Here is a 63743-nt window from a genome sequence, read left to right on the forward strand (position 1 = left end):
TTACGAGTATATAAAACGTTGTAAGAAGTTCGTACAAATTTTCGTGCGTTGAACTGTGATAATTTGGATCGCATTTGGTCACGTCTGAATAGTGTGCATGTTGACTATTTTGAGGAGACTCGATGCGACCACTAAAAACATGCAATGAATGCGAGACATCGTGCAACGTATGCGAGAGCTCGTGCGAAGCTAAAATTTTCCAATCGCAAAGTGTTGTAAAGTGCTCGTGCGCCAATTGTGAAAGGGCCTTTAACGAACAAAAGTTATTACTGGAATTTGTTTACAGCTTTTCTGGAGTACTTTAAAAAAAAAATATGCTAATTTCTTGCGTTACTGGGTGGTAGTCTCTTCTGGTTTATCCAACAAGATGTGTTTGTGAAACACTGATGACCCCGAATGGCAACATAATGAAGATTAAAATTTTCTTAAATGCAAATTAAATATATTATTACCTAAAGAAGGGTTTTTCTCACAAGAAATACGATAGTGAAACACAAAATCCTTAGCACCACCTGTTCAAAAGTTATAGTCGAGGATAAATTTTTGAAAGGTAGGTCAAACTCCAAGGTGAAAGGGTCTGAGTTGTTGGTTTCTTAAGAAAGGTCTTGTCACAAGTAATACATATGTGAAGGATGAAAACCCTAACTCTAACCGTTAAAAGTTATGGCCAAGGTTAAAGTTTTTAAAAAGTTGTTAAACCTCCAAGGTCAAGGTCAAAGGGTAAACGTTCTTGGTATCCAATGAAAGGTCTTCTCACAAGGATTACATAAGTTAAGTATAAAAGCCCTAGTTCTTACCGTTCAAATGTTGTGGTCAAGGTAAAAGTTTTTCATAAGTACGTAAATCTTCAAGGTCAAGGTCAAAAGGTAAAAGTTTTTGGTATCCAATGAAAGGTTTTGCCACAAAAAAATACATATGTGAAATATACAAGCAAATCAAAGAATTATGGTCCCCCGCTTTCGGTGTCTTTTTGGGTGAGATGTCATTTCTTTATGACATTTTGTGTCTAATATGAACGCCCTATTATAAGTCATCTATTTAGAAATTATCACTGAACTCCAAGGTCAAGGTCAAAGAGTTAATGTTCTTGGTATCCAATGAAAAGACTTTTTAAAAGGATTACATGTGTGAAGTATGAAAGCCCTAGCCCTTACACTTCAAAAGTCATGATCAAGGTTAAAGTTTTCACATACATACAAAAAATCTCCAAGGTCAAGGTCAAAATGTCAAGGTTGTTGGTATCAAATGAAAGATCTTGCCACAAAGAATACATAATTATGTGAAATATGAAAGTCCAGGTGTCTACTGTTCAAAAGTTGTGGCAAAGGTCAAAGTTTTTGAAAAGTAGGTCAAACTCCAAGGTCAAGGTCAAAGGGTCAAAGTTCTTGGTATTCAATGAAAGGTTTTGTCAGAAGAATTATATATATGAAGTATGAAATCCCTAAGCCTTACCATTCAAAAGTTATGGTCAAAGTTAAAGTTTTTTCATAAATACGAAAATCTCCAAGGTCAAGGTCAAAAGGTCAAAGTTTTTGGTATCCAATAAAAGGTCTTGCTACAAAACATACATATTTGAAAAATTAAAGTCCTAGTACCTACCATTCAAAAGTTATGGCCAAAGTAAAAGTTTGGAATTTTTGTGTAAAAGTGGGTCAAACTCCAAGGTCAAGGTCAAAAGGTCAAATTTGGTGGTACCCAAAGAAAGGTCTTGTCACAAGGAATACACATATGAAATATGAAAGTCATAGCTCTACTTAATCAAAAGTTATGGGCAAGGTTAAAGTTTTTGTGACGGACGGACAGACTGACGGACAGACGGACGGACGGACAGACAGACGGACAGACGAATGAGATTTAATGTCCCCTCGCTTTCGCGAAAGCGGGGGACAAAAAGTCCTAGTACATATCATTCAAAAGTTATGGCCAAAGTAAAAGTTTGGAATTTTTGTGTAAAAGTGGGTCAAACTCCGAGGTCAAGGTCAAAAGGTCAAATTTTGTGGTACCCAAAGAAAAGTATTGTCAAAAGGAATACACATGTGAAATACGAAAGTCATAGCTCCACTAAATCAAAAGTTATGGGCAAGGTTAAAGTTTTTGTGACGGACGGACAGACAGCTAGCTTGACTTACAGACAGACGAATGAGATTTAATGTCCCCTCGCTTTCGCGAAAGCGGGGGACAATAAAGAATAAAGTTTCGTGATTGTGAGTGTAAGGGTGTGTGTGTGTGGGGGGGGGGGGGGGGTGGTTATTAACTGTCAACCTAGCCTGTTCTTTGGGTTGGGGAGATACTTGCAAATAAAGAGAACTAATGAACATAATGTAACCTGTACCCCTGCTTAGGGTTCTCAGGGGTTGAATTTTCCTCTTATCTTACCTGAGTTTCTGATCTAATCATTTAACTATGTACAATAATAATGCAATATATAATAATTTATCTTAAACCTTTCTGGGTTTTTCTATTATTCTAAATCAAACAATATATAAGCTGGGTTGAATTTGTATGTCTTGGTAACTGTTGGACTAAGCACCGCATACCTTGTCCCAGGTTCCATCTAATGGCCGGTACTAGGAGTTTCGTTCTTAATCAGATCTACAACCCCCGGTATCTCGTCTCAATTCCCGGGATTCATGCCACTGGTGCAATGTCCTTATCTTGTTTTACTCTTCTCTTATTCTTACCCAATTTCTCTCACTTCTTTATTGCAGCTCAGCATTCTGAAGACCCTGAAACTTTTAGTACAGTCTAATATATACCTTTTAGCCTTCAAGGGAGGACAGGTTTTTCCATTTTAACCTTTCATCTGGGTCTTTTTGCGTTTACAGTTTCCACTAATCATTGTAAAACCGTATAGCGGATTATTTTAGCGGGTTGCTAAGTTTGGCTTATTTTCGCGTTTTGATAAAATTTTAATCGCTAAAATATTCAGTACTCCTAATAGTGTCCATCTGCAAAGAGCTTAAACCCTGTGTCCGCTAAAATAAATCATGCCAAAATTATATAGATTGGCAATTATTAAATAACAAATAACAAGTATACTGACATGGCAACATTCCATGTAGTCGTTCGGTTGCAAGTTTGATTTAATTTTGGATAATGATCGAGCGCAGATTGCGTATTCTATAGATTATTACAAAGCACTTGTGAATGGGGAAAAGTTTTAAAGTCTAAACTCTAATCATTTCCAAATGTTTAATATCCATGTAATGTGGATTCGAATTGGGTAAAGGACTACCGCTATTTGGCATTAGGCGGGCACAGACATTTGCTTTTTGTAAAATTATTTTGCTGTAATATTTAAAATGTTTGAGTAAAAAATTATTCAGATTCCTCACTTCGCTATCCCCTTTTTTGTTAGAATGTAGAATTCTTAAAATCTGTTGGAGCGTAAGCTCTTTATTAGCATTTATATATCTATACATGTATTTAATTACATTTCTCGTTTGTACTCTTGACAAAAGATGTTGAATTTCCTGATATCTTGCCAATTCGTTGCATGCTTGTGACAATTATTAAGAGGTGTATTTTAAAAATGCTGAAATCAATATACGCCATGTACGAAAGGCTAAAAGGTTCATTCGAAATTTGAGTTTCCAAATACGAGATTCAGGATCTAAATTAACCAATCATAAGGCGGTTTAAGATTTAACTACTTCCCTTTGCTAAATTTTGACAATCAATCAAAGAATCTATATAAACCAAAGAGGTTAGTTGATTAAATTACAATACAAGAAAGTGTGTTATATATATCAAAACGAAATTTAAGAAATGTGTTTTTGGTCTGCAAAATATACTTACATTTATATAATTACTCCTTAAATAATATAATAGATCTATATCAAGAATATATACAGTATTTTCTCATTTGTTTCCTGAGTAGATGTCATAATTAATGTAAATATGATTGAATTCATGAAAAGTGCAAATAAGGGTTGTACGAGAATTGTAGTCGACGAGAAGTATAAGTACTATGCAATATAACAAGTTACAAGCAAGTATAAAATTAGTAATGCGGTTTTCAAAGTGGATAGTGTGTGACAAGACAAGTTATTGCAAAAGTTTGGTATAAACCAGGAAACAGTCCCTTTTGAAGGGATGGCTGAAACATGCAACTTAAAGCTGAACACGATTCAGTAAAGGAATTTGTCCACCATATTCGATTTGACTCTCGCTATATAAATCCGCTCACTAAGTCACTGTTTATTGTAATCAATTATCATCAGTGTAGACGGACATATGCTATGCAGCATTCGGTAGCCAAAAAGAAAAAAAAAAAACTAAAAAAACAAAAAACAAGAAAATGACTGTGTACTTACAACAGTTGCACAGGTCAGTGCAGTATACAAATATGTAACTGCTATAGAATGTACTGTTATTTCGTACATTATTTTGACATGTAACAGGGGAGATTATTTTTTAAAGGTGACAGACTGGAGTGTGTCCCTGTTCATCGTCATTTAGGTCTATTGTTATCACAAAACCTTAGCTGGACAGAATACATTGATAGCATTGTAAACAATGCTTATAAGAAACTCGGGCTTTTGAAAAAACTAAAGTTTAAAATCGGCAGGACACACCTTTCAAAATTGTATATCACATTTATCAGACCCTCGCTCGAATACGCTTCAATTGTTTGGGATGGCTGCTCTAATAATGATGCCGAAAAGCTTGAAAGAGTTCAATTATCTGCAGCTAGAATTGTTACAGGCCTTCCAATTTTTGTATCAAGAGAAATACTTTACTCTGAAACTGGCTGGGAAACATTGAAAGTTAGGCGCTATAATGCAAAAATGACCACAATGTACAAAATTCATAATGGTAGTGTACCTGAATATTTGAATGACATTGTTCCAAACAAGCGTGAAAACATTTCAAAATATAATACCCGTAATAAAGAACAATACGCTGCCCCAAGATGCAGATTAGAATTATATAAAAGGTCTTTTATTCCTGACGCTGTGAAACAGTGGAATTTATTAAAGACAGAAACTAGGGAAGCCATCTCACTCAATGCATTTCGAAAAAACTTTACTACAGAAGTAAAAAATCACCCAATCTATTTTTCATTTGGCAAACGTTATACAAATATAATACATACTAAACTCAGACACAACTGTATACTTAATTATGATTTACACAAAAGAAATATTATTAATAGCCCTTTATGTTCATGTGGAAAGTATGAAGATGTTTACCATTTCTTCTTTGCCTGCAGAAATTATCCAAACGCTAGGAATAATCTTTTCAATCGCCTATTTTTACTTGACGAATTGGTCAATATTGACACAAGTTTGTTATTATGTGGTGATGTAAATTTGCCTGTTGAAACAAACACATATATTTTTGCTGCTGTGCATAAATTTATTGACGAATCTTGTAGATTTTAAATTGTTATATTTCTGAACAAATATTCCACTTGTATCTCTTTTGTATTTATATCTCTATGTACTACATGTATTTTTATTGCATGACATATAGTTATATTTAAGGAGAGGAACTCGTAAGTTGAAAGAACTTGTTTCCAATCCTTTTGTTTAATACAATAAAATATGTTCAAAACAACAGGGGAGATCATTATACAACTTTACTTGTTTATGTAAAAGAATATTTGTATAAGGTTTTTTGATCTCCCCATTTATTGTATTCTTTAATACTCATTGTCATTTTCAATAAATGACAATTCACACAAATATGGAGTTGTGATTTTTATACAGGAAGAAAGTGGAAGGTTATTTAGATCTCAATAATATGTAAACAAACAGGTATTACATAATACAGCATTATTGTCAAATAATAGCATTTATGTAATCATGTGTTTTATGGTACCAGGTTTTTGTTTTCTTAAAATCAAAACATATCATATGTATGTGTATTTGGCGTCTATCGGGGAATTAGCCAAACCTGTGTACATTAACCAATCAGAAGCGTGTATTTTCTTGTGTCTCAGATTAGCGCCACTTCACTGATTTAGAGGGAAAACAAAAACACGTTAAATTTTTCTACTTAAGAAATCACCCACCCACCTTCCCCAGCTTTCACCATCAGTCAAATGTCAAACATTTATGTTTATGGTAAAACATGTTTGATTATTTAATGTTATCTTCTTTTCTTAAAACACAACAGTGGGTTGTGTGGGGGGCTTCTGTTTTTATTTTTGAACGCCAACTTTTTGCTTGTAATGTATATATGTTTTACAATTTTTTCTGTTATTTCGTACATTATTTTGACATGTAACAGGGGAGATCATTATACAACTTTACTTGTTTATGTAAAAGAATATTTGTATAAGGTTTTTTGATCTCCCCATTTATTGTATTCTTTAATACTCAGTCATTTTCAATAAATGACAATTCACACAAATATGGAGTTGTGATTTTTATACAGGAAGAAAGTGGAAGGTTATTTAGAACTCAATAATATGTAAACAAACAGGTATTACATAAAAGGTAATGCAAGATAACCAGCACGGCCAAGGGTCGCCATTCCATGCAAGCCGATACCCGTGGCATTAAAACAGTGAGGTGTAACGATCGAATGTTAATGGTAATTAGACCCCGATGCTGATATTCTAGAAAGTAATTAAAAAATGGTGCATGCCTATTTACGATTCGTGTTTAGCTTCAATAGAGATGTGATTTCTCTTTGTTCAGCTAATCGGATACAATAAGTAAACAAACAAGCTGAAAACAAAAAACAAAAACAAAACAAAAAACAAAAGATAAATAAAAAAAGAAAAAAACTAATAGTCCTGGTTAAGGAGTACTGGAATCTTCCTAACTCCCTCAATGATATACTCTTTAAATGTTTTATTATACCGATACAGGCCGGTCACGGTAGCCTTGCGGGTTGCCTGGGTTCGATTCTCGTCCACGGCGCCGCGTCATACAGAAGTGGTAAACATAGGTAGTGACTGTTCTTTCGCCAAGCGCTCGGCATTGGAAGTGAAAGTCACGGGTCTTTCGGATATGACCTTAAAAACGTAGCTTCCGTGTCACGGTAGGCGTGGGCACAAGAAAGAACCCTCACTGCTCAATGGTACTGAGTGCCGAGTATAGGTCTAAATTTGAAGCCCTTCACCGGCAAGCGGTGACGTCTCCATATGAGTGCAAAATTCTCGAGAAGGACGTTTAACAATATACGATCAATCATATACCAATACAGAAGTAAAAAAAAAAAAGGAATAAGAATGAAGAGGGATCAGCTTTTGGAGCGGGGATTAGCTCACTTGACTAAAGCACGGAGATTAGTCCATTAACATATTATACCAATAGAAAATTAGAATATAGAAGATTACGGATAACCCGGAATTAGCTTCCAAAGAAGGGATTAGTTTATTTGACTAACACACGGGGATTAGTCCGTCCACAGTGATTTCTAGGAAATTATTCACATTTTACTACCTAATTTTTATATAGTAGAGGTATAATAACAGCTTCGCCCCTTATGCAAATTATCCCATGTTTCCCACAATCTTTGATGCCCTGGCATACTATACTAACTAGACAGTCATTCATTAAATATAGTAAACTTTTGTTTTAATTGGAAAATTAAAAAATCCATGCATATTTTGTCTCAATGTAACTAAAAATTTATGTTTGTTTCTTTTCGATACATATAACATTTATTATTTGGCAAATGACCTGCTTGTTTTCAAATTCTCCATCGATTTCTTGGTTTAAAAACTTAAAGAAGGGAAGTAATCAAATATTGAATCAGCCTTTTAATTGGTTAATTTGGATCTTGAATCCCGAAAACGAGTTCCGAATCTCGTATTTCGAAGCTCGAATGAGCCCTCCGGGCTTTCGTACACAATGAATCAATGATAACAAACGCACACACACACAAAAAAAATCATTAAAAGCAACCGACCTTGGAGTCGTAATCATTATTGGATAGGCCCTAATTCTGTGCTATTGATCGGAAGATTGCTTTTGTTTGAATGATCAATATTTTTCTTTATAAACTATTTTAACATCTTCAATTCTACATTCAGCGATAGGTGGTATTTCCTTTTAAAACGGAATTAGCCATAGAAAAAATGGACCTTCAGCAGGTATATTATCTTAATTCTTTTAAAAAAAATTATATTCTATATTTTGAATCTCTTTTACATTTGTTTTCAAGACTGAAATTTTTTAAGATGAACATTTTTTAACTTAGTATCTTACTAAAAAAATATTTTTGCAACTAATCGAGAAATTTTCATTTTTTAAGTATGAAAACTTGTTCTCTTAATATTTTCAGTCAAAAGACCACTGGGTTATATTATCGAATATGTTTTAGATTTCTGTTCTCTCTCTATTTAAATGATTTAGAATCATTCCTAACCATGAATGATATAACTGGTCTAGAGAAAATTATTGAGAATAAACTTCATGTATATAATAAGCTTTTTGCTCTGCTATATGCTGATGACACTGTTTTATTTGCTGAAAACCCTGAGTCATTACAAATTATGTTGAATTGTTTTCATGAATATTGTATAAAATGGCGTTTAAAAGTAAATGTTGACGAAACAAAAATAATAATTCTTGGAAGAGGTCAAATAACACAGGATTTATATTTTACATATGATGGATTAGTCTAGAGATTGTTGATAGTTATAAGTATTTAGGAATATGTTTTTCAAAATCAGATTCTTTTAATCAAAATATGAAAGAACAATACAATAAATCTGTAAAAGCTATGTATGGAGTGATATCAACATAATCTTTCTATGGATTGTCAGATAGATTTATTTGGCAGAATTGTACAATCAGATTTGTTATATGGATGTGAAATATGGGGATTTACAAAAAATACTTTAATCGAAAAACTTCGCTTAAAAAATTGTTAATATATACTAGGTTTTAACACTAAAACGCCAAAGTAGGCAGATTCCCACTTATCATTAATATTAAGGTGAGAATGATTTCTTTATGGGCAAAAGTACATTTTTCTCAAACGATGTATGTTCTAGCATCAAGGCATAATTTGCCTTGGGTAACTATGTTAAAACATTTTAGATGATTGTAGATTATCTTATTTATGGACAACACAACAGATGTACAGTGTAGCATGGGTAAAAAATGAAATAAAAAGAATACTTGTTGACCAAAATATCAAAAACAGGCAAAGTAATGTTTTAACTCATCAATGGGTGTAAATTATCGCATTTATAAATACTAGAACCAGGAAGATATCTTGTTAATCTACCTAGAAAATTTTCAATTTTGTTATGTAAATTTAGGTGCAACAACTTTAAACCCCTTATTGAAACTGGGAGATGGAATGGTCTTCCAAGAGAACAAAGGATTTGTACTTTATGTGATCTTTATAAGATTGGTGATGAATTCCATTATGTTTTTGAATGCACACAAAAATAAATTAAAGAGGCTAGGTTAAAATATATTTCAAACACTCTCACATGAAGACCAAATATAGAGAAATTTAAGCAACTTTTTACAACAACAAACTGTCCAGCATTGAAAAATTATGTAAATTTTGATTTATTGTCAAACAAATTATAGATGAAAATAACTGATTAGAACTTGAACGCGATATTTTGTAATGTTTATTATACATGTATTATATTCTTTTTCTATGTGTTTGTATCTTTTCTTACCTCCTCTCTACAATGTATGTTTGTACATTTAAGAGAATAAATTATTGTCTTTGTCATTGTCAGTGCAAAGAAAACTTATCACTTGAGCTGAACAAATGAATTTTTCCGCTGTTTAGAGATTAATCATTGAATCTTAAAGGTTTGAATAGTTGATGAGTTAATAATAATAATTAATGGTTTTGTATAATTGTGCATGACAACTACCAGTAAACTCATAAACTCATAAGATGTTAGAACTTGATTCCGATCCATTTACTTATTTCAATTAAACATGTTTTAAACGAAACAAAACTGGCTTTTAAAAATATACCCACATAGTGGTATTTTCTCTGGAAGTTATTTTTATGCAAGGTAATTAATACCAAGACCTTATATAATAAAATGAGGATGAGTCATGGTAAAACCATATTGGATTTCCCCTCAAAGAAGAAATATGGAAGCCCCTTTAGGATCTATCGTTAAAATATTTATAATCTATAAAGCAAATTGGAGAATTTGTTAAAAAAATTAATTCGTAATTACAGTTTCGTTGGATTTGTTAAAATTTAAGAATAAAAATTGTTTTTCACAAATTTGTTACATTTGTTGACACTTATAAAAATATATTATACACGTACTAGAATAAATTTGTTAAAAGGAATTTTAAAATTTGTAAAAACTGAATAATTTTTAAATTATTGACTGAACTGGTTCACAACAAAATACTTTAATTATCTTAAAAAGTGAGGGTTTGATAATTTTTCTTACATAAAAGAAAATGTGGCACGCTGCTTTAGACGGAGAGGAAAACCAAGTTAGAAGATTAATCGAAGAGGGTGCTAATGTCAATGCAGCAACTGATCTGGTAAATGAACACGAATGTCTTCTCCTTTTCAATGTAATTTTCTTTCATCGATTGATCTTAGTTTTTTTAAAGGTCCAAAGTTTAAGAGTGCTTTTCTGATCATATTTTGTTCGGGTTTGCCTCTCTGTCTGTCCATCTGTTTGTAAACTTTTTACATTTTTGGTCTCCTTTCACTAGACTAATTTCAACCGATGTTGCCACAAAGTATCCTTGGGTGGAGGAAATTCAAATGTGTTTAAAATGGGCCAGGGGTTCCTGGAATGGGATATCATAACGCATAAATAAAGAAAAATAAAGTGAATCCCTTAAAAAATTCTTATCAAGAAGCATATTGGACTAAAAGATGCGAAAATTATGTGTAATAATTTTCAGGTAAGCCAGATTCATTTTTGTTCAAATCGAAACTTCAGTAGTATGATGAGGCAGCAATGAGTGATCAAATATTTACATAGGAATACATGAGAAAATATTTGAAACATCTTTTTGTCGAGAACAACAAAGCCTTGGTTGGTCAATTTTATTTAGAAATATCCTTTGCCATAGTAGGGCGAAAACAAATTTGTTCTGATCATGACCTCTGGAGGTAGGGAAGCGCCACAATGTGTGAATAAAAGTTTACACAGGAATACATCGAAAAATCTTCAAAACTCTTTTGTCAAGAAAAGCTTAGCCACGATTAATCATATATATGAATAATTCAGAGCCATCCTTAAGTAATGTAGAATAAAATCTGTTTAAGAGACCTAGGGCTAGAGCTGGGCCATGATATACAAGAAAGGTTTACCAAAGGAAGGAAGGAAGTGTGTATGAAAATATGTAGAAAAAAACTTCTCCAAAACAGCAAAGCCTTGATTGGTTATATATGGAAGCATTCAAAGGTCAAGTTTGTCTAAAGTGTCATCCGGTGGTAGGATGGGCCGGGGCTACAATATTTAATCGAGGTTATGTAGAGGAATATGAAATATACACATCAACAAAACGTTTTTCTTACAAACAACAAAGCCATGGTCAAAAACGTATTTTCAAAATTGAGTATCATTTTTCTGATTGGTATAATTGTACAGTGTATATAATCGAATGCAACTTATTTGCATTTTGTTTAAAACGACGATATTTCGGTGAGTTTGTTTACGGGTTATGACTACTGGGTAACAGAAATGAACGTTTCAATACGGGACTGATTTCTGGAGTTTCCTGATAAGATAAAGTATACATGGGAGCGATATGGCCTACGGTTTTTATAATTAATTAGATTTAATAAACTTTGATAGTGTATAAATTCTGCATTGGCAGCTTGTCATAATATGCAGTATACATAATATAACATTTTTATGTTGTGCATAATGGTGCATAGTAATTCGTTGAAATTTGAAGTTTAAGGCGACGGCATTACACCGAGCTTCTCTCATGGGAAGACCGGAAGCTGTAGATGTTCTTCTAAAATGCAGAGCTAATGTGGATCAAAAGGACGGTGTAAGTCTAATACATAAAAATAATTGGACAAATTTATTTTAAGGTCACCTGAGTAACTCAGGTGATCTATTGCTATCCGTTTTCGTCCGTCGTCCGTAGTGTGTTAACATTTAAACATTTTCAGCTTCTTCTCTGAAACCACCAAACCAATTTCAACCAAATTTGGTATACAGCATCTATGGGTAAGGAGAAACAAAAATTGTGAATTTCATGGTCCCCGCCCCCTTGGGGCCTGAGGGGTGGGGCCAAAACCACTAAAATTATTGCAATCTTTAAAAATCTTCTTCTTTACTCCTGGACATCAAGCAGGCAAACTGTTGGCACGAATGTAATGAGCATTGTGTCCTCTACCAAAATTTTGAAATTCATGGCCCCAGGGTCAGGGGATCTAGTGCTAGGGCGGGGCTATATAGATTATATAGTGAAAATGTATTATTTCTTTGAAAATCTTCTTCTCTGCTTCTGGGTATTAAATAAACTAACTAAGTACATAGTTATAATGAGCAAGAGTGCCTCCTCCAAAATTGTGAATTTTATGGCCCCAGGGTCAGGGGTTCTGGTGTTAGGGCGGGGCTCTATTGATCATATAGTGAAAATGCATTAATTCTTTGAAAATCTTCTTCTCTGCTTCTGGGTATTAAATAAACTAACTAAGCACATGGTTATGATGAGTAAGAGTGCCTCTTCTTAAAATGTTGATTATAATAGACCCAGGGTCAGGGGTTCTGGTATTAGGGCAGGGCTCTATTGATTATAAAGTGAAAATGCATTATTCTTTGAAAATCTTCTTCTCTGCTTCTGGGTACTAAATAAACTAACTAAGTACATAGTTATGATGAGCAAGAGTGCCTCCTCCAAAATTATGAATTTTATGGCCCCAGGGTCAGGGGTTCTTGTGTTAGGGCGGGGCTCTATTGATCATATAGTGAAAATGCATTAATTCTTTGAAAATCTTCTTCTCTGCTCTTCTGTGTATTAAATAAACTAACTAAGCACATGGTTATGATGAGTAAGAGTGCCTCTTAAAATGTTGATTATTATAGACCCAGGGTCAGGGGTTCTGGTATTAGGGCAGGGCTCTATTGATTATAAAGTGAAAATGCATTATTCTTTGAAAATCTTCTTCTCTGCTTCTGGGTACTAAATAAACTAAGTACATAGTTATGATGAGCAAGAGTACCTCTTCCAAAATTGTGAATTTTATGGCCCCAGGGTTAGGGGTTCTGGTGTTAGGGCGGGGCTCTATTGATTATATAATAAAAATACATTAATTCTTTGAAAATCTTTTCCTTTGCTCCTTGGTTTTATGCCAATGATCCAAGTACCCGGTATATATATTTATGATGAAGAAAGGTGCTTCTAGCAAAGTAGTTTTTTATGCTCCCTGGGTCAGGGGGGGGGGGGTTACATAGTCTGAAAATAAATTAATGCTTTGAAATCTGCAAAATTTTGAAATATGCGGCCCCTGGGCCAGTGGTTCCTTTGGGGTGAGGTGCACAACTGGGTATAAAGTGGAAGTGCATTTTTTCTTTGTTACTCTGATCTACCTCTGGGTATTAAGTAAATAGAGTAAGCATGTTAAGTTAATAATTATGATAAGCAATGGTGCCTCTTCCAAAATTGTGAATTGTGAATTTCATGGCCTCTGGTTTAAAACACGAACCAAATTTGATTGCTTGAAAGTTGTTACACAATACTCAGGTGACCTATAGGGCCCGTGGGCCTCTTGTTAAAAAAGTGATGTTTTGCACATGTGTGCTGAATGTAATCCTATTAAAAACTCATGGATTATGTCAGCGATTATTTGCGGCAAAGTGCGTTAAAATTGGGACAAAATCAACGCACTTTGAAAATTTTTTACAAAGTGCGTTAAGAGTGTACATCAACATTTTTACCATGTGGACATTTAACGCACTTTGAAAAAAAATATGTATAAAACAAAAATTCTAGACTTAGATATAAGTAATTGAGAGAATCAATTTTTAATAATTATATCTTTCGAAAAACGTTTTAATTTACATGTATTGATTAACCCTCATCGAGAACAAGGAGAAGATGAGTAAATAGAAGGTTTCTCAGACCAACTCTTTTTTACTTAGGTAGCAAATTGAAAGTGGACCCCCATCCCCCCCAGGTAAGGCCCAATTTTTAATTCCTATATTATGTATATCTTTGCAAAACATTTGTGTGACTAACCCCCTCCCCCCGGTACTGATGCCTATGTTACACCCAAATATATGTATTTGCATAACTTGTGTGAGATTGAAAATTTTCAATAAATTTTAGTTTACATTAAATGCATGGAAACTGGAAAAAATACAGTAAAGTACAGGAAAACATTTAAGAGAGAAAGAATTTTCAAAGTATGGAAAAATAAAAATCGCCCACTTTCACATCCTGAAGTGACCAACGGGTTCAATTATTTATCATACCTAAGATTTTCAAGAATATTGACCAAGCCATACACATTTTTTCAAAGTGCGTTAATATGGTCGATATCAACGCACTTTGAAAAGAAATTTTATTTCTTCAAAGTGCGTTGATTTGGTCCCAAATTTAACTCACTTTGAAAATTTTTTTCAAAGTGCGTTGTAACAAAGCACATATACTAGTACGGTATATTCTGTATAACCCTTAAGGTGGGAGTTTAAAAATGACAATGATTCATTGAAAACCCAAATCACACTTGCTTAGAATGATTAAAATTGACATTAAAGACTTTTTAAATAAACATTTCGTTTAATATGTCATGTTTTGAATACATTGAATTTTAAATATTTGATTTGTGTATTTCAGGATGGTTTAACAGCTCTGCTAATGGCCGTCAACAAGGGTAATATGGTGATTACTGAACGCTTGATCAAAGAAGGTGCTGATATTAACGCAACTAACAGGGTGAATGTCTTACATAATTTTCTATTGAAAAGAAATATTAGGTTAAATGCCTCAATTTTTAAAAACGAAAACACAAAATTAAACAATATTGTTTAAAAACAATCTTCAATTTGTTACACGAGTATGTTTTGCCTTTGTTCCTTTCTTTTAATGTAATTTAAACCTATTTTTAACAAGGATGGCAAAGCTGCTTTGCATTTCGCTGCATTACAAGGAAACCACGTCATATGCAAACGACTCATAGAAAAAGGGGCAAAAATTGAGTTGAAAGATAATGTAAGAATATAACAAAGGAAAATAATTTAAAAAAGAAATATGCCAAATTAAAATATATATCATAATGTTAACGTTGGTTATGAATTCAGAGATTTCATTGTACTATTTTTGTTTTTAAATCAAGAGATTTTAATGTCCTATTTTTCAAAAGTGAAGCTGAACATTTGTTCCTTAAAAATCATATTCAGGGAACAACGTTTAAAACGTTGTCAAGCCATTTTTTTGACCAGGACAACGAAAAACATGTTATGCCTTGTCTTTTTAAAGATGTTTACGTGAATCACATAAGTTGTAATACTATCAAATAGTAAAATAACAGACTCAATATACTGAAATTATCATTATGCTGGCATTCTTTATGTGTAATGACTCGAAAGACGCGAACCAAATCTTGCTGAAAGAACCACAACTTGGATTGTTATAAGGTTTTATTGCATTTTGAAGACATTGTTTTGGTCGGCAATAACAAATGTATAGGCCCTGTGTTAATTTTCAAACAGACTTTGTGCTGAAATCAAGCTAAATATGATACCCACGTCTGATTCATAATAATATGGTGACACCAAGTTTATAGCGATATTAATCAAAACACCTACATGTATTCTTTGATTTTTACAGGATGGGAATACTCCAGTAGAACTAGCAAAACAAAAAATCCAAGAGAAAAAAGAAGAAGGACTTCTTGAACATACAGAATCTTTCTATAAAACTGTGCATTTAATTGACACGATTATACAAGTAAGCAACAACTGTTTAAGTCTAGAATCACATTTAAAAATAGCTCTTGAAAAATTAAAATATACAGAATAGTAGATAATAATTTGCCAAGTAATCCCAAATGACGAGTAAAGAACTAATCAAAATTTTATTCATATAAATGCCGAAGACGGGTGGGAAAGACGTGCAGATAGCTTCAGATATAAAAAAAAAATCATATGTTAAAGGCCGAGGTTTTCAACCGTACGGTTTTCCTCAGGTAAGTTTGGTGTGGGGTGGAGCTTAATCGAAGCGGCTGAGAAGCCCCGAGGGAACGACGCTGGCTTGTGTATAGATACCTATATACACAGGATGTTAACTGAGACCCTGGGTGTATTACCTGTATGCGTTTTCATACGACTTTGTAAACCGAGGCCGTTTTTTTCATGTTTAGCTCATGAATTGAAATGCGAAATAAAGCATTTTTTGTTGCAGACAGAATCCTTCTCAATTTCTTCCTTTTAAAATAATTGATATTTTTAATAATTCGACATTTTTTATATACAATGTGTTTTTTAATGAAGTGTTATAACGAAAATACATTTAGCACATCTGTCGTTGTAATCTGGCGACAAAAAGGGAAGTAATTCAAATTACACGTCGTCTACGCAAAACGAAAGAAGAAAGTGAATCATATTTAACAGTCTCTCGTAGAAACGATGTTTTGAGAATAAAATGTTGAAGTAGAAATATTATTGTCTAAATAAATATAAATCTTTCTTAGATCAACCCTACTTGATTTTTCCATGACGCACGGTCTGTAAAAATGACCAGGGCTTCGGACCGGGGTTGATTCCCCGACAGCTATGAAACGGGAAAAGAATCATCTGCTTCGTTTCTTTTTTCTTTCGGGATTCATTATTAATTTCAAACATTAAATACAAAGCAAGATGTTATATTCCGAGTAATTTCTCTTCTAAAACTTATTTTTATACCGTATCTTCGTCACCATGTCTCGAAGAAAAGCGACACGTACAGGTTTATCTTATAAATTCGCTTGACTCATGAATAATGTTACAATGTTGTCATACTTGTTTTAAAAAATAATTTTATTTAATTCCATGATACTAGCTTCAAATGCAGGTTGGTTTATTTTGTTAATTAATGGAGGAATAAATGTACGTTAACTCATGTTTTGACACGGAAATTAAAATTTTCAATTGTAATCGTGATATGAAATCCTCCCGTTTAAATTTAATATACATGTATATTATATAGCCATGATTTTCTTGACATTTATTTAATTATTTGATAGATTGATTATATTAATGGCATGTTCTTATGAAGTAAAAAAAAGAAAAGAACGATTTCATTGCTTCTTTATCACGTTAACATAAGCGGTAGGCATCAAAAGCCTAAAAGTTAATTCGATGGTCGGTACGATCTCCAGACAAAGTACACAAGATATACACAACAGCTGCCAACTAAATGTCAATCAAATCAAAGTATCCAATCCCAGGCTTAATTTCAGATGATTGACAGAGGTTCTAAGACCAGGTAAATTAGAAGGAGGTGCTTATTTCCTCCCCCTTTAAGTTTAGAATTTAATTATGTAGAGTTTCTTAACGTTATCATTTTTGAAGATCGTAGCATTTTGATTTTTGTGCGAATTTTGTAAATTGTAGAGATACATATGTGTTACATGAAGTATGCTTTAATGTTATATGTAATGTCAATGAAAGTTATTTTATTTTGAGATTTGCTTTTTAACCTTTAAAAGTTTGTGGCACCATAGGCAGTTCGCCTGCTTTGTTCACACACCCTCTTTATTATGCAACTTAAGGACAGACGAGACGTTCCTTAATAATAGATAAATTTTTCTAAGAGTTTGTCATTGAAGTATTGCTACTTAAACATGTTTACTCACAAATAAATATATGGAGATAACGAAAAGTATTCATGTTCAAAAGTACATTTAATCAATGCAAATCGGAAGCAGACTGAGCAAACCTGGCCTCTAAAGCATCAGAGGTGGGATTAGTTGCCATTGAGGAGTGAGCATTCCCTGCCGAGCAGTAGTATCCAATGAAAGGTCTTGCCACAAAGAAATAGAGCTATAGAGAAAGAAAATATTATGATTATGTGATTCTGTAAACATTGAAACTAAATCTAGCTTGAATAAATACAACTAAACTTAATCCAGTTTAATTGAAAACAAGAAGAAATGATGCACAACTGAGAAATATTTTTTTTTTGTTATTAAACAATGATCTTAAGACCTTTCAAATTTTGATCGCCAATCAGGAGGATTACCTCATACCTTTTCCTTTCAATTCACTAGTATGCTCTTTGTAGGATGAAAGAAAAGCACAGATATTTCATACACGAATACTCAATCAAATGCATGAAATGGGAATGGAAAAAGATGAAGCAGAAAGATTCCAACGGTATTTGGAGGAGGGGTCTGAGGAATTTTATGAACTTAATCTAATGCTGATTGGTGAATCAGGAGTCGGGAAAACTACTATTGCCAAAGGTCTTCTTGGGGATCTTGATGATCCCGAAATGCCATTAGAGAGAACTAATGGTATAGATATACATTTACAGAGATGCCAATACAATAGAGTTACCCGCCAAATATTTCCTGTTGAGAGAGGTTGGGATTTTTTAAAGTTTTATTTTTGTATCAAAATATCTAAGACTCATCAATCAAACAATTGAATATTTTTGATGTTTTATGTCTCTTAATATACCCCCTCCAAACCCTCCTTGAAACAACAAAAGCTATGACATGAATAATTTGTTAATACCTGTTAAAAGATTATTTTGTTCAACGGTGGGGAAGATGTTAAAAAAATATTATCCGTTTTTCCATTAATTTCTATTGTGAAAAACAACGATTTACAAAAATTTTAAAGTAACACTTTTCCTTATCCCAATAAGTTTTGTTGTGTGAAAATTGATATAAATATCTACGTAAATATAAAAAAAAATCTTTTAGGTACTTTACTTTTAAAAACGACTTTGGAAATAGGCGACATAACAATGCTATCGTTAGCAGTTCTATTTTTGGCATACTTTGTAAAAGATTCGTCAAATTCTTCAAAAAAATCTTCAAAAAATTCTTCAAATTCTTCAAAAAAAATGTTCAAAAATCTTCAAAAAGATTCTTCTTTATTTATGTCGACATGTCTTCTTCCTGTATTGGCATGTATTTTAAATAAAAAAATCATAGTTTATCCTAACTTTTTTCCTTCTTTGCTCCCAATATATCATACTGTTCTTCTTGTTGTGAAACGGGATGAATCATTAATTCTCATTGAATTCTTGTTTGTTTCTAGCCGAAAATGAAGATCTCTTCCTAGGGTACAGGTTAGGTATGGTAATTTACAAATCTTTGGGGTCATCAAAAAACAAATACGAAACAGAACAGTCACATGTTGAAAGGACTGAAAGGACTGGTGATAGCAACACTCAGGAACAGGTTCTTTATTGCTGTAACAACAGAGATTTACACTCTGTTGAGGACAAAGACAAAGGGGATGCTACAAAAAAAAGAAAAAGGGATCAATCTCCACAAAGTGACTTTCAAAATCTTGCGAAAAAGGCAAAACTAGCTTCTGCAGAAAAAAGATTGGTTCCAGTCACAGTTTGGGATTTTGGTGGACAGGAAGTTTTCTACGCAACTCATCAAACATTCTTGTCAAGCAGTTGTTTATATATGCTGGTCTTTGATTTGAATGTACTGGACAAACATTCGCAAGATACTGGTTTGAATGACAAATGTAATTTTGTTAATTTGACTATGATATATTTGGTAAATTAAACAATTTGATAGATCTATAATTATTTAAAATGAATATTTTTTGTTTTTCAGCCATGGAAAAAATTATTTTTTGGATGAATTCAATACTAACATACTCAAAAAATGATGTTTCAGGATTTCCCAAAATTGTTCTTGTTGGAACACATGCAGATCTATTTCCAATGGTATGGTATAAAAATCAAGAATGAAAAAATTAAAGGTATATCAAGATAAAACTTATTCAATAAAAAAAATTATGGTAATAATTATTTCTTTATGTATTTTGCAGGAAAATAAAGGTATCAAATTATGGGAAATTGTCCAGAAACTTGAAGATTTCTTCCGAGGTTCGACGCAAAGGAGTCATCTTATAATAGATATCCGCTATTTTATTAACGCTACAGATGTCAATGGAGTACCATTTGAACTTCTTCGACAATGCATCATGGAAACTGCAGAATCACTGCCAGATTGGGGAAAACTAATTCCCCGCAAATGGATACTTTTGGAAAACGAAATATCTGATATGAAGTCATCTGGACGTAAGATAGTCTCTGTTGAAGAAATCCACAATCTATGTAAGAATAAGGGTGGGTTTGAAAGACAGGATATAGAGGACTTCTTGAATTTTCAGAATTCGCTGAGTAAGGTGTTGTACTTCAAAGAAAGATATCTAAAAGAAAAGGTAATACTTGATCCAAAGTGGGTGATTGACGCTCTATCTTCCTTTATTACAGATGAACACTTTGTAAAGCAGAAGGAAAGTTACGAAGCCAAAGATTGGCTTACATTAAAAGAAACTGGAAAGATTAGTATGCGTTTTATTGATAATTTATGGAAGGAAACCGAGTTCGGCACATTTAGGGATCATCTCATCAAGGTCCTCTGTAGACTGGACTTAATAACACAGAGCAAAATTAAAAATATGTTTTATGTTCCTAGTATGGTGCAACAAAAGTGCCCAACAGTTGATTATAACGAAATATGTCAGGCAGTTGAAGTAGGATTGGTGTCGTTCAGGTTTTCGTTCCGGAATAAATTTTTACCCCCAGCTGTTTTTTATAGGATGATCGGAACTTTTCTCTACTTGTTTGAAGAAGGGTCTCTTTCCCCTCCTAAACTTTATAGTAATTGTGTAATGATTGAATTTGCAAAGTCGAAATGGATGGTTATGTCCAAAAAAGAGCATGAAATAGAGTTTTTCGCATATCATCAGGATGAAAGAGGAAAAGTACAGAATCTTGAATCTTATCAAAATACATTTACTCTGGCATTTGATGCCTCTATCGATATAATAAAAACATACAGAACTTTCCATGAGTTTGAATTGAAAAAAGGCAAGATTCCATTCGATGTACTTTGTCAGGGCTGTCGAAAAAATGACTCCTGCTTTATCAGCAAAAAAGATTTTTCTTGTCTCAAGACATTTAGATGTCCCAAACATAATGAATACATTGCAGGTGTTGAAACCATTGAGAAGAATTTCCATTCTTTAGTAAGTACATGAACATTTCTTCGACATCTATGGTTCTTGCAGATAAAAAATAAAGAAAAAAAAAGAAAAAAAACTCAAATCATGATAAATTATCACGGAATTTTTTGTAGATTGAAGAGGAATTTACCGAGAAGGAAATTCAATGGCCTGCTATTGAAGGTTTGAATGTATTCCATGTCACCTGTAATAGTTATATCTAAATGAGAATTGAATGGTTTCAATGATTTCAATGACTAATTAACCTCTTTATTTGTAGAAAACTACGAATGTTTACTTGATTTTATAGCAAGTAAACTTGAAGAAAATGACCGCGTTATCCTTGCTGTGAATTTAGGATTTGGCATCCGGTATGTCGATAAATTTCGACATGAACAGCTATCGTCACATGAAATGTCATTTAGTCTACTATACGAATGGAAAAATAGAAATGAAAGTATACAAAAGATAGAGCATTCTTTAAGACAGATTTCGAGGAAAGATTTGTTGGACCTGTTGTCTAATTTTTCCTTTGAAGAGTTTAACAATGAAGCATCGAGATTGAATATTCCAAACCCGAACAACCTTGTAACAGATTTGGATTTAGCTTATGTGGCCAAAAATGTAGTTAATTTTAAGAGTCTTTCTAGGTTCCTAAGAATACCTGAAATAGAGCTGATTAACATTGAACACGAACACAAACAATCCTCTATTTCAATTAAAGCATTGCATAGCCTCTATTGGTGGAAAGAACAATATGAAAACCACACAAGATTACAACTTTGCTCAGGGTTGATGTATGTTGAGAAAAAAGGATTGATAGAAGAACTTAAAAGAGAGTGGGCATGTTCAGAATTTACAAAAGTGACGTGAGTTCTTGAATTAGTGTATCATGCAGGTGGTTTGATATTGGATAAGGTTTCGAGACAAGTGAAAAATTTGATACAGGTATTGGACCTCAGTAATAAACTATCTATGTTGTTTTTTTCTTATTTTTTTAATGATCTAGAAAATAACCAAGGGCCGTTTGTAATTTAGGCATATCTAACTTAGTTTTTAAAGCCATAGAGTTAGAAATTTGATAAAAATCATGATATATTGGTCTAATTATTATTATTTTACGAAAGCGTAAAGGGCTCTACAGTTGTTGTGTTATAACTCTGTATATAATCTAACATTTTATCGTCTTATTAACATATAAAGTGTAATAAATTCTAATTTATACACAATTGTATTAAGATGTATTTTTACATAATTAAAGGCAACTTCTTATGTTCAGTAGATTTTATTGCTTTAAGTTTTATCTACTTACTTAAATATTATATAAAGATTAAGTTATTGATAGAAACAAGATATTTAATCAAATCAATATAGTATTGTCAATATGAAAAGATAAACATACATGTATAGTTACATCGATATAAAAACATGCACATGTATATAAATATTTTCGAGAAAGAATTAAGAAAATAGTGTTTTTGGATTAACTTCGCGGAGGCGGGAGTTGTAATGAATCTTCACTTTACTCGGGATTCTGTAAAAAAAACGTATGCACCATGGTACGTATGTACTCGACATTGGTCTACATTGCGATATCAAATGAACACAAGAAAAAGAACAAAAATGAAAAAGGAGGCAAAGTTGACACGGTATCAACTAGATATTGATAATATTGCGATGTCGATGATGTGAACAAAAGAAAAAAGGAAAGGGTATGTAAACAACAGGGAAGTAACAACAGGGGGGCCAGGGGGGCTGCCCCGCCCCCCCCCACTTTTATTCCCAACATTACCTTTACTGTTGAAAATGTCCACCGAAAGGTTGGTTGCCCCCCCCCCCCCACTTTCGGCCACAGTATAGTGTTATGAAGGTAATGTAGTACTGTATGCAAAAAAAGAAGTAGAAGGAAGTTGGCCACTACCCCCACCACCACCCACGAAATAGGATTTCCGAGTTTGGGCAATTTACTTTACTTTTTTTTTTGCTTGTCAACTTTTACATGTAAGTAAAATTATTTTTCTGTTTGCCCCCCCCTTTCAAAAACGATGCTTCGTGCCTGAACAAGGTTGTTAAACATTGCAACAAAGATGAACAAAGGTATTGTGCAACATTGTTATATTGAAAATATTATAAGAATAAAAGATTGCAATGTTGACACAACGTCAACTCAATGTCATCCAACAGAGGGTTGTAGAAATAGTTTACAATGTTAGTTGAATAAGGGGTGTTTAAATTATGCGGACTGATATTTTAATTTACAGCGATGTCGAAAATTTCGATAAAAATCGTGTATTTGAGTCCTTTGACCTAGGACTACCTAGGAATACCTTTTTTTGACTACCTTTAAAAATGTTAACCTTGGTCATAATCTTGAAACCGGTGGTGCTAGGGTTTTATATTTCACATTTGTATTTCTTTTAAAAAGGCCTTACTTTGGGTACCAACGTATTTTATCTGCATTTGAGAAAGCTTAACTTTAGCTATATTGCCTTAAGAGGGCATCAGTGTTTCACAAGTACATTTTGTTTTGTAAATAAATTCACAAGGAGAAATGATTTATACTTTACTGATAAAAGAAACTAGTAAATTTAGAGGTTCGCAGCCCTTATCATTGAGATCTAGCACGATACCCTGATAAAGGTTTATAGCTTGATCAAGATATTACAAATACCTTGATCAAGGTATTTTATGTATTGAAAATACAAAAAAATAGATGCTGTCATGAGACAGTAATACCCGCACTAAGGTGTTTGCCTCTAAATGCACACTTCTTCATATTGGGCTTTACCAAGGAAAAAGTCAATATAATTCAATAATTTACATATTAAATACATGTACATGTATTCATCAAATTGAGCATAATATGCTCAGGTGACCATGTAGCTGCAGATCTGGTTTTATATATTTGTCTTTGATCATAACGCTACAGATCCCCATACGCAAAAAAGGTGCAATTTACGCGCAATATTTTTTGAGCACTTTTGGGCAGAATTTCTCCACTTTCTAGCATTAGTCAATCAACTACCTTTCACTCCCTAATTTTAGACACATTCTCTGGCCAATATGTATATTTTGTCCACCTCCCAGCCATTTATAGTAATCTCTACAGGCAATAAACTCGCTTGATGTGAATTTTCAGCAATCTAACAAATAATTTTAATCAAGCGAGTTTATCTCGAGTAGAGACGACTATAAAGGGTTGGGAGATGGATAAAATATACAGATTGATTAAATAATGTGCCTAGAATTAGGGAGTGAAAGGTAGTAAATTGACCGATGCTGGAAAGTGGAGAAATTCTCCCCAGAAGTGCGCAAAAAATATTGCGCCGTAAATTGCACCTTTTTTGCATTACAGGATCTGCAGTCAAAGACTAATATATAAAACCATAACGCTACAGATCTGCGGCTAGTGACCATGTGACCCATGGGCCTCCATTTTATAGGTATTTCATATTCTTAATTCATTACCAGTCGGAAATTAAACTACAGAATTAAATTAATGATGTAAATAAGGTTTGATAAAAGGGGGGGGGGGGATTTTTGGCACATAATTGGAACTTTTTAAATCTATTTTCTCATATAGATTAACAACAAATAATATTATTCAAATTAGTGTAAAGCGTTTTTGATGAATTTTTCAATATGTGCAAAGTTTATTTATATTTGATTAGGCAGAAACTTCTTGAAAGCTGCCATATACACAATCAATTTAATAGTCAACCCCCACCCGTCTCCCATCAACACACACACACAAACACACCTTATTTGTCTGTTTTTGCAAATAGGCCTAGATTGCAAAGCTAAAATAAAACATCTTTTGTAAATGATAATTTTCAATTTGTTCTTGCACTATACATGTATCTGAACACCTGCATCACATTGGGCTTGCGTCACGTACCCAACTTAAGTACTAGTTTTACCATTGGCATTATCATTTTAGATTTCACTGCATGTGCAGTAGGATACTAGTGTGCATATTTGCATATATGTCGGTAGGAATTATTTCATTTTGTGTTTTAACTGGATTATATTTCATGAAGATGACAGGGCCTAAATAATAACAATCGGTAAGTACAAGTTTTGGTATAGATTTGGGTAAAATAGTCTGAAATGCAAACGGTTAGGTTAAAGTTTAAAGGATCAAAGGTCATCCGATGCTACAATAGACGAATTTCACATTCTGAAGAGTTATCCCCCGTTATCAACGTTACATTCAGTTGCTCTGCTCTTATTTTGTATATTTGTTTAATGGACGTTGAGATTGAATACTGTTCGTTATTTCCATATCCTTCTTGCAAGTTCTAGAATTTTTTTTCTGGGAGGGACGGGGGGGGGGGGGGTTCCAGACCAGAATTTTCTGAGAAGCAAGAAAAAAAAAGAAGTTATGGTTTGGTCTGTTTTCTAGGGTGGAGGTACACTTAGGGCATCCAAAGTCATTTTTATTTCCTCCAGTATATATTATAGTCCTGCAAATTCCGGGGGAAAGGGGGGGGTGTTGAGGGGGCGATCTCCCAATCCACTTCCCTGTCCCTGTAATGACAAGTGATCATGTGACTCCTAAATAGTAGGAAACTTTTTCCATTTGACTATACATAATATTGTTTCTTGTGTTATTATGTTATGTAAATTTAATGGTATAAAGGTTATGAACCCCTAGAGGTCATCCCCACTCTCCTAATGAGCTGGAAATGTTCACAATATGACTGCATTAAATTAAATAAAAGTGCATCAATGATAAGATTACTTGACATTTTATTCATGAATTTGTGTCAACATATCTTCCTAGAATTAGGAATGAGAATCATTCAGAGATGGACCACATTAAACTATTTGTATAAACATTTTTTTTTTGCATACATGAACAAACAGGGGTCTGGGAAGGGGTGAGGGGAAGGATCGAGTTAATATTTCTTTACGTCTTAATGGTTGAAAACTCCTAAAATGAATGTTGACCTCAAATCTAACTTGTCCTCATTATTTTTCAAATGGTGGTGTCTCCATATGAGTGAAAAATTCCTGAGAGGGATGTTTAACAACAAACAAAATGACATAAAAACACAATATTGATTTGCGTTAAGAAATATGCAGGGGATTTTTTCCATCATAAATCTTCTTCTCAAGAACAGCAAGGGCATTCTTGTCCCCCATTTTGGGGAAAGGGAGGGGACACTAAATCTCATTTGTCTGTCAGTCTGTCCATCTTATTGACAGCTAGTATGTGCATCTGTCACAATAAATTTAACCTTGGTCATAACTTTTGAATGATAAGAGATAGTGCTTTCATATTTCACATGCACATTACCACAAAACTTTCTAAATATACTATGATTTTTTAACCCAAGTGAGACCTTGACCTTAAAGTTTTACCTACTTTCCAAAAAATAACATTTTAAATTGATCATTTTGAAAGAGAAAAGAAAGGGCATTCAAATTATACATGTTTATTACATGTGAAAAGACTTTTCTAAATATATCATGACTTTTGACTCTGTGACCTTGACCTAGAAGTTTAACCTACTTTTCAAAAATATTATATTGTATATATAACTTTTGATTCAAAAGAGATAGGACTTTCATATTTGACATGTACATTACCTGCAACAAAATGTTTCAGAGCATGCTATGATTTTTCCCCTTTGACCCAATTTTCAAAAATTGATATATGATAGGGGTGCATATTTGACACACAATCTGCCATAAATTATGGTATCTCATTCACTAAAACACAGAAAGCAGAGGACCACAATTCTTTGAATTTGCTTGTATAATCTTGATAGATGGAAACATGCTCATATAATGTAGATTCAAGTTTTTTATGCCACACCATGATTAGGAATACATGTATAGTTTTTGTCATGTCCGTCCTCCACCCTTCCATCTGTCTTTCCATCGGGCTCAAAGAAACTTTCTAGATATTTTTATCAAAGTTCATATGTTGATGCATACTGATGTAAATATCCAACTGCAGCAATATTTTTTGACTTTGACGTTTCCTTTGACCTTCACTTAACTTTTCTTTAAATTAGTGTTTAGCTTTATTTTAAAGAAACCATTCAAGTTGTGTAATGAAACTTCACATGATGATACATACTGATGTAAGCTTTACGATGCTTCACTCTTTTTTACCTTAACCTTTCCTGTGACCTTGACCTCACTTTTCTAAAATTAATGTCTAGACCAGTTTTGAATAAACAATTCAAGATATATTTATCATACTTCATATGCTGATACATACTGCTGAGAGCTATTAATACGTCAACTTATTTTCACCTTGAATTTTCCTTTGACCTTGACCTCACTTTTTAAAATATCATTTTTGGACACCATTACTCCCCCCAGGGCAAAATCAACATTCCAAAACCTTACTGTACATCTACATGACACCACCAACCATCTCCCAAAAGATGATTAGGCTACTGTGTAAAATGTAAGAGGAGTTCAGGGAAGACGGGGCTTTTTGCATAAAAAACGTCCTTTTTCCACCCCCATGACCCCCCGGGGCAAAATCAAAATTCCAAAACCTTACTGCACATCTACATGACACCACCAACCATCTCCCAAAAGATGATTAGGCTACTGTGTAAAATGTAAGAGGAGTTCAGGGAAGACGGGGCTTTTTGCATAAAAAATGTCATTTTGACCCCCATTTGACCCCCCGGGGCAAAATCAAAATTCCGAAACCTTACTGCACATCTACAGGACACCACCAACCATCTCCCAAAAGATGATTAGCCTACTGTGTAAAATGTAAGAGGAGTTCAGGGAAGACGGGGCTTTTTGCATAAAAAACGTCATTTTCGACCCCCATTTGACCCCCCGGGGCAAAATCAAAATTCCGAAACCTTACTGCACATCTACAGGACACCACCAACCATCTCCCAAAAGATGATTAGACTACTGTGTAAAATGTAAGAGGAGTTCAGGGAAGACGGGGCTTTTTGCATAAAAAACGTCATTTTTCGACCCCCATTTGACCCCCCGGGGCAAAATCAAAATTCCGAAACCTTACTGCACATCTACAGGACACCACCAACCATCTCCCAAAAGATGATTAGACTACTTTGTAAAATGTAAGAGGAGTTCAGGGAAGACGGGGCTTTTTGCATAAAAAACGTCATTTTTCGACCCCCATTTGATCCCCCGGGGCAAAATCAAAATTCCTAAACCTTACTGCACATCTACATGACACCACCAACCATCTCCCAAAAGATGATTAGACTACTTTGTAAAATGTAAGAGGAGTTCAGGGAAGACGGGGCTTTTTGCATAAAAAACGTCATTTTTCGACCCCCATTTGACCCCCCGGGGCAAAATCAAAATTCCGAAACCTTACTGCACATCTGCAGGACACCACCAACCATCTCCCAAAAGATGATTAGCCTACTGTGTAAAATGTAAGAGGAGTTCAGGGAAGACGGGGCTTTTTGCATAAAAAACATCATTTTTCGACCCTCATTTGACTCCCCAGGGCAAAATCAAAATTCCGAAACCTTACTGCACATCTACATGACACCACCAACCATCTCCCAAAAGATGATTAGGCTACTGTGTAAAATATAAGTGGAGTTCAGGGAAGACGGGGCTTTTTGCATAAAAAACGTCATTTTTCGACACCCATTTGACCCCCCGGGGCAAAATCAAAATTCCGAAACCTTACTGCACATCTACAGGACACCACCAACCATCTCCCAAAAGATGATTAGGCTACTGTGTAAAATGTAAGAGGAGTTCAGGGAAGACGGGGCTTTTTGCATAAAAAACGTCATTTTTCGACCCCCATTTGACCCCCTGGGGCAAAATCAAAATTCCGAAACCTTACTGCACATCTACATGACACCACCAACCATCTCCCAAAAGATGATTAGGCTACTGTGTAAAATGTAAGAGGAGTTCAGGGATTAAAAGTGTGACAGACGGACGGACGGACGGACGGACGGAAATAACAACAATATACCGAACTTTCTTTAGAAAGTGCGGGTATAAAAATCTAAAATAAATAAATACTCAATGTCGAATTTTGAGCTGTTGTCAGTTACTTCACTCATGCATGTAAAGTACTCAAACACAAAGCATTCAGTATAAAAGCATGTTGTGTGAGGAAACGTTCTTTTATGCTGTCTTTTTGATAGCTGAGTACTTTACATGCATGAGAGAATTTAATGGACCTGTCATTCACCAAAGTATAATATAACACTGTAATGGATCTGTTACGAATTTGGCATTCTCCACTATGGTTATATGAATGAGTAAGATGTTTCTTGTGATATGAGTCGTTAAAATAATGATTCGATGAATGATTGAATGAGTGATATGTATTGACATTGTTTATTCTTACTTACTTGTTATTATTGATTAACGTTATTTGAAATTTATTATGAGCTAGGTGCAAATTGTTCACCTCTTTCCGAATTTCCTCCACAATTTAAGCAAAACGTAAATACGTCCATAAATAAATAAACCTTACCTTTGATAATTTAAATAAATAATAAATCTTGTCATTGATAATTGCAATTCTCCCTAAAAAATAAATTGAAGAATTCAAAGATCAAATGTTCATTTTTACTTTCCTTTCTGCATTCGGAAGTAAATATGAAACGAAATTTTATTGGTTGTTTTGTAGAAATTAAAATAATCACATGCACACCATACCTCGTCAAAAGTAGAAGCTGTGACCTACCATTTTCTACGGGAGGTAATCCAATATAAAGTAAAAAAAAAAACATTACCATTAGGAAGGATAACTCTATCTATAGTCTGTTTCTTTATTTCCATCAAGTACACTGTATATACTGACTCTTGAAGGTTGATGTCATAATTCTGTTTCAGAGGTAGTTTGTATTCCCTGATGAGGAAAACTTGTAGAAGTCATTTTAGAATAATCCAAAAAATAATAATCCAAGATGATGTAGACTTATAAGTCCAAAAATAGTGTCACTGTGTTATACAATAAATATGCAAGTTGAAGGAGTCAGTTGATGATAATGGGAGATATTCCATGTTTTCAATCCAGTACAAAGTGTAATTCCACAGTTTTATCCATCATGAAATAAATGGTAACTGGCAGATATCTTATGTCTATATCCAGTATGAAGGGGAAGTGTATGGTAAATGACTTTAGGTCCATGTTGTTATAATCCAGTATGAATTGAAGTGTAGATTCCATATAGCATTTCATGTAGAAATTTGCAAATCCCTTCAACAGAGAGGTAAATTTCACAATTGCAACATATGTAATTATGTACAGGTAAAAATTATATCACATGGGATTCTGATATTTTGTTTGCCTTAAAGGACTTTTAACACTGTACATATCAATTGAACTAAATTTTAAAATTAAAGCAACAAACATTCCAATAAGTATATTGCATAAAAGCCCACACTTACTGATTATAAGAAAGGGAGAACTTAAAGAGAGTCTATAATAATAAAAATACTGTTTGTTTGAGGTAAATGAAAGAACATCCCAGCTGTCTTTAGGCTTTAAGAAGTTTTAAGATTTGGAAAAGTTATAATTAAACTTCTAACATTTGTAAATCCTTTCATTTGAGTTGTGAATATAAAAAATTGTATTATTTTCTTAAATTGTATCAGCTTTTAGGAATAGCTGCTAACTGTATATTTATGTGGACCTACTTTTGTAGGATATGGTACAAGAAAAAATGTGAGGTTTATGCAAACAATAAGATTCAGTATAGTGCGGAAAACCCTGACTGATTTTGTTTACAACAATTTACAAACAGAGTCCAAATGCTAAAATTTATGTTTCTAGGAGATTTTGTTCACAACAATTTACCAACAGAGTCCAAATTAATTTTGCTTCCAATACCAACACAGTCCTTAGTAGGTAGGTAAAGTCAATATATTGTAAGAGATTATGCAGATTCCAAGAATTTAAGACAAATGAGATCGACTAAAAGTACATTTAAATGGCTGAAATCAATGTTTTTATCATTATAAAATGTTTCTCCTCCATCTGTACTGAATATCAATAAATGATATATAAAGTGCAACATCAAATAGGAAAGAGCTAAAATTTTCTTAGTTTCTTAGGGGCTAGGCTTGTTTTTGTGAGGAAGACTGAGATACATGTAATAATACAAAAGTTGATGCAAACAATTAGTATCAGTATAGTGCGGAAAAACCCGCGCTGACTGATTTTGTTTACAACAATTTACCAACACAGTCCAAATTAAGATTCCATAATTTAGTATGTAAGGTCAATATATTGTAAGAAATTCTGAGGATTCCAAGAATAATTAAGACAAATGAGATGGTACGTTTAAATGGCAGAAATCAATGTTTTTATCCAATGCCATTTTGAAATGTTAATAATTCCTCATATATTTTCCCTTCATCAGTGCTGAATATCAATAAATGATAACTATATATATGCAACATCAAATAAGAAAGAGCTAAAAGCTATATTAATTTCTTAGGAGCTAGGCTTAATTGTTTTTGTGAGGAAGACCGATATACATGTAATAATACAAAAGTTTATGCAAACAATTAGTATCAGTATAGTGCGGAAAAACCCGCGCTGACTGATTCTGCTCACAACTTTTGTATAAAAAGTAATAAATTGTAATTTACAATTTTAAAAAAATGCAAATCATAAAAGAAGACATTTGATGTTACATCTGGCCAAAAAAAAATCTTTTTTTGCAAAAGTTTGAGATTTTATAATATTTGAAAATCCTACTTATTAAAAATTGAAAATTTGTATTTTCCTGTGCAATATTAATATCTTTATAGTACAGGCAACTGGCTGAATTAAAAAAGTGAATGACATTTTGATAACTATTTTGGACAATTACAAAAATACAGATAATACTGTTAAGGTTTTATACATAAAAATTTGACATAGTTTCAATTGACACAGATTCTCATTTTTATTACTAATTTTTTACCCCCTTGCACTGGAGTGGGAAGGGATATAGTAAGGCCAAATGTGTTTGTTTGTAGTTGAATGAATTAATTCTGCAATGGGAGGAAATGAAGAAAGAATGAATGTATGAAAGATAATTAATTTTTTGGTCTAGTCTGAACCAATCCGGCATCCGTGGCGGTACCAGGGATTTAAATCCCCGCCGGCACAGCTCCAGACTATGATGACCAATATAAGAAATTTTATTACAATTAAAGAAGACATTATAAGTGTATTTTTTCCTGAAAAATTTAGGATGTGGTTTATTCAAAGCACTTCAAGGTAATGTCCTTTTCATATAATGAGGAGTAACTTCACGAAGACTTAAACGTACACACAGGTAATGTTCCTTTGAAATAATGAGGAGTAACTTCACGAAGACTTTAACATATACACAGGTTATGGTCCTTTGAAATAATGAGGAGAAACTTCACGTAGATTTTAACGAATACACAGGTAATGGTCCTTTGATATAATGAGGAAAAACTTCACGTAGACTTTAACATATACACAGGAACTGTTCCTTTGATATAATGAGGAGTGCATGACTTCACGAAGACTTTAACGTATACACAGGTACTGTTCCTTTGATATAATGAGGAGAAACTTCATGTTGATTTTAACATATACACAGGTAATGGTCCTTTGATATAATGAGGAGTAACTTCACGAAGACTTTAACATATACACAGGTACTGTTCCTTTGAAATAATGAGGAGAAACTTCATGTAGACTTTAACGTATACACATGTAATGGTCCTTTGATATAATAAGGAAAAACTTCAGGTATATTTTAATTATACACAGGTACTGTTCCTTTGAAATAATGTTAAATTTTAAGTATACACATGTAATGTTCCTTTGAAATAATGAGGAGTGAAAAAGGTATATTTTAATTATACACAGGTACTGTTCCTTTGAAATAATGAGGAGAAACTTCATGTAGATTTTAACGTATACACATGTAATGGTCCTTTGATATAATAAGGAAAAACTTCAGGTATATTTTAACGTATACACAGGTACTGTTCCTTTGAAATAATGAGGAGAAACTTCATGTAGATTTTAACGTATACACAGGTAATGGTCCTTTGATATAATGAGGAGAAACTTCATGTAGATTTTAACGTATACACATGTAATGGTCCTTTGATATAATGAGGATCGAGAAACTTCATGTAGATTGTAAGTATACACAGGTATGGTCCTTTGTTAATAAGTAAAAACTTCAGGTTATCCAATAATATACACAGGTACTGTTCCTTTGAAAAATCGAAAAACTTCATGTAGATTTTAATGTATACACAGGTAATGTTTTTGATATAACAAATTAAACTTCATGTAGATTTTAACGTATACACATGTAATGGTCCTTTGATATAATGAGGATCGAGAAACTTCATGTAGATTGTAACGTATACACAGGTAATGGTCCTTTGATATAATAAGTAAAAACTTCAGGTATATTTTAACGTATACACAGGTACTGTTATCAAATAATGCTGGAGAAACTTCATGTAGATTGTAACGTATACACAGGTAATGGTCCTTTGATATAATAAGTAAAAACTTCAGGTATATTTTAACGTATACACAGGTACTGTTCCTTTGAAATAATGAGGAGAAACTTCATGTAGATTTCAACGTATACACAGGTACTGTTCCTTTGAAATAATGAGGTCCAAATTTGCAGCCCATCAATAGATTTTTACATATACACTCTTCCAAATAATGAGGAGAAACTTCTGTAAGATTGTAACATTAAAGGTATATGGTCCTTGATATAATCAGGAGTGACTTCACATAGCTGCATCAAAAAATTATCCAGTTTGTGTGTAAAATATTGTGAAGGCAAAATGTTAATTATTATTTACATTATACTTGATCATTTAAAAGTTTAAAAATTTCAATGAGGTGATTATCAGATTTATGCAAAGAATTTCAAATTAAACTCAAGTACTGTTCCTTTCAAATATTAAAGAGTATTTTAAAGTTGAGTGTTGAAGAAAGTTTGTTTATAGGTAGACAATATTCATTATAAATTGTAGACAGGTTCCATATTAAAATATCAATAAGTATAACTCATATTTAAGTCTTAATTTGTTATCAAAGGAGCTTGGACATAGCTACAATGTTGTTTCTACTATATCAAATTCCATCTTTATAGAAAATATAAGTTCAGTAATGAATTACTTGAAAAAACTTCAGTATTTTATTTAAGAAGTACATATGAAAATCAAACAGATCCAAAATTCACAGTTTTGAAAATTTTAAAAATTGTTTTATGAGCAAATTTTTTGACAAATATATAAACTTTGTTCCTTTATGATAGTGTCCAAGATAATTACCTTTCTTAGGCACATTTCAAACAGAGGGTGAAATAAGTCTGATACCATGTAAAAATATATTTTTAAAAATATCATAGGCTTCATAGCTGCATATAATTTCCAGTTTGTGTGTAAAATAAAGGCAAAATGTTAATTATATATAGCATTATATAAATTTAATTAGTTTAGAAATTTAATGAGGTGAAGGCGGTTTAAAGTTAAGAATTCTTAAATTAAATTCAACATCTTAATTTAATTCAAAAAGGTAGAAATGAGACCCCCAAAAATTGACTGCCTAAATATTGTAATATTTCTATGCCCATCTTCTCTTAACCAATTCATAAATCAAGGTTCATAAACCCTCACTCATATAAAATGTTGCTTTTACCATTTAATGATTTTCCAAAATAAATACATTCTATAAGCAAAACACAGACAATAATTACACAGCTTGCGGGCCAAAATTATATGAGGCAAAAAAAAAACAGTAAGAATCTTCACTTGTGTATTCAATGAGTGAAAATCATGTTCTTTTTTTTGATATCTGTAGCATATAAGAAAGATTTTTTAAAATTATGAATATTAAGATATGAAATGAAATACAAAATAAAAAAAATATTATTTTTCTGAGAAAAAAAATACTTAAGAAATATGGAGTTGAACAAAATTAACAATCTAAAGTCAGGTTATAGGGAAAAAATTATTTCTATTTTTATTTTTCTACATAAAAATAGAATTTTTTAGGTTCTGAAACCTGTAATTTTCTGAAACTTAAAACTTTTATAAGACAGCTGGGCAAATCACATTCCATTGAATGCATAATTAAATTGTTTGCTTTTTGTTTATTCTTTTATTTATAATGCATGTTACTTATTTTTCTATGCTGTAGGTTTAAATTCATTTTTTATTAATTAAACATGTGGTGAAATGAAATACAAAAAATAATACATTAAATATTACACAATAATTAAGAGAAAAAAATCATAAGAAATATATATGAGAGAAAAATGCTTATAGTGTTCTTCAATAAAGAAAGGGTATAGGAATGTTGATAATTAATTGTTTATAGAAGATTTCATTTTTGATAACATTTCAATACAGAAATCACTACTTTGCATTAATGATTAGACATAATATTGAAACCAAGCAAAAACTCTACAATAATTCATCCTTAAATGATTTTTTTTAAAGAAAATGTGATGGTTTCAGATATATTTGAACACCCTTTATTTGCATATTTATACACTGACATATTTACAGTATTTTGTATTAAATGAACTAAGATGAATTTATCATGAAATAATCATTGTTTAAAATCTAAGACCAACAATCTCTTTTAGCCTGTCCAGAAACTTTTTTTAACCAGCACTTTGCTAACAGAGTGTTAGGATGAATCCCATCTTTATAAAGTTTAAAATTATAATATTTTTTTGTCTTTAATTTTCTATTTTTACCACAGCGATATTTATCACTGGCACTTAAGTCTGAAGAAAAGTTGGGGGAGTATACTCCTTGAGTTTTATTTAAATCTCTAATTCTATTATTTAACATATAAATTTGTTCTCCTAATTTTTTATCATCAGTTTCAAAAAGGTTGGGGTCTTTGTGTCCTCTTGATTTGTTCCATTCTTTAATTGAATATACTGGAGTTTCTAATATTGTTACTTTACAGCCAGAATAATTATTAACAAATTCTATAATTTCTCTGCATTTAAAAATAATTTTATCAATTTCATCCCCATTATCAGATGTAAGAGATATGTACTGTTTATTTTTAGAAGTTAAGTTACAAGTGCCTAACCAAACATACAACCATATGTTGCCATGGCGTTTAATCTTTTCTTCTATATTTTTTTTCAACCACTCCATGCTATCTTCAATTTTTGCCCCACTTTTAGACCACCATAAAATTTCTTTTTCAGTATTGTGTAATACAACTCTTTTCAGCCAGTTGCCCTTACTATCTGAGAGCACAACTGGTACACAGTTTCTGTGACCTGTTGGCAGCTCAGAGCTTTTAGATATAAACTTTCTAAGTTTGTTTTCCGACATGTTTGTTAATTAAATTCTAATTAATACTTAGGTTTGTAACGAGTAGGAATGATCCAGCACTGATGAAGGTTTTGGTGTTTCTGAGTCTGTAATAAATAGAAATAGAAATTTAAGTTAAGAAATTGCAGCCAAGTTACACAAACAAAAATGAATTGATAAGTTAGTCTATTATTATATTCTTTTTTCTTATTGAAAATGAACTTTTTTTTCATTAAATGAAATATATACCTGTGAAGGAAAGATTTCCTTCTTTTATATCAGCTAAAATTTCCGATTCTGTTAGTTCATAAATATCTTGATCTTCTTCACCAACTTGACATAAATCTGTCTTATCCCAGTATTTGACCTGTAAATGTTTAACATATCATTATTGAATTGAATACATGTATATATGTATATATATAATTATATATTTACACATATCAAGAGAGAATGGGGAACATTGAACTAATCAATTTCATATGATGATTAATGAAAACAATGTACATTTACACTACATAAGCACACAGAATAGTTAATGCAAATATGAGGTGCATATGAACAAGACAGTGGCATAGTGCAACACTAATGTAAATGTTAATTGCATTAACATGCATAAACAAGGGACAATGAACCACTCCCTCTTCTTGCAAAGTATTATACAGTTATTCAGGGCAAAATATGATTTGTTTGACCTGAAGGTGAAAATGTTGCCCAATTAAGGCCCCAGACATATAGGTCATACATGCATACATATTTAGAATTGTTATACCTTTGAAAAGTTGGACCGCTCATGTCACTGAATGGACAGACCTTAATCACATTTTCATCAATTAGTGTTCAACAGTGACGGACCTGATATACGTTACATGACGGCAAAATACATGTATATCCAAAATATTAAAATGAAAGGTATAACAAAACAGATATTAACTGTGTTTTCAGGCAATATGGTTTTCTCGACCCTTGAAGCCAATTATAGTGTTTGTTTCTTTCTTGGGTCTGACAAAACCCATATGTTGCCCTCAAACTCTGTCAATAAATGTATATTATTAATGTAAATATATAATTCTATTATGATCACCAAGCACCTTTTTGTAGAAAAGAATGCAAGAAAAGATTGATGTAACAACTAGCTGTTATGGTCCCCCAAAAAACATAACACTTGTATAATATTGTTATAGAACAACATTAGATGGAAAATTAAAAAAGAAACTCTAAATATATTCATATATATGTACTTTAAATATTCCATCCTCATATGAAATAATCTTCCCTTCCCACAGGGTGTCCTGACCCTGGTCAGTCCACATGTGTTTAAACTGTTTCCCTATCATTTCCAGGGGTTTTAGGGATTTCTCCTTCACAGACTCAGAAGTTGTTGTAACAGTTTTTTCCATCAAAGTGAGAAAATTATCAATTAGAGTTTGAAGGTCATGGGTTTTTTTATTTTTACTGAAGTAAGTAAGATGTTTATCTGAGGATTTACAACGAAAACAGTTTTTAATAAATTAATTTGCTCTTTCATGGCAGATACTTTTTCTTTTTTAGAGGGAAGTTTTTCCAGTTCTTTTTGAACCCGATTCCTGTCACTCCATAGACCATGAGATTTTATTTTTTCAACTGCAGCATTTAGTTGTTCTTCTTTCTTTTGCTTTTTCATTTGTACACATTTTTCTCTCTCTCTTATTTGTTGCAGATGTTTTTGGAATAAGTTAAATTTTCTTTCCTTCACCTCTTTTAAAACCTGTGTATTTCTTTTTCTGGCTTTTGTTATTAATGTGCATTGTTCGGCTTCAGATTTTGATTTCAGCCATTCAGAAGTTTTATTGTTTTTGAACATGATGATGCTTTCCATAGTATTTACATTGAAATTTGAAGATTTGACTAGACTGGCATCTAATTTGGCCATAAGTCTTTCAACATTAATATTGTTTGGGGGACATGATTGGCTGTTTAAAATAATATCTTTCGGTGGATCATAAAATTTACCACCAATTAAAAAATCCTTAAAAAGATGGACACATTTATCTTTTAAAACAGTACAGAGACATTCTAAAACATGAGATGTAGCATCATCATTTGCATGTGGTAAAAAAAGATATGAGGAGACTTCATTAAAAACAGATGGTCCATAGAACAAGGAGATTTTATTGTGTAAAAGAAGATCAGGATTCTGAAGACAAGTGTCAAGGAACTCCACAACTCTTCTATAAATGCTCCCCATTTCAATAGCAGAATTTGAAACTTCTGCAGAGTTCCAATAAGGTCTAGTAAAAAGTACATTAAGAATCCCTAATGCACGCACAATGCATACAATACTACTGTCTGAAAGACCTGTACAAATAACACCTTCAGTAAAATTTAAAGAACTCTTCGATCCTTGTAAGTAATTTAAAATTTGCTTATGAACATAAAATGTTCCTGCTGCATTATAAAAAAGTGTATTGAATCTGTTTCCCCTAGATCTCATGATTGGTACCTTTGAAAATTCCAATTTATCTTTCAAATATGTTGGAGCATAAACTGGGTCACCACATCCATCTTTAAAAAAGAACTTGGAAACAAAACGCAACAAACATAGGGTTGCACTTTCATTTTTATTTACCTCACATTGGATTTTAAAATCTTTTTCTAGTCTAGAAATTTCTTTCTCACAAACATCTGAAAATTGCAAAAGGGGATGCACTGAACATTTAAAAGAATTTATAACTGTATCATTGTTTGTAATACACTTTTTTTCATCCTCCAATATATTATTTACCTTTTGCTCTGTGGCACTCCTATCTGTCATAAAATTTGAAACATTTGAAATTATATTAAAATTGGCATTTTCAGAATCATGGCAAGCATCATCAAAAATTTCTTTCAAACAACTAACATAAGTATCTGCCTTGCCATCTACAACTTCCCTCAACCCCGCTGTAAAAGTTTTGTCACTTGTAGATATTTCCACCCCATAATAATGTCTTCCTTTTTTGGTAGTAGCATCCCTATGAATTGTTAAATTATCTAAATCTTGTATTTCAGAAATAATATGACTACGACTTAAAATGCCTAGCTCACTACTTAGCTTTGCAACTGTTGATGGATGTGGCAACTCTTCTATACTCATGTCAACAAGACTTAAAACTTCTTTAATGATGGGATTGATATGTTGGACAGGAATATTTCGACTTCTAAACTCATACAATACTTTTCTCAATTTAAAATCATAGGGATTGCCTCTAGAAGTATGGTCTCTTAAATTTAATGTTTTCTGCTTTTCATTGTCTTCAGAAACCTGATCTTCCAAACTTGAATGTAAATGATCAATTTCTTCTTTCAAATCATCTATATATGATTTTAATGTGTTACACTGAGTACCAATAGTAGATGTTCTTGTATTTTTCTTTTTTTCAAGTTTTTCTTTGGAAGACTCACATTCTTTTAATTTTACACGGAGACTGCTGATTGTGGCCTGCAATCTTTGAATAGTATGTTTGTTTCTTTTTAATTTTTGATTGAGTACCTTTATTTTAACATTTCTGACCTTTCTCAGTTTCTTTTCACCTGTGCGCAGCTGGTCACAACCAGCACAGGAATCGGGATCAATTTCTTGTTTTTTAGTTTTTGGTTGAACATTATCAATATTGCCTTTTCTTTTCAGAGATGGCAAAATGAATTCCGAATCTAATTTTTCTAAATACTTTTCCTTCCTAGAACATTTATTAAGTGTTTTAATTTCATCTAGAGTGCGCTTTGCTTTATTATACAAGCTAGTTTGTTTAATTTGTTCCTTTTCTATTTGAAGGAATTTACAAATTTCTTCATGAAATGCTTTGGAATTTCCTTGTACTTTTTTGAAAATGTTTTGAATGTCACGATTTAATATCATGTTGGTGAGTGAGTTTCACAATTTGTTGTTAGGAAAATATTTACCATATATGCTGCAAATGATAAGTATAATTTTCCATATCTTAATAAATGTTAATTATTATTATGTAAATAGATTAAGAAAATCACTTTTTATAATAGACCCTTTAACTATATATCTCATGGAAAGCATTAAGAAAACCAGGAGAAAGTGACAGACAATATGGCATGAAGAAAACAATATATACTTTTTGATTAAATTTCTAACAACTATATGTACTAATTGCATGTGCACAGAAAGCAAACACATTATTTAATAAATAAAACCCTAATTAAGCAATTACCTTTTCAACATATATGGCACAAACACACTATGTCGATCCAATATGCCTTGGCTAAACAAAAAAAAAATTTACATCACTGTATACAATCACAAATTATTATATAAAATATGTATTGTAAAAAGTTCCTATATATACATGTGATATAGGCCTAATATTGAAATAAACTATAAACAGCTGATTGAAAAGGGAGGTAATTTTGCAGCACAAAATACCACCTCTATATTTAAAAAAAAAGTTACCCAAAAGCGCTTCATTTATATAACTTGTGATTTTTCATATAACTTTTGTAAACATTTCCCCACTTAATAATCCATAGGTTGAGATAGGTTAAGTTAGAAAACATATGTAAATAATTTTTTCTTGAACCGAACATGTTAGACGTCTTTAGAAAAAAATAATTTACATTTAATTTAATGAACTGTTCTGTAAAAACATAATAGAGTAATCACACCATATACCTGAAGAAATTAAATTTTACTTATAAAGACAATGTCACTTACCAGATAATATCCTATCATAGGAAACAACAACACCGTAGTGGCGCGTATCTGTAAATGCACGGGCAAACACAGGACCAGCACTTCCGCTGATTTCCAGTTATCGCATTATATTCGTTAAAGGCTTTATATTCCCAGGGATTTAACGGTCAGACGCATACCCACGACAACCTCGAATGTTATGAACAAAATGCTAGACGCATTGTATCGAGATATTAGCATAACTTTTTGTCCCTATACAAATAGTTGCGTGCTATAACCTGACGTTTTATATTTATACTCATTAAGTGAAGAAATCACTAGTTAAATCTTTATTCAAGACCTAAAGGTATTAGGTCTATTCACATTTATTAAAGGGTTTGTTTATAAGGGTGGTTTTTAAATTAACATTTGTTGGAAAGGATGGTTGGTTTGTTTTTATTTCGGGTGAAGACCGTGGAGCCAAAGACGAGTTGTGTGTACATTTATCTGAATAAAATCTAATAAAATGTGAAAAACAATTTATATCCTGTTGTCTTTCGTTCAACATTCAGATTAAGGAGGCCCACAATGTTACGCCGTAAACATAGACAGCCGTAAGTCGTAACAGATCCATTAAAGTTTAACTAATTCAACGGAAGAAATTGACAAACGGATAAAGCTATGGGTTCCAAATAGGGAGAGAAAAGGGGTGATCAGGGGAATTAATAATAATTATATGAATCATTTAAAATCTTAAAATGAATGCCCCCCATTTTGTCACTATCAACACACTAAATAAACAGAACAACAGTCCTTGGGAAATATTATTTATTCCATATATTCACTTTTCCTTTTTTTGTCTTGGACGAAACTTCATATATACGAGGGCTGAGTGTTTTGATCTCACTTTTATTGCTTTCAGTAGTGTTATATAAAGGAAAACATTTGCAAATGTAAATATTATTAAATAATCCCAATTTATTGGCTGCAAAACCATATTGAACATATTCCATATACATGTACTTAATTCGTTTGATTCTATGTGTCTCAGCAACATACTTGGTGTCATTGCTGTCTATGATGAGATCACATGGTTTGTACAATTTACAGTTGTCTATGTACCGGAGGAATTGTCCATTCTGGTCAATGATGTGTATGATGTTATTAGCCATTTCAGCAAGCAGAATGTGACACATGCTGTCCGTAGCGATACCATTTGGAGTAAAATTCTTGTATTTCATTCCATTGTAGTGAAACCAGACTTGCCTTTCACACTAATACTGTATTTTGCTCACTCAATACAATGTCAAGGTTCTTGTTTTCATCAATATAGACCACCAAAAATGAATAAAAACGTCGGCCACTTAATTTTATTTCTTGTGTGACTGTAGAGCCAGAATAACAAACAACTTTTCTATACTTGGCCCATTTTAATATAGCTTTCATATATACTAAGAGGTCATTAGTACAGACACAGTAGATAGCATCTGGAATCCAATCTTTTACTTTGAGCAGACATTTTATCTTATCACCTTCAACTATGTTAATTACTCAGTGACACTTTCCCCCTCACTTTATATGAAGTGTTCTTCTCTGGAGACCATTAAAGTATATGGTTCAATATTCTCTGTCTTTGTGTTGATCTTCCTCAGTACTTTTCCTCTGTGTTTATCTGTTTTATGATTTCATTGAATTCACTGAACCAGAGGTTATCTTGTGAGGAATACAACGTACAAGCTAGGTCACAAATTGCTCCATCAGTATTAATATCCCTTGCTATAAGTGGAAATCAAGAAACTTCTTTACAGCTCTTTCTAAACTTGAATTGTATTGGGGAGCTTTCAGGACCTGTCCTTAAATGCAAGTTTTCTTTGTTTCTGTCTCCAATTAATTGACACAATTCCTGCTCTGTAAGTTCTGTGGGACTGAATTCTGGCATTGTTAGTTCAAATCTAGAATGAATATTTCTGAACTTTTTATTTTCTGAAGCGTAATTGACAAGTTTAGATGGATCATTTGAAGCCAGAATAGATTTGTTTTCATCCACTGTTGATTGAATTAATAAGTAGCATTTCTGAAAATCTGCCTCCAAGTTCTTAATTTCATGAACATCATCTCTTTCCATTTTTGTTGCATCACTCTGATATTTTTTGATAACGATGTCCATTACCTTGTGCCATGTTTTACCAATTTCATCAATGTTTCTTTGTTTTTCATCATGTTTCTGTTCAGAGCTTAATAACATCTCTTTTAGGTTGGCGAGTATTGATTCATAAACAGGTGCAATACTTGTTTCAAGCTCATTTAAGCTCCTGTTTAGAGCTACATATTTCAGTAATAGGTGGTACACTGTAATTTACATGGGATCCCGAGGCTAGACATTTCTGACATATTGGGGATTCATACTGTTCACAGAACATTTTGCATTGTTTTTCGCCATGGACAATGCATTGTGGAGACATGATTTCAATTTTTTTGAATTCAAAAGTAACGGCATCATGTCTAATGGCGGGATTTGCAATCATATGATGACCTACACAGTCCTTGCAGAGATCGACATGACATGTTTTACACACAGTTTCTGTAGCAGACTTTCTGTCTTTTCCGGGGCAAAGTTGACACCGTTTAACGTCCTGTGCTCTGTTACCGGAATCTGATGGTGTTACCATGTTGTATTTATAAAGGGGTCTATCTTACCTTTTCCATCAATGAAAATGTACACCATTATCATTCGGTCTTATAAAATAATTCAAGCATATAATATTTTTTTCAAATCAAACAAGATAACACAGGAAAAAATTTACATGGGAATAATTCACTTATATTAGATAACACATGATCTGGTAATTTGTTTTACCTGTTAAAGTTTTTCTCGATAAACAATGACGGTCTGGTGTGTGTTTAGATAAGCAATGATCCACGTGTATGCTGATTAAATGTCTGCATGTTATATTGACACTGGCTCTGCATAATTACCTCGTTTATTTGCATAATAAAATTTCGTTATAACGGTGAATTTGATATACCTGGTACTGTGTAGTTCTTCTTTAATTTCCTTTTTTGTATGCATGCACATGATAGGAAATTAAATCAAAGTACTCAAAAGTACGGAAAGCCGGGCTCATTTACAGAGTAGAATGGATTTCTTACATGAATCACGTTTATATTCTGATGAAAAAATTATTTTAAACTATCAATATAAAATGATAAGACACTGACAGTGAGTTTTTCAATCCTAATACCACGGTCCGATTTTGTCAGAATCAGAATTAATCTGGTACCATGGGTACCGCAGTGCGGAGACGCAGAGGACTATGGGTAGTATGAACAAACAGGCCAGTCTGGTTCCCTCTCCTGCTTTACCTCGTATGTGTAGAGAACTACGGTAACACTGATTATCAAAAATCCTTACGCTAATGAACTATGTTCTTTGACTTATGAGGTTTTCAAAGTCATTACTACTAATATTTATTTTATATAGATAAAACTTCGTTTTATTTTTGTTGCTTTATTTAGCGTTTGTATTATCTCAAAAGCGGTTGAGAGTAAGAACTATATTTTTGCACGTAACTTTAAAATGGCGACTATGGGGTCAACATCCTGCCTTGAACAGGATCACATAAGCCGGCAATTGCTCTTTCAGCGATAAGTCCGGCTAAAAAGCAAATGAAGTACATTTGCAATTGTTTCTCGGATTTAATACTTTGAAAATTCATACATTGGATCTTATGATATACTATCTACTTATGAACAGATTAATATTAGTATATTTGAAAACACTTTGTAAAGGCATTAACTTTTGCTGGTATATATATATCACCTTAACTTAAAAGTGTTTGGTACATTTTGTATTTATTAGCTTAAAAACAAACCATACAAAATGAAATATAGCAAAGCTATATTCAAAATCATCTTTATTCAATCTTTACAAATTCTACAGAAATAAGAGTTCAGGAATCATACAAACAAATTGGTCAACTTTCTGTAGAAATATCTAATTCCTATTTACAGTTGAAATGGTAGATGTCATCGGAATAGTTGTTATTAGAGGACACGACAGTATCATGCACTGATACCTTACTCTACAGGAAATCCGGTCAACACAACCGAACATTTTATCACACTGTGCGATACAGTCCTGGTCTCTACCGAGAGGACAATTTTCTTTACCTTCACAGAAATCTCTGGTTATATCAGCACCAAGTGTGACGAATAATGCAAATAAAAGTATTGTTATAAGCATCCTGAAACCTGTAGTGGAAATAATCCAAATATCACAATTAATTGATAATGGGATTTAAAAGATAAATTAAGCTAAATTTCTTTTCAACATAAAAAGAAGATACATAAATGTAACAAAGAGCTATTCATTTCCACAGCTTCTATGTAAGAGGACAAGTGTTCATTGTCAAATATATCTCCCGTGTTTTTGCTTGCTGAAATAATATTCATTTATTATCAAAAATTCACGTTCAATTGTCCATTCAAATAATAAAAATCAAATACGATTCACCTCTACAAACATCAGAGGTGGGATCAGGTGCCATTTAGGGATAAACATCCCCTGCCGACCGGGCACACCTTAAGTTGTTTCTTCTGGTATTTCCTTCATATAACAGCGATTCTTAAAGTTTATTTTGAAAACGATTAATCTTCGATCTTTGGGGTAAACAGTCAGCTCTAAAATTCAAGATTTTTAGCAGTTGTTGTAGAAAAGTGTCATAATAAAATTAAAAAAAAATTGCGTTAGATTGTACAGATGTTATGACGTTACGTCAGGAATTGCTTCTTATAAGAAATTATACGTTTAATACGTTTAATCAGCGGTCAGCTTAAATTTCTAGTATAGTGTTGCTAATACAAATATAGATTTAAATATGAAAATAAAAGGTCTGGTTCTTTCTCACCAACAATATTGTAACAAGAAGTTTTATTCCAAAGTATGAGCAGGTCATTATATTCAAGAAAAACGTCGATTTTTTTGCCTTGTCCCGTTGTAACATAAAAATACTTTTAACAGAGTTTATTCTCGAAAAAGGTTGAAAAGTCTTCTCGCAGCTCAGAGATATTTCACAGGATCGTTCTCTTACATCATATTTAGATATAACATTTTTGTTGATAACCACTGTGAAGAAAATGAGTACCAACATCCTTTGAAAAAAAAGTCTTTTAAAATGTCCCATTCAATTAACATTTATTGTAACACATTTTCCACGGGAAAAAAAAGAACATTTGTCAGTAAATTTACACATTTGACTTCACATACACCGAGTAATTTTAAGCAACTTCTTGTTCCAAAAAGATGATGAAAATTTTTCATGAATGTAATCAAAAATCATCCATGTCCTGCAAACATATCCCGCTGCGTAAATGACGTCATGTCAAAATATATTAGTTAATAGCTTATTGAATTATTTAAGGAATGAAGCTTATTTCAACTTATGTTATACGATATAACATAACTTGGGGCAGTTTACGCTTTATAAACTGCGAAGTGGTTTATAAAAATGCGTAAACTGTCCCAAGTTATGTAAATCATATAACATAAGTTGAAATAAGCTTCATTCCTTATAATTTAATTTCAGTGTAGACAATAAGACAATTTTTCCATTTTTTCCTTCGAAAAAAGGCTTCAAATATCGCATATTTTAAAAGTTAACGTTAAGCGGAGTAATATGTTTTTGACGTAACTCATTGTGACGTAGGCAAGTTATGTTATACAAAATGGATAAAACGTTTAACCAATCAAATGACGCGTTACAACTAAAATTAAATTATTCCGAATTAAAGAGGCAAAATTTACTGAGATTTCTATCAGTGGAAAGTACTAAAATACCTTTGATATATATAGGTTTCATCAGATCTTATCAGTGAATAAAAAAAAATACTAGCGGAAATGTCATAGCTGGTTAAAATGACGCCTGACATTTTTAAAATGCGCATGATTTTTGTTTGTATGTTAATGTGCGTTTCCTGTCAATTTATTTAGTACGTACCGTTGCACCCTTCAATTTTCGATCAACACCTCTCTGTTTCTTTAGAATGTCTATCTTTTCTGTTAAATGCACAGTTTTAAAATGCATGATCACCATGAAACGATTTTCACATACAAATGTACAATGTAGTTATAATTTTAAAATCCATACGGTTGCAGAATTTTCTATTCAAATGGAATAGAAAACACAATGATAAAAAAAATTAAAAATACAGTTTAATTTGTCTGGATGAACTGCTTTTAAATTAATGAAAAAGTATATTTACCCAAGGTTCTGTCAATGAATTATTATAATTACTACAATTTGATTTATTATTCTTAAAATACACATTTAAACACTGCAGGTAAAAAAACAATTTGAATTGACGTCGTTTTGACGTTACAAGGTTGAGTCGCAATTACTGTGCATCTATACGGTCCCAAGTAACGCTGAATCACTGTCCTTGAGTACCGTTGATATAAGTTCTTAGTGTGGCGTATAATTAAATAATAAAAATCCTATACATTGAAAAAAAATCTTCAGATCTTAATTTCTTTCAAGGTTCACGTGACCTGTCTTCTATAAAATATACTTACTTAATATCTCCAGTTTTTTACTCTATACGATCGCAAAATATGCTTGCAGGGTTTATATGCACATTGAAGTCGTGACGTTTTTAACGTAGATATCGAAGTATTTTGATAGTTGGAAGTGTTTTTATCGGAAGTTTGAGTACCACTTTCTGTATTCTCTTGTCAGGAAATAAAGTGAAATAGAGTACACATATTGTGAACAGCTATCACAGATGTTCAATTTACATTGAATATTGATAACTAAAGGTTTTTTGTTTCTATAGACAACTATAGTCAATTATTGTAGCAGTATTACAGTAATACAATGTTTATGAACATCAGTTTATAGTCTTTATAATGTGTTATCTTTTTAAAAAGTATATTTTAGTATGACTAGGCTGGTTTTTGTTCATTCATTACAATAAAAGCGGGAACGTTTTTCATAAAGATATGTGATTGGAAACAATTGACAAATTTACTTCATTTTGTCAATTTTCTGAGATCTTGATTTTACAAAATAATTTTATTTCAAATTCACTGGAGAGTGTTAAAAAATGACGCCGGAAAGGGATAATTTTTTCCCCAAAATTCATAATTATGAATCTTAACTTTTGGAAAATTTGAATAAACTTTGAATTGTTTGAACTGCTCTGAGAAAGACAAAATGTGACGGTAAAAACGATTAAGAAAGAGGAAAGACACATTCAGTAGCAAGAGAACTTAAAATTGTAACCTGTGATCTTCCAGGATCAAAATAGCCTTTTGTGTTTCATTGTAAGGAATAAACTAGATTACAAAATCCAAACAAAGTTGAGACTTATGCAAATGTCTTGGTAAAACAGCAAAAGTCTCGCGTTATAACGCAAAAGTTACGCGTTTATTCGCGAAAGTTTCGCGTCTATTCACGAAAGTTTTGCTTTATATCGCGAAAAATAATTTTCTTAACCAACGAAAGTGACCAAAAAATCTTTACGACTTTTCAATTCTATATACAACCATTCCCTACGATAACAAATTAAAGCCTGGACTTTTTGACATCATTGGCAGCTCCCTTTTCATAAAATTGGAACTCGTAAATTGACTTACATTGTCGTCGCCCGTGTGGCGCAATGGTTAGAGCGCCTGCTCTAGAGTCGCGAAGCAAGGTGTTGATCCTTACGTCACAGATTTGAATCTCACTGTGGGACGGATGAGACCGTATAACCGAGGTCCTGTGTCGCAGTAGGTGCTGGCACAAAAAAGAGCTCTCCCTGCTCAATGGCCTTAAAGCCGCTTAACCCGAAACAGGCACATATTATCTTACACAATAAAAGTACGTCATTACATAGATTATATATAAAAATAAATTATAAGATTGATTTAATAGTTTATTACAACAATCCTTACATGGAAAATGCAGATCAAAAACCTTATTGACAAACAGTAGTTCCTGACGGAAGTTAAGATCTGTTGTGAAGTCAATTTTGAAAAAAAATAAGTTTATCGGATATATCTAATAATGAAGATAATTCAAACCCGAGTATTTTTTTTCTCTATTAGTAGAAGCCTTAGTCATAATACATCTTTTCAAAATGAAGACATTAATTGAATATAATTCATAGTAATTTTTATATTCATATGCATATTTAAAGAATAAAGGAAAATCAGATATTTTAAATGATTTTTTAAAGGAGCTAAAATATTGTCCGTGTACAGGTAATACTTAGCTTTGTTGTGAAAAAAATGCTCGGGTTCGTTCTTCATGAGATAAACATGTAAGCGATAAATTTAATTTTTCGAAGGTGATTTCACGCGATATCAACAATGATCAACATAGGATTATTTTTTGTGTGACCTAACAAAAATTATTTTTTTAACTTTTGAATTTTGATATCTTTTAAAAGAAAAAGACTTTGGGGATATAATTTGACGAAAGTTTAAACAATTTATGGACAACTATTTTTCAAGAAGAAAAACGAATATATATTTTTAGCGATTAGAATCGGACCAAGCGACTTTAAGTGACAAGTATAGGACAAAATGTGTAGCTCTCTATCGACAAGTGGTGGCGTCTTTATATGCATATAAGTGAAAAATTCTCGAGAGGGACGTCAAACAACAAAAACAAACAAACTTACCTTGTCATTGGTCATTTGCAAAATTATTTTATCATAAAACATTCTGATTGTTTACACAAATGATGTTAGAGTATCTAATTGACAATGTCTATGTGGTTTTTGAAGACCAGGTCATCTAACAATATTTTTTCATTCCCATGGGTAACTGTGTTATACAATGGTAAACAATCACCGCAAGACGCTTGATTTCTATCGGTGGTTAGCTGTTCGTTTGAATCCATTGTAAACGATGGCGTCGCGCTACATCACTTGGACTCCATGAAAAAAGGAATTGATGTACAGGAAGGCGGCAACGCAAGGGAGAAAAACGGACTTGATTGAAAGGTACACCCTTAAGGACGTTCGATCCTGAGCTTTTGAGAGGATTATTTTGGTCTCGTTCTTTATTTGTAAAATTCTGCATCATTTTTACGTTCTAACATTAAATCTGAATTCTATACAATGAAAGTGAACTGTATTCAATAAAGAAACCGCGATTAAATTCCATTCAAGTAGAATTAAGCTTGGAAATTTATTTTGTGGCGGAAGGTTTTTTAGAAGAAAATGATCAGTTTTTTCCCCTTTTGAGCTATAATTTTAGATTTCTTTCAGGCTTGTTGCACACAATGATGTTTTTTGCAGTGAAACGTGTTACAGTGTATGCTGGTTCTTAGATATCTATTTATTTATTTCCTATGAACTCTTTAAACGAAGTGTGACAAATATATTAATATATTCTGAAAATCCAGGGAAAAAAGTGAGCCAATTTTAACGTAAAATTGAGACTTTTTTTGTAATTATTATATCTGAAAATTTACATCATATACCCCGACTTTTGATGTTCTTTTCTGAATATTTAAGATTACTTTGACCTATTTGCCTAAATTCAGAAAAAATGAAAACTTTACAATAAATTTCTTGCTTGCTTATTAAATTTTCCATGTTAGAAAAATCACACTTTATTAGTGCAGAAAGGTCAAATAATTAATTTATTCGAAGCAATTTGAAACTTTTTCTTTGTCACAATTTTAAAGTGCCTTTTTAAAATAGATTTAGAATTCATTTTGTTTCATGCTTTAATTGAATAAAAATATTGGAGGGAAAACGTCGAAGAAGTAATTTTTAATTAAGATACTGATTTCAGTGCAAAAATGTCATATTAAATGTACTGTAGCGCTAAAAGAAGCATATTAACCCCCATTTTTTTAATTTGAATTTTAATTAAGCTATGCATGTAAAAACTAAAAAAAAAGTACTGGAAAAAAAAATTTAAGACCTTAAATATCAGGATCCAACGTCGTTGAGATCAATATTTTCACACAAAAATTAATTCATAGAAAATTTCCGATGAAAATACTTAACAGTGTTCGTCCAGTTCATGTACGTCTTGGTTTTGGGGCATCACGCGACATCGTAGTTAATGTAAACAATGGCAGCTGATGCAGAAGCACCGCATCGATTTTGGTCTAGCGCTTCACAGTCATTGTCATTTAGAACTGAACGTATCATATTGTTAGCAACATATTTTGTTATATAAAAGAACACTTTCTTTAGTAATTGTTGTTTATTTACTTTAAATGAATTGCAATATTACAAAGTGCATCATGCAAAACGTGCGGAGATGGAGTGTTTATGTTACGTTTTTATCTAATCTCTTCTTACATTTTTAAGCACAAAATATTTTAGGAAAATGCGCCACGTTATTAGCAGATCTATTTTTTGTATTCATATGAAGCAGAATGTATTTAAGTCTTTTCTTTTATATGAGAAGAAGAAAACACCTGCTGTGTTCTTCAAATCGACATTTAGAGGTATTCACGATGCATTTTCAAAAAAAAAAAGAAAAAAAAAAGAAGATATTTCCATTCATATGTGGAAACGATATATCCCAGTGAGCTTGAAATAAAAGATAACACAGATTCTGTTTCTTATTTGGATATTTTACTAGAAAGAGGCATTAATAAGAACAAAATACTTGATGACTAAAACTTTTCAATAATAAAATTCTCTTACTTATGCAGCAATATACCATTATCACCTTCATATCGTTTTTTTCCGAGTTGATTCGATAAGCAAGTGAGTGTCCTACGTATGAACAGTTTCTAAAACGAGGTAAGTTATTGACAAACAAGTTGATGAAACAGGCATATTAGCAGATTCGTTGAAGTTAGCATTTCGTAAATTCTAAAAGGGTAGATGATCTTGTCAGTAGATAAAATCTATCAATAAGTCAAATGCTAATGACGTTTTCCATATCAATTTTTTTATTGACACATTGAATTGTTTTCGTTTTTTCTGTTATATACTTTACCAATCATGACAAGGAGCACACAGCGGGAAGACCAGTTGGCAGGAGATGCTCACTCATCCATGGCACCTGATTCCACCTTTGAAGTGTTGGAGATCCGTCTCTGCCCTGCTCCTGGTTTGTATTGTTTGAATGATTTTGTGAGCTTGGATACTGCTTGTTGTCTCCCTTTTTTCTCTCAGAAATATCGACGACATATTTTCAATTGATAGTAGTTACATTTTGTACTATCTCCATTTTGTCTGAAGATTCGATATATCCCTATAAACCTAGAGGCACCATAAAGTCTGTATCATCTGTTTCATATTTGGAGGTTTTACTGGCTATAGACGATTATATATAATTAAGACCACCTAACAACTGAATTGTATGAATATGAAATGATTTCAACATTTTTCAGATTACCTAAGACCTTTGCTTTTATGATGAATTCGAGTATGGTATGTCTCGATACAAATACTCCATTTCATCTTTCATTGATATATCATGACAAATAATTCAAAAACTATCGTAAAGATTGAAACATTGCTGACTTGGAAACGTTGATGATATTGACGAAATGGTTATGATTGTCAAAGTTTCCACTCGTCAACATTAATTTTCCTGTTAAATCGCACTGTTTTTAATTACTAGTATATTGTCAGTGTTTCCATTGGATATTTTTCTAAAATACCGAAATTGTTCAACTTAAACCCTTGAATACTGCCTTTTAGAGTTATCAATTATACAGTTCCCTGTTTTTTTTTTATTTGTAATTATGACAATAACATTCAAACAAGGCACAGTCAGGTGTTTGGCTCCGTCTGCATTTATATTTGCAGTCATTGTCAAACAAGCATCCTGAATGAAAAAAAATATATATATACTGCACATGAATATAAAAATCCTCTATTCTCCACCGTTAGATTCACAAGGTTTTGACTTTACGTAGTTTCCACAAATTTTTGAAAATAAGAAAACTGTACATAGATCAATTAAGCATGAATACCATTTAAAGTTAAAAAACAACTTGCTCATTGAAATGGTATCGTGTTTAGATGATTTATAAATCTACAAAATACTCACTAGACCCTTCCTTGCATGTACATTGTCCGTATAAGCAAGCTGGCCACTGATAAATTGGACAGTCAATCACTCCATAACATTGATAATCAAAGATACAACAGGAGGCTTTAATGTCAAAAAAATTCATTAAAAATATAAAATGATATATTTCTAGTGATCACTTTTTATTCACAAGAACTTTATTTTCGTAAATATTATTACGCGGGACAATATAATGCTCTTGCAAAAAATCATTCTCACATATATTAATATTCCTAATGATTACAAAGAGCGATAGCCGAAATTCGTGAAAATTGTGTCTCACTTATAAAGAGAAAACATCGGAAATGAAGTGATCTGTAGCATTCTAACATTTGAAATTGTTTTAATATGAGGAAAGTAACATAAATTAAATGTAACTTTTCAATTTGTACTTGTTTTTTTAATTATCTGCAGAACTAACATTCCGGAAAAATTCCACACATTCTTATTAAGTTTACAGGGAATCTTTAGAAACAATTTTTAATTCTAGTAAAAATGAATATTGTGCTGATCCATAATGGATCAAATTACCAACCCTTAGGTTCTACAGTGGAATACTAGACCATCAAAGAATATACATGTATATCAATACCATTACTTTTCCCATTTTTCATGCTTGAATCTATTATTAGGAAATGTCATTTGAAATCAAAGACATCATGTAGTCTGCAATATCTGCTTCGTAGTTGGATGATTTACTGAATATAGATGATAAAGGCCAACTAACAACTAAATTGCAAGACAAACGAGTTGACTTCAGCTTTTCCATATCAACTTTCCTTATTTATGTAGTAATATTCCACTCTCACCTGCATATGTTGTTAATGTATCCAACCTTATTCGCTACTCAAGAGCATGATCAGAGTATGATCTTTTTTTGAACCAAGGAAGGCTACTAACACTTAAGATTTCATCAGTTGTTTAAAGTCAATATTTTGTAAATTCTGTGATCGTTATAATGGCCTTATTAACAAATACCGGTATAATCTAATCAATCGGTCGTTTTTTGTTTGACTTGATTCATACCTATTGTTAGACCTTTGCTTTTGTGATATACTAGTATATTTGAAAGTAGAATGTTCCACCTTCAGTACTTGATCAAACATAGGGCACACAGTGGGTGTGACTGGTCAGCAGGGGATTCTTAATTCTTCTAGGCACTTGGTTACACCTGGTTTGCCCTGCTTACAGATTTGAATTGTTTGAAGTTTTCACGATCACTGTGTGTTAGATTATTCTTTTTCATTGAAGTAAAACATTTCGGCCTTATTAATTTATACATAAAATATTTATATTATATGAGATTTGGAAGTCATTGTTAAACCTGTGAGAGTTCTCCGAAATTAAAAAATCCTCACCTTCTACAAACAGCCAAAAGATGACTACGTGTTTCACGAGAAGATGCATGCTCTTACCGCGTCGCGTCCTGTACCAATACGCTGGAAATCTGTAATTGTCTATATATTCCCAGATTTCCGGATATATTTGTAACATATGTGGGAGCATGTTGCTAAATTATGATCAAAATCCACATATACTACGTAAATACAGCTTTTTAAATTAGCTTTATCATTGTTAAAATCTTTGATAAACCATAGATATATGGGATCATAAAACATATGTGACAGGGTGATTTCTGTAGTTTAATGTTTAGTTGTATGGAATATGAAGATTTCGAACAGTAATCAATTTCAAACGTCCATTAAGAAATACAAACCGGAGCAAAGCAGACTCGAACTTCTTAAAATAATCCAGAGTGGAATCAGGAAGTACAGGCGACGTCTTTTGATCTGTTACACCCATGGTGTGCCCCTTGACAGAACAAATTCAAAAATCTGCATCCCCCCTCTGGCAAGTGGTAGAGTTTACAGGGTAAAACTAAAAAATAAACCAATCTATTCATTGTTATATTCAAAACGTTCCTATTTTTTATACTCTTTTACACTATGAAAATTCTAAAGTCTGCCAAATTTCGCGAATTTTTTTTTATGTCTGTATAGTCATATTAACAAAAAAGCTCGCGTCATTAACTCAGAATTGAAATCCCCCTTTGTTGGATATTTAGATATTTGTATAATCATTACAATCAAACTTTATCTTCTTAAATAATGTGGCATTTCTTGTAATAATTAGTAAATTTAAATTATAATACCTAAAAATAAAATGCAGTTTTTGTACTTTGAACCATTAAAATTGTGAGGATGAAAAGACCGTAAATGGATTTATCATGACAAATAATACAAAAAATATCGTTAAGATTGAAACATTGCCGACTTGGAAATATTGACGATATTGACGAATAGGTTCTTATTGTCAAAGTTTCCACTTGTCAACATTCATCTTCCTATTAAATAGTACTGTTTAATAACTAGTATATTGTTAGTGTTTCCATTGGCCATTTTTCTAAAATACCGAAATCGTCCGACTCAAACCCTTCAATACTGCCTTAAGAGTAATCAATTATACAGCTCCCATGTTTTTTATTTATAATTATGACAATAACATTCAGACAAGGCACAGTCATATGTTTGACTCCAGTTGCATTTATATTTGCAGTCATTATCAAACAAGCATCCTGAATGAAAAAAAATATATCGCACATAAATATAAAATTCCTCTATTCTCCACCGTTAGATTCACAAGGTTTTGACTTTCCTTGTTCACCACACATTTTTAAAATCTAAGAAAACTGTACAAACATCAATTATCAAAGACCTATGTATATAATAAACAAATGCTACGTATTTCAGTTTAATGTTTTATTCGAGTTGGCAGGTATTGTCCACAGTGGTCTACACAACAGTGGGGCAGCCGGCAAAATGGCGTACCCCCAACATCAACATAAGTTGTGCCCTCCCTAACGGGAAAAGTAGCACGCTGGGTTGACCTCATTCGTGCTACGGACACATTTCAACACAAATTATCTTTTATAATTATATTATTTTGCTTTAGCTTTAAATTGTATAAGATATAATTTTCAAAGTCAACATCACATATATCAACATCAACCATCACATATATCATCATCAACCACAAAAAGTCAACAAAATCAACAGTTCAATGGTTAAATTGAAGGTGACGATTTCGCCAATACGACCACTGTGAAGTATAGTTTACTGTCTTTCCCCGAACTCCTCGAATGGATAATTCGCCAAGTTGACCCTTGTCATGCATGGTATTCGGCCAGAGATCATTCCAAAGGTCCCAGAATACGGAAATAGCAGGCAATTCAGATCAGCATCGTTAGTCTCCTTCAACGAAATCTCTAATATCTGAAAAGACAAAAACAAAAACCCACAGCAGAAAAAGATTCTCAATAACATTTGCATAACTCTAATAAATTTGGTATAGCCAAACCATGTAAAACAATGAAAAACGTTATTTAAACAAACAAAAGGAGAAAGCGTATATACTTAACACCTAGCTCAAGGGTTGAGGTGGGAGGGTATTTCATAATACAAAAACATAAATCGGATACTTTCATCACCCACTTTTCACTTTCATTGATGCATAGAAAAGGGGAGATAACCCGTAAACCTAGTGACTAAGTACCGACACTGTATGGATGGATAAATAAATTCCGGCTTATCACATTTATTAGTTTTTCCACAAAAAGGAGGTGAATGATGACATATAATAAAAGGATAGAGCTTTGATAACGGCGCATATTGTGAGATGAACTCAAATATGCGGTATTATCAAAGACCTATGTATATAATAAACAATTGCTACGTATTTCAGTTTAATGTTTTATTCGAGTTGGCAGGTATTGTCCACAGTGGTCTACACAACAGTGGGGCAGCCGGCAAAATGGCGTACCCCCAACATCAACATAAGTTGTGCCCTCCCTAACGGGAAAAGTAGCACGCTGGGTTGACCTCATTCGTGCTACGGACACATTTCAACACAAATTATCTTTTATAATTATATTATTTTGCTTTAGCTTTAAATTGTATAAGATATAATTTTCAAAGTCAACATCACATATATCAACATCAACCATCACATATATCATCATCAACCACAAAAAGTCAACAAAATCAACAGTTCAATGGTTAAATTGAAGGTGACGATTTCGCCACATGGGCACCGTAGGTGCCCACCGCCACCTGGTGGGGGTAGGCAACTTCAATTTAACCACCCACCATGGACTCCTAGCCTACTCAAAACCCTCAGCAACCCATCAATCGAGAACATCACTCTCTCTCATTGCCAACCCACTGTAGAACTACCCTGCATTAAAATAATTCTGGTCTCCCTTCAAATTAATTGGGCCTAACGCCCCCCCTCCTGAATTTATATCATTCCAATTTACTTGTATATTGCTTTTGGTCTCAGATTCCATTATTAAAATCCAGCTGGCAAGAGAGAACTACTACCTGGACTAATGTAAGAAAATTATGTAGAAAATACGTTTTATTTAGATCCCCCCCTTTTTATTTATTTGTTTATAAATTTGAATTTTATTTCTTATTTATTTTTTAGGTGATAAAATACTTTCATGCAGAGATTAGAAACAAGATGAATGAGCACCTTTACTCTTTAACCCCCCCCTTTCCCTTTCAGCATGATTATGCTATTCCTGTATTGTTGACAATAATTTTAAAAGTGTTCAAATGCCCGATTTGTAAACTACAGAACATGTTTTGTGATATTTGGTTATGTATCTTGCCAGTTCTGAGAGAATGATGTTATACCTGTACCACTTATTTTGAAAGCGAACTCTTCAAAGGACCATTTAAAATTGATTAAATCTTGTATATAATAAGTACCTTTCAAACTAAGACACACAATGGAGGACTTTGTATTTTACTGCTCATTTGTAAATGTAGTTGGACTGCAGCAGACATTGAAGGCACCTATGACTAAATCCTTTATTCTAAACCCCTTCCCAGCTGATGCTCTATCAAAAATGCATGATCTTTTCACACCTTAAGCCCCCCCCCCTGCAAAAATATGTTATGGAATAGGTTATTTAAATAATAGACTTCAAACTCTTTCTAAGGCTGTAGAAAATGGATATATGATAGAGAGCATAAAAATTAATATGCTTAGTCAGTGGAAACCTATCCTATATCTAATACCCTAAAATGCTGGAGAAGTTTATCTTATCTTAGTACTATGAATCTTTAACTCCTACACACATGTGGATTTGTATTTGTATCCCCTAGCTAACCTGTATTTGTACCCACTAGCTAATGCATGAATGTAAACTGCATGTACATATATATGCACCGATTAATGCATCTTAATCCCAAATGAGATAAATGTGTAAAGTAACCTAAAATAATTATGCTACATGTAACTGCTCAGATGAGAGATAAACACCTATCATATTACATGCAAATGACACCTGGGTTTGAACTGATATTTTCAATGGGAAAATGCCCCCTGAGATATGCATATGTGTCTTAATTTCCAACAGTAAGCACATACTATTAAAAAGAAAATATTGTAGGAAATGGTTTGGATTGTAACCTAGCCTGTGGAACAATACGTGTTAACCCCCCCCCCCCCTGCTGTTAGGTAGTTAGGTAATCTCGCCTTAAGTGCTTATTAGTGATAAAGAAAACTAGTTACCTAAACAACTTACCCTTTGCGAGTTTAAAAACTGTGAATATAGAATTTTAACTAAAGCAACTTTTATCTGTGTGAAATAGCAAATCTTAACAACTTAGAGACACAGCAGAAACCAACACTGACAAAAAGCCCCAATTTGAACCTTATAAGTCTCATTATAACCCTTTCTATTTTATTTATTTATTGATTTATTTATTATTGTTGCATGACCATTCATACAGCATATGCCATATTAGGAAAATACATAGAAAGTACCAGCACTGTGAGCTGTGTTCAAATGAGCCTGCATATGCATTGACTGTAGCACCTGAAGAACTCTGTAAATTGTCCTTCATTCCCAATGCCAAATTGAATAACGAGTAAAATTGGTAAAAGTTCAGGAAATTTGAGTTGCAATTCCTATTTTAAGGTTCACTTTCCCCAATGAGAAAGATAACTCAAAGGAATAAATGTTAATTATGTTAATTTCCTAATACTCTTGACAATTTATTTATTTCACAGTGCTTCAATTAGCCTATAAATTATTATTATATAACTTCTTTTTATAGTCTTTTATTTGTAGAATTGTATTTCAATACCCAAAGTTCTCTTCTTGTATAAATATTAAACAAGTGACTAGACCCATGTTTTTAGAACATTGTCAGGAAATAAAAGCCCATGCTGAAATTAATCTCTGTGTAAATAATCAACATTTGTGAAATAATCTACATATAATAAATTAGTAAAATAAGTTTACCTGATTTTTCATGTTAACTTAAGATGGTACAAAACTTTTCATTTACTAAACACCACTTTATAGGATACAAGGCCTTTATGCTGTTAAGGGGTGATAAGACATTAAGGAGTCTAGGGGGTCAACAATTATTAACCACCAGATATATTTTAAATTTTGGGATATGATATCTTAAGCTGTCAACTATCACTTGGCAAAGAAAAATTTCATAAATTTTAACTTTAAAATTTGATCAGTTACATCTTTATTGAGCTCTTCTTCTAAAGGAGATCCAAATAGCCTAATCATGGCCACAACCACCCAGTCCCTTTAAATATATGTTTATATTGTGTTATCATCAAACCTTCTCAATTAAGGTAAAGGCGCTGTTAGAGAAATTCATGATTATGCTCATGTACACTGGAGACGGCTTCCAAGGAACGAACAGAATGGCCTTCTTTTATTTTCTTTATGTATAATTTTAACTACACCATTGACCACAATGACAACACGGAATATATGCAAAACATGCCCTTCGCCCCATCTTACTTAATCTGAACCCTTTGATATATATTAACCAGCAAAATATTAGCTAGCCTTGCTAGATATTACATGTAGTTAATCAAAATAAAATTTGGGGAATCCTATTTATATCAACTGTTACTAATGAACCATTGAGGTCCTGAATTACTATGCCCACATTGTTATTGTTCTTGTTGAATCTGAAGTTGTCCTCCCTATCAAGCCCCTTAAGAGAAGTGATATCCGAATAGGTGAGGATGCTGCTGGTCCTAATATATTATTATTATGTGGATTTGACAGACAATGTACAATTCAACTCTGGTGCATGTTACCTATGTCGGGTATGCCTCCCAGATTTTACAGCCTGAATTGTTGATTGTAATGCTTCCATCCAACTGAATTTTTTGACTCAAAATCTATTTACTTTTTTAGTCATCATTCATATTTACTTACCTTGAGTTTTGTCATATAGCATGTGTACAACTGTAAATATGTATAATACAAATACACAACTGTAAATATGTATAATACAAATACACATCTTACTTGATGTTTGATTCATATCATAAAATGCATTATTGTAATGTTACATTCAAAAGCACCAAAACTTGTTATGTATTTTACTTCAAACTATTTTATTTCACAATTGATTACTGCCTTTGTCGCAATTGCATATCTTTCATGCCTCTCTTTGGACCCCTGTTAAAGTTGAATGGCCTTGATTGAAATTTATAAACTTTAATTAGAGTTATGTCCCTTTGTGAATCTAGCTAAATAACATTTCTAAAGATTTGTCAAACTTTTATTACTTCTCAATCTGTATTTCTTTTTTCTTTTTTTTTTTAATTTATTCACTGTTTTTAGGACAAAAGGTAAACTGGTATGGCAATGCTAGGGTAACCCTTTCCTCGAACATTTATTTATTTTTTTTAAAAATCACTCAATATTTTAAATAAACTGATAAATGCACCAAACCCAAAGTTACAAAAGCATACTCATACTGTAAGAATTATAATTATGGATATTCCCATTTTTAAATCCCCTAAAGATAGGCTAAAGGAATCTAAGTAACTAAATATAGGCCACCATGTGTACGGATGTTTATTGGCAAATGACCTTGAATAACATGGACCGAATAAAGTTGAAGTTCATATCTATTTTTACATTAGCTCATTTTGTTTACAGATTATTTCACTAAGTAAGTTTTTATTCATTCAAAATCTGCTGATGAAGTTGGTTAGTACTACCACATTGTAATCTTGTACCATGTGCAAGTGCTTAAAGCATGGACGGGTGGCAAATCGATCTGTTTCAATCCAATAAAATACTTGCCATCGAGCAATATCAATGTCAATAAGATCATCTGTTTTACTTCTTTGACTGAAACTTAACTTTATAAACTGGAAATTATTATAAAATATTTCATAATACAAAAACATAAATCGGATACTTTCATCACCCACCTTTCACTTTCATTGATGCATAGAAAAGGGGAGATAACCCGTAAACCTAGTGACTAGGTACCGACACTGTATGGATGGATAAATAAATTCCGGCTTATCACATTTATTAGTTTTTCCACAAAAAGGAGGTGAATGATGACATATAATAAAAGGATAGAGCTTTGATAACGGCGCATATTGTGAGATGAACTCAAATATGCGGTATTAAATACGACCACCATGTAGTTAAAAAACCAACTTGTTCATTTAGCTTGTTATTGTGTTTAGATTATTAATAAATCTACAAAATACTTACTAGACCATTCTTTGCATGTACACTGCCAGTATAAGCAAGCAGGCCGCTGATAAATGGGACATTCAATATCTCCGTAACATTGAGCATCAAAGATACAATAGGAGGCTGTAAAGTCATGGAAAGTACATTAAAAATACAAAATGATATATTACTATTCATCACTTTTTGTTTACAAGAACTTTATTTTCGCGTAATTACGCGAGACAATGAGCTCGCAAAATATCTTTCTCGCATATATTAATATTAATATAAGTCTAAGATTACATTGAGCAATAACCAAAATTGGTGAACATTGTGTCTCGCTAAAAAGAGAAAATGTTTATCTCGCAAAAATAAGGTGTCACGAAAATCTACAGTATTCTAAAATGTATTGAAAAAGTTTTATTGTGAGGTAAGTAACATAAAATAAATGTAACTGTACTTGTTTTTGTTTTTTTTTATCTGCAGAACTTACATTCTGGAAAAATTCCACACATTCTTTTTAAGTCTACAGGAAATCTTTAGAAAATATTTTAATTCTAGTGAAAATGAATAGTTTGCTAATCCATACTGGAACAAATGACCAAACCTTAGGTTCTACAGTTGAATACTAGCCATCAAAGAATATATCAATACCATATTACTTTTCCCATTTTTCATGCTTGAATCTGTTATTTGGAAATGTCATTTGAAATAAAAAAAAAACATCATAGAGTCTGCAATATCTGCTTCAAATTTGGATGATTTACTGAGTATAGATGATAAAGGCCAACTAACAACTAAATTGTATGCCAAACAAGTTGACTTCAGCTTTTCCATTTCAACTTTCCTTATCTATGTAGTAATATTCCGCTATCACCTGTATATGGTGTTAATGTATCCAACCTTTTTCGCTACTCAAGAGCATGCTCAGAATATGATAATTTTTTGAACCAGTGAAGGCTACTAACACTTTAGATGATGTAACAGTAATTTCATTAAAGTTTTATATCAATATTTTGTATATTCTATGATCCTTATTATGACCTGATTAAAAAATACCAGTGTATTCTATCAATAGGTCGTATTTTGGTTGACTTGATTCATACCTATTGTTAGACCTTTGCTTTTGTGATATGCTCTTATATTTGAAAGGATAATGTTCCATCTACTTGATCAATACATAGGGCACACAGTGGATATGACCAGTCAGCAGGGGATTCTTAATTCTTTTAGGCACTTGATTACACCTGGTTTGGCCTGCTTACAGATTTTTATTGCCCCCCCCCGCTTGAAAAGTGGGGGATATTAATTTGGGTTTGTCCGTCCGTCTGTCCCTCCGTCCGTCCGTCTTTCTGTCTGTCTTTACACCCGTTCTCAATATAAGGGCACAAATGCCTCTCTGATTTTTTAAAAAAATGAAGTTCAAGATAACAATTTTTCTATCAATTACCTTTGAAAGAAAGTATCTGAAGATTTTGTTTCCAGGTTTTTTTTCATCAAATTTTAATACATGGAATAATGACAAGACGGTAAAGTAGAGGGTGATTTTATTCAGAAATGTAGCTTGAAATGTACGTTACTCTTTCTTCAATGTCCAAAAAGATATGTAAAAAAAAAATGTAGTCATTAAAATCACAATTGGAATATCTCATCTCAACACCAGCACATCCTACCAACTCTGTCAGCAACATATTTTCTCGGCATACGAACGTGCGTTTGATTTTTCCTTTCAAAAAACAAAGGTTACTTTTTGATCCAGATGTATAAAAAAAAATTTTTAAATATATGCTTTAAATTCTTCTCTCTGTTTTGTTTAGAGCGATCAGTTTGGAATCTTGTCATTTTCTATAGATATTGGAACTTAACATGTACATGTAGTAGAATTATATTTTGTAGTTACTGCCTTTTTTAACATATATACCATGCCGATTTAGAACAACTACGTAAATGTAACGTACATTTCAAGATATATTTCTGTTTAATAAAAAGCTTAAAATTCATCTAAAAATTCATCGTTTTGTTTCAGTTTATTCCAAAAAAGATTCTCTATGTAATCACATTGTGTTATATGTCACAATCACCACTATAAAGACACGATTGCCTCAGAATATGAAAGTAGGTAACGTACATTTCAAGCTTGTAATAATATGTAAATTAGTAATAAGAAAAA

The 63743-nt window shown here is 32.5% G+C and overlaps 1 protein-coding gene and 2 long non-coding RNA genes across 3 annotated transcripts; 1 reads left to right on the forward strand and 2 right to left on the reverse strand.

Annotated features, from left to right (window-relative positions):
- Positions 1-7968: 7968 nt before the first annotated feature.
- LOC134241876 (uncharacterized) lies at positions 7969-21955 on the forward strand. The gene is made up of 12 exons (XM_062723894.1): positions 7969-8053; positions 10359-10448; positions 11823-11921; positions 14718-14816; positions 14994-15092; positions 15711-15830; positions 18144-18444; positions 19130-19558; positions 19729-19778; positions 19883-21088; positions 21199-21247; positions 21345-21955. The coding sequence occupies exons 1-12, from the start codon at positions 8039-8041 to the stop codon at positions 21935-21937; spliced, it is 3150 nt and encodes a 1049-aa protein (XP_062579878.1). The 5' UTR covers positions 7969-8038; the 3' UTR covers positions 21938-21955.
- Positions 21956-35542: 13587 nt separating this feature from the next.
- Positions 35543-41148, reverse strand: LOC134241873 (uncharacterized). The gene is made up of 4 exons (XR_009986743.1): positions 41046-41148; positions 40546-40596; positions 36596-36713; positions 35543-36453 (listed from the first exon to the last, which is right to left on the reverse strand). It is a non-coding gene; the product is annotated as an uncharacterized LOC134241873 (long non-coding RNA).
- An 11547-nt stretch (positions 41149-52695) lies between these two features.
- Positions 52696-54465, reverse strand: LOC134241875 (uncharacterized). The gene is made up of 3 exons (XR_009986744.1): positions 54399-54465; positions 53020-53124; positions 52696-52794 (listed from the first exon to the last, which is right to left on the reverse strand). It is a non-coding gene; the product is annotated as an uncharacterized LOC134241875 (long non-coding RNA).
- Positions 54466-63743: the final 9278 nt, after the last annotated feature.

Source organism: Saccostrea cucullata, unplaced genomic scaffold (genome assembly GCF_032062105.1).
Source record: "Saccostrea cucullata isolate Sc308-1 unplaced genomic scaffold, CSIRO_AGI_Scuc_v1 ctg4846, whole genome shotgun sequence".
In the NCBI taxonomy this organism is placed as follows: Eukaryota; Metazoa; Mollusca; class Bivalvia; order Ostreida; family Ostreidae; genus Saccostrea; species Saccostrea cuccullata.

Bases quoted from the DNA above. Each gene is read 5' to 3' on its own strand.
- LOC134241876 (XM_062723894.1), top strand. The intron at 10,449-11,822 runs GTAAATGAACAC...TGAAATTTGAAG, and splicing joins TCAATGCAGCAACTGATCTG to TTTAAGGCGACGGCATTACA. The intron at 19,559-19,728 runs GTTTGAATGACA...ATGATGTTTCAG, and splicing joins CAAACATTCGCAAGATACTG to GATTTCCCAAAATTGTTCTT.